General features: G+C 39.7%; 2 protein-coding genes across 2 annotated transcripts; both read right to left on the bottom strand.

Annotated features, from left to right (window-relative positions):
- Positions 1 to 13652: 13652 nt before the first annotated feature.
- LOC131233976 (7-deoxyloganetin glucosyltransferase-like) lies at positions 13653 to 15350 on the bottom strand. The gene is made up of 2 exons (XM_058230900.1): positions 14795 to 15350; positions 13653 to 14657 (listed from the first exon to the last, which is right to left on the bottom strand). Exons 1-2 carry the CDS (start codon positions 15300 to 15302, stop codon positions 13726 to 13728), a joined length of 1440 nt encoding a protein of 479 aa, XP_058086883.1. The 5' UTR covers positions 15303 to 15350; the 3' UTR covers positions 13653 to 13725.
- Positions 15351 to 38211: 22861 nt separating this feature from the next.
- Positions 38212 to 42336, bottom strand: LOC131226174 (7-deoxyloganetin glucosyltransferase-like). Its single transcript, XM_058221911.1, has 2 exons — positions 41716 to 42336; positions 38212 to 39259 (listed from the first exon to the last, which is right to left on the bottom strand). The coding sequence occupies exons 1-2, from the start codon at positions 42221 to 42223 to the stop codon at positions 38325 to 38327; spliced, it is 1443 nt and encodes a 480-aa protein (XP_058077894.1). The 5' UTR covers positions 42224 to 42336; the 3' UTR covers positions 38212 to 38324.
- Between the last annotated feature and the right edge of the window lie 29753 nt (positions 42337 to 72089).

Below are 72089 nucleotides of genomic sequence, written 5' to 3' on the forward strand. Positions count from 1 at the left end.
GTACAAGCTAAGCTAGCTAGATACCCTGAGCCATATGGGTGTGCCTAGCTCATCCCAAGCCTGAGTTGAAATGGCAACTACACACTATTAAGGTTGGGCTGATAAGACTGGTTTAAGCTCGATTATGGACTTTACCTAGCTGGTTACAACTGCGTAGGAGGTTGGTGACGGTTGTATGCATTCAACAGCCCCACTTAGCGTCAACCTGCATGTGTTTCTAATGGTTAGAGTTGCACAACACCTCGTGAGTTACCCCAGAAATTGAGTTAACTTGACGTGCTTCGTTACTTGGTGGCAACACATTCAGATCTTGGTTTAGCACTAGAAATCTGGAGAGAGAGAGAGAGAGAGAGAGAGAGAGAGAGAGAGAGCGACTGCAAGAAGGCCCACAGCCTACGTTAGGGACTTAGCAAGCTTGGATTCGAGTTGACTTGGTCCAGTCATCTGAGCACACGAATGGGCTAGAGTTCAGCTGTTGATTCTTCCTCCTCTGCCCAAGGTGAGGCGTTTGCAGGTGGTTAGGCTCGAGGAAAACCAAGTCAAATCCCTTCCCGGTGACTCAGAGAGACTCAGCCTCGAGTCTGAGTCTTCGTCGAGACTTGGCAAGGCCCAAGAGTGGTTCAACAGGGCCTTTAATTGCACTGAATTGGCTCGAGGTTGGCCGTGTTGAGTCGGTATAGCATGGTAGCGTTCACGGCCCTCCTCTCTTTCTCTCTCTCAGTCTCTCATCCTTCCTCTTCGTTTCCTTTTTTCCGCTACGGAGCCTTTGGCCCACCCGACGCAACTTGTCTTGAGTTGGCTGGTCGGACTCAGCAGCCTAAACAACGGTAGTGAGTCTCACTCACACTCACTCTCTCTCTCTTTCCTCCCTCTATCATTTCTTTCCTAAAATGGTGGTGAGAATCCGGAGGGAATAGGCTCGTTTTATAGGCAGAGGGTTGCCCTAGCCGTTATAGTGAATGGTCGAGATTGGCGCGACCCTGCCACGTCCTCTCCTCTGATTCTTGTCTGCATGGGTCCGATCTGCCATGAGGGATGAATTCCCATCATTGTGGCCTACCGAAAAAGCATCTCTGATGTGAAAATGGGGCTTATGCCATGATGGGGGATTTTCAAGTTGGACGGAGAAGATGGTGATGCCTCCCATGGTGTTTTTTTTAAATCTTGGGCCTGTGTTGAGGGTCAAATATTATATATTAGACCTTAGTTATTACTTAGTTTTACGAACATGCTGATGCTTAACGTTTTATTTTAATCATGTTTGTGTTGCAAGGTGAATTTAAGAGCTTGGACTGAAAAAGGGTATTAAAAACATGGATTTAACGCTAAAAAATCACCAAGGTAAGGGACGGATCTTAGGGGACCAAGATCGAAGAATTTACACGCCAAAGATCCGAGAAAATCAAGTGATTAATGATAAAGAGGCCTGAAAGTTGTCCTGAATGCAAGATCAAAGGGTTTCCACCATCCGTTTGGCTTGAAACTTTATATCTGGCCCGAGGATCCTAAATTAACCGTACACGTCAAAATTTAGCCCTTTAAATCACTGTGAAAGTGGCCCAATGGATAGATCAGCCCATAAAATACTGATCTGGGGCCCACCTGATATCTGGATATGCTTTAATTTTGGTCTTAACCCCTTAAATGAGGTGACAAAATGGATGGACGAAGCGAACTTCTCAGAAACATCACAGTGGACTCCACAATAGGTTGCGTGCCTACACGGCGCACGTGAGTACGTAGTGCACTAACCCGGGTCGCCCGATCAAAGTAGGTTGACCTGAGGTTTTTGAATCAGAGAAAGTTTCTCTCCTCTCTTATGCAGCAACCGCATGGCCGTCTGTTGTGGTGCTTAGTGGGCCACCATTATGGTCCATTTGGGTGATCTGAACCATCCATTCACTCCGGGGGGTGGCCACGACCCCATCCATGCTTTCTTTTTGGCCTCATGCACACGTACACACGTGAATTGCTGAAAAATGCAGGATGAACGAGGGGAGGATTTGATATAGTGGGTCGGGCCAAACTTGACCAAAACCACTCATTTCCAACCAAAATTTTGACAGGAATCCAATGAACGGGGTGGATTTCATTGACAACATCACTGTGGAGCCTGCCATGCATCTCAGCGTAGGTTCTTTCGCACCATACGTACGTTCAGTATTCCCGGACGTTGCGGGACGTTGTATGGCCCAGATGACGGTCGAATCGTTGATCTGAACAGCCCAACAGCTTGGGAAGGGGGTCTTTACCCCAACCATGGAGCCAAAATCGATTATTCGACCGTCCACCGACCGAAAAATCACTCCAAACGCAAGTTGAGTTGCGTTTTCGCTACGCAACATGCATGTGCTACGTAAGCACAATCCAGCATTGACTTCTAGCCCTCCAACCACCCCTGATGCCTATATAAAGGAGAAGAGAGAGAAATCATCCTTTGACGTGTGAAGAGAGAGAGAGAGCTTGAAACGGCCGGCACGAGAGGAGTCCTTTTCTTCTTTAGTTTCTTTTTTCTTTTGCTGCTTTTAAGGGTTTTGAGTTGATCATATCCATGGTTGGCTAAACCTCTTAGCTAGGGCTAAGAGGTGAAGCTTGTAGCGTGATGGGTTGTTTTCTATGCTAGGATTTATGTTGAGTTGAACTCTCTTTGATGTTGGTTTGATTATAAGGAATAATCGTAGTTTTTAATGGTTTATTGTGACTTAAATTACAATGGATCTGCGATAGCTTCGAGTATGTTCTTTACATTATATGGATTGTGAATTTAGGAACCATGTTGTTCACTATCGTCTCATGGGCATGGTTGGATGACGGAACCCTTCCTAACATTTATAACTCTCTTAGATTGGATGTGGATTGGTTAAACTTTGTTGTTTACTTTGTCTCATGGGCATAGTTTCGTGATGGAATCAAGTCTAATTCTCATACCTCTCATTTCTTGAAAACTAGATCAAAGGAAGTTCAAATTTGATTTTTAATGTTATATTCTCAAACTGGATGAAGATGTGACTCTAATTCTAGTTGTGTTCATGAATCAAGCATAAATATCTCTGATCTCTACAAGTGGATCCTTGGAAACCCTAGTTTCCCACCTTTGAATTTTACAAGTTTTAGTTTAAGATTTCACCATTATTCTCTTAAAATTTTCTGATTTAGATTACATCTTCTTCTAGTTCTAGTTCTAGTTACTTTCAGATTATGTACAAGGTTCAGTCCCTGTGAATTCGACCTCGGTCTCACTGAGATTATTACTACACTGCGACCCTACACTTGAGGTTGTGAACAAGTTTTTGGCGTTGTTGCTGGGGATTGACAGTTACGTTTTTCTGAGATTAACTAGTTTTAGAATTAAGTTAATATTAGGATTTTTCTAGTTTTCTAATTTTGAGGTCTAAGTTTTCCTGTTTGATTTTTAGAAACTAACATAACTTTCCTGTTTTGTAGGATCTTGACATAGACTTTCTAATTTGGTAATCTTTTTCTAATTTCTCTATTATTTTATTTTTAGGATTAGGGTTTTATTTTCTAATTTTAAAAACTTTCTAATTTTAGGATTTCTTTTATTTTTAGAAACTAATTTCTTTTATTTTCTTTTGCAAGATCTTAATATAGAAACTTTTAATTTGGTAACTTCTTTTTTATTATCTCTCTTTCTATTTCTAGATCTCTTATTGCTGAAGGATTTTTCTTTTATTTTTAGGATTAGATTCAGAGTTAGGGTTTTACCATGCATGAGTGGGCACGTCTGTATGCTGAGATAGCTTATGGATCTTGGGAAGGGATGTATGATGATTATGATAGAAAACAACCTATGCCTCAAAATTTTTCTGAAAATATTTTTGAAAGCCAATCAGAATATGATGCTCCACCAATTAAGAAGTCCTTCGGTGATTATAGGCGGGAAAATAATTGCACTCCATGAGTTAAGAAAACAGTACGCGATTATTGGAATGATGACGCATATCAACTCCTAACCTATGACCTGCATGATTATGATTAGTGGAAACATAAATATTTTGAAGTTGAGTCAGTAAAACATCATGGTGAAAACCCTATTGGATCAACCACTTTTGAATATCCACCAGAAACGATTCAAGAGGAGTCACCTCAGAGTTACACAGACTATGTTATTGACATGAGAAAATTATTAGAAGACTTGAATCATGGCTCGATAGGCTAATGGATACTAATTCATCCCAACCGCAATCCAAATTGCAAATATAGTGTAAGGAATGTGATTTCAACTTGACACATTGGAGAGATGAACTGCCCATTGATTTTGTTGATTACTCATTTGGATTCCCTACTTATGATGAGATAGTGGAGGCTAGTTTGTCCTAGCCACAACTCCATCCAGAAACGCAATACGAGGAGAATGATCCTAACTTGCTTATAGAGAATTCTGAAATTTAGAATAAGGAGTTGGAATCCATTAATGAGCATATGACGCAATTTTTCGATGAGTCGATCTTGATGACGGTCCAAAGGAATAATCAAGAGACATTATTGGTTTTCAAATATAAAGATATTGAGACACTTCACTCACATGACACACCTGATTTTAATGAGGAAGAGATTAGTTTATTCGAACCTCAACCCAATATAGGAACAGAATGTGAGGAAAGCGATCCCATTCAAAGTGTGTACTGCTCTGAATTGGAGGATGATGTGTATTAGGATTCAATCTCAAGTTTGGCCCATATCAATGATCAAGTTGTTCAGGAAGTTTTCGATCATAGTGATCTACTCCACCTATTTGACATGGCTAATTTAAATATGGAGGATGAACCACTTTCACCTAAACCTTCTAACCTTTGTGATGCATGCTTAGACCACTCCCCTGAATTGACTTATAAGATAGTTAGGGAGATGGAGGAATTGCCCGATAAGATTATGGAATTTGAAATCACCCAGTTGAGATAACCATCTGAACTGTCAAATTTTGACGATTCAATGCTTCTTCTGATTAGCCTCAATGAATAGATCAGTGTTCACATCAATGCTTCCCCTATTGATTTTCAATCTGTCTATGCAGGGCGAGAATAAGAGAGCATGCGTCCATCCACTTCCAGAGACGATGGAATCCTTGGGCAGATCATCATACACTTTAATGTGAAAAATAAGTCACTCTCAGCTGAATTTCTCCACTCTTTAAACGATTTTTTGCCACACTTTACAGATTCAAACAATCTTATGATAAAAGAAATAGTGAATGCCTTGCAAAATAGCATCTCGATAGTTGTTACTGACCGACAAAACCCTCACTCTGAAGCCCCTCCTTCCCCAGATCCTAAAAGTTTACCATTAAGGGAGGAGGAGCTGATAATTGAATCGAAGTCTGGAACTTCGGAATGTGTAGAGACTACATCATCTGCTGAGATTTTTTCTAACTTTTATATACTTCTAGTCTTTGATTCACCATGTTATGCTAATATTAAAACTTTTCCTGTTACAGGTGAATCATATATACTTTGGATACCTCAGGTGATTCTACAAGATTTTTTTGCTGAGGTCAATAAATTTCTCTGGAAATTCATGCTCCAAGGCATACAAGCCTATTGGAAAAAGGGTTTTTGGATGATTTTATTGAGAAACCTACTGAGAAATTTATCACGATATTGGCCGGAGGAGGAACCTTGCGGCATGACTGAGTAGCTTTTCCCCTGCGTTCATATGACTAGGGTAGTTTGTTTTTTGTCGTTTTAGGATAGTCGACTTTATGCCATTAGGATAGTTTGCTTTCTAGTTGCTCTAGGATAGTTTACTTTTCATTGGTTTAACTTTGGGCTGACCCACTTTTATGCTGAGATCTCTTTGGAAAAAGCCCCTTAACTACTTCATCAGGTATTATCCTTCCATCACTTTTCTTTTAATTTTGTTGCCTTATGTGCATTACATGCTTATATCTTTTACATTGAGGACAAGGTAGATTTTAGGTTGGGGATGGGTGATTTGGTGACCTAATCAGTATTTTCTTGGTCTTGAGCAAAAATTGTGAAAATTTTTAAATTTTTTTTGAAAATTCTTGTGAATTCGAAGTGATTTTGAAGGTTATCTTTGATTTAGAAGTATAAGATACGTAATGTTGGTAATTTATGACTCTTGGATTCAGCTATTTGTTAGATTTCACAGTTAAGTTCGAATTATTAATCCACGATTAGAAGTTTTAAATATTGATTGAGTCATGATTTCACATGTCACATCTAGTGTACACATTAAGGTTTTAGTTCGATATTGAATTGTTAACTTGGTAATCACTAAGCATAGAAGGAACCAACCAGGGGAATTTGTCCATTATGTTCTTTGGAAAAAAAGAAGAGGAGAATATCTAACTAAAAAAATAGTTGTCATCGAAAACGGCTACCTGTTAAAGATCTTTAAAAAGGTTGACACAGTGTGAAAGGCATCGATGGAAAAATCAAAAGCTGGAAGAAAAAGAAGGCTAAACTGTAAGGCAAGTTTTGGTTTAGGTTATGGTTATCCTGAATACTTTTTTAATTATCAATGTTATCATGAAAGTAGAGAATTGAACCTTTGATTGTGGTAAGTTTAGGTTTCACTATACACCCATGAAACTCAATGTTTAGAATTGTTTTAATTAATGGATTAATACTTTGAACTTGACTATGAAGTTTACCGTACACTTGAGTTTGACACGGTGATCTGGTCCGTTTGAATGGGTTTGATGGGGCCTGTGATCAGTGTGGGGCCCACTTTTCCTGCCCCATCTCGTCCGAGTGCAATAACCCACGAGATATTCCGCCTTCGATATCTTCTTGCGAGAATGGAGGCTTCTTTGAGGGAGCCGTTGCTGCCCTACAGGGAATGATGGACATCTCTCCACGTGGCTCCATGGGAGGCCTGGATCACGCCAGCGAGATTTCCCGAAATAGAAATCCTCCAACAGCCTTTTCCCTCGACGAGAGGTTGTCTTGCTCTTTTCTGGCGTTGGAAGAAAGGCGTGGATTTGAGCTTGAGGGACGGCTAAGATGGAAAGGAGTGGTGTTCGTGGATTGCTCTTGTGGCAGCGAAGAAGAATTCCCCTTTTGAGAGGGGAGCCACGCACGCATCTCATCTTGGGACCCAGCTGAGCTCTCGTGCGAGTGCATGATGCCATGCCAGAAGAGGGCCCTGGTTGGATTCTCCGTCCGGTCACGATGGACAGCTCAGATTGGGATGATGGGCCTTGGTTTAGGTGAACAGATGCCTTTCATTTGAATCCTATGGTTGGTGGGAATTTCGGACGAGGGAACCTCCCTTTTTTCGAATTTCTTCGGGTCAAATGATGTTTAACCCGATACTGAGCTCGGTGCGTGGCGGGTGCACGATCCGGTGTACATGCGCCATGTGTGTGGGGCCCACAGTGGTGCCTTTGAGAGATCTACTCCACCATTCTTTTGGGTGGTCACGGTCGAGGCCTCCGTCCGAAGGTCGACCCTATCTAAGGCTCAGGTGGCCCGTGCTATGCGAACCTTTTCCCAATATAGTTGGTTCCCCTGAATTCCATGGGTGGATCAGTTTAAAATTGCTATTAAATAGTCATACGGAACCGTAAGTAGTAGTGGTCGGTTAGTTGGCTATTTACTAGTTTCCTTGGATAGTTTTTAATTGTATTAATTCTCGTCGAACAATGATTAGAGGACCGATCTATTAATGAAGATTATTTAATCTTGAGGTGGTCAGCTAGGTCTTATGAATTTCTTATTTATTGATTTATTTCATTAGGCTCAGTTAACGCTTGATCAGACTTTCGTGGTAACACCCGAGCATTGAAAAATGTAGGGTGTTACAAGAACATAGGAGAAAAACGAGTACAATAATTGATTTTGGAATGAATTAAACATGCATGAAATAATATTGATAGTTAATTAACCCAATTCACACATATAGGGGACATGCAATAGGATTCTTTTTTGTTGAATTTGTAAATTTGGGGGTATCATGTTTAGAATTCCATATTTGACAAACAAATCAAACAATGCAAACATTGGGGTAGTTAGGAACAAATATTTCTTCCCCAGTTTAGGAATTTCCCATGCACAAATTCTAATTTAATAATTCCACTCCATGCAAGTAACATGCAAGGCAAATTAACAAACACAATCACTAGAATTCGTTCTAGGTGTGATAAACGGCCACCTAGAGGTAATGGTCCGCACGTAGGGTTAGTTTAAGGCTTGCGGAATTGCTCCAATGGTGTCGAGTTCAAGAAATGATGCGCTGGGGCCTTGTGCCAAATGAATTTGCATGTCAAGACACATGCAAGTAGCATACATACAAAATTTTGAGGAGAGTTTGAGTGATTACCTTCAAATTAGCGACAATCCACTTCCGTGGCGGTGGAGCCGTGATTTCCAGCGAGTGGTTGTGGTAGGAGATGGAGATCTCTTAAATCCAGCTCCCCTTCCACTCTCTCTCTCTCTCTCTCTCTCTCTCTCTCTCTCTCTCTCTTTGCTGAAAGTTTTGTGTGGGAGTGAGGGAAAGAGAGGGCTTAAGGCTTATATAGCCTGAGTTTTTGCCCAAATGGCCCTGGGGTGATAAATATCATTACATGTGACCCTATGAGGCTCACTTATGGTCTTTGGGGCTGTCCTAGTGGCTCCCCCGCCCATCTGCGCCATTGGATAGGTGTCCCATGATTTGATGAGGGGTTGTCCAAAATTTAGTGGCAAATGGATGCGAAAATTGCTCACGGGGGTCTGATTTGTGATCAACGGTCGCTGTCTTTCAATCAAGGGTATGATTTAGTGGACAAGGGCAGGGAAATATCTCTGATCTACGGTGTGAGTTTGGATGAAATCTAACGGTTGGAATGTCGAAATTTGTTATCCTAAGTGGTGGGGCTAATTGTTTTAAAATTTAGATTTTTAGGCTATTAATTTGGAGAGTTACGTCTCATAAGTGCTGGCTGGAGGGTGCAAATTGTCCATTCCAAGGCTTTGTTTGAGTTCATTGTCTGCGATGGACTACAAACCCAGTGAGGTCCACAGCTTCCCATGGTTTCGGATTTATTGGCCCCTTTTTGGGCATTGCACGGCCCGTACAAACTGTCACCAAGTGTTATTGGGTAGACCGACTATACGGCTTGCGCTTGACCCGAACATGTTCAGACTTATTCGCGTTAGCAGCTTGATTTGTTCTAATTTATAGGTGGTGGGCCCCGCACATGCGACCGTTTAGTGCGGTCCTTAGTGGACACCTCAAGACACAACTCTAATTGGCCTAGGTATTACAAAATCTCAGGTGGACCACACCACTAGAAAACAATAGTGATTGGATATCCACCATTAAAATCCTCCTAAGGCCCGCTGTACTATTTATTTGATATCCAATTTGTTGATTAGGTCATATGGACCTAGATGAAGGGAAAAAACAAAGATCAGATTAATCTAAGCCCCAAAAATTTTTTTACTGATCAATGTTCATTCAACACTGTTTCCTATAATGTGGTCCACTTGAGATTGGGATATACCTCATTTTTGGTCTCATATTATAAAATGATCTAGAAAAATAGATGGATGGTATGTATGAAACACAGACATCATGATGGGGCCCACAGAGCACTGACCACCAGCCATTGGATGGTGACAAAGGGAGTAGCCAATCCGTTTCGAGTTGGATGAGTAGCAAGATGGGGTCAACCCAGTCCGACAGGGTTGGAAGGGTATTTTGGTCATCCCACGCTATTTTTGTACAGCGGTGGAGTGGTTTACTTGGGTAAAGTAAAGTTTGGGTGGTTCTGAAAAGCAGATGGGTAAAAGGTGAGATATACAGTGGGAAAAGTCTTGTTTTATTTGGGTTAGGTGTACTAAATGCATACAATCTATGAGTACATGTGCTTGAACCATTGCACCCTACTAAGGTGACAAAGTTTTGTTTTTCTTTTCTATTTTGTTCACTGTTATTACTTATTATAACAACTGGTAAGTGGGCTATGCGAACTTCAATTCAATACCAACGCCTCCGGTGCCTAGCTCAGTATCACTGTATGTGTTTTATCTATGTTGTTAATTGGTTTTACCATCTCATTTTAAGGTATGGCAAAAAAATTAGACAGATCTAAAGTTCAAGTGGACACACCAAAGGAATAAGCGGAGATCACCCATGGATGAAACCTTCCTAAGGCCCACCGTGATGTTTATTTGGTATCCAACTTGTTCATAAAGCCATGTAAACTTGGATCTGAAACATCTAAGGGCAACAAAAAATTTTCAATGGTGGGCTTTCAATTCCCATTGTTACCTGTGGTGTAGTCTACTTGAGCTTTGGATCTACCTCATTTTTGTGCTCATGCCCTAAGATCATCTAGCAAAATAGACGGACATCATGGATAAAACACATGTACATGGTAGGGCCCATAGAGCTTTCATCGGTACTGAGCTTGATATTGGAGGGGTCACTGTCGAATCCGAGTCCAACTCCTGCAAGTGTGTGTTTACTTAACTTACATGTACAGCCTGACTCATGTCTAAAATATTCAAGTGGATCATCACGAAGACAATACCATGTGCTATGGCCTATACATAAGTCAAGCTAGCTGGAAAAGCTCGCCTAGCTTGGCTTGATTTAACTCGGCTTGAATAACGACTCAAGGTGAGCCCAGTTTCATATGACCCAACTCATTTCGAAAATGGGCTAAGGTCAAGCAAAGTAGAACTTAACTCGGCTCAACTCATATATATATATATATATAGTAGAAAAATTAAAATCCTACTTTATATATTCGTCCCTTTCTTTATTTAACCTGCTGCACCTAAGCTCCTCTCTCTCTCTCTCTCTCTCTCTCTCTCTCTATTGTTCACCCGATTCGACTCAGCATCTGCCTGACTTATCTCAACTCTATAGCCTACACTCGACCGGAAATTTTCTCTCTCAACAGTAAGGTACTTTTATCTAAATCTAATCTTTTTTATTTATAGAATTAAAATTTTCAAATATAATAAATTGAGGCGGGTGTAGGCTTGACTTGACTTGATTCAATCCATTAACTCGTCTTGAGCTCGTTTCAAAAAATGTGACAAACAATTCAAACTCCAATGGTAAGTTGGAGGTAAAAGAATGAAGGAGGCATTTGGTGCGTGGGAATAGGTGGGATTCAGTGGGAGTGGGATTTCCAAATCCTGGGTTTGAAACGGCATCATGTTTGGAAAGACGTCCATTGCAGGTTTTTGTAGGGCCACCTCGGTCTTGGGTTTAGGCCAAGGATTTACCATATACCACATTCCTTTGGATCTGGATAACATCCAATCCTTTTAACCCATGCCATTCAAACACAATATCACGGGATTCCGTGAGTCCACTAAACCCATGCCATTCCCGACAATTCCATGACAAATATCACCTTTGCTTTTTTCTAAACCCACTTCCACGTAATCCCACGCGCCAAACGCCCATTTAAAGGACGCTTGGCCGCCTCGACTTGATGTACATCCCTGATAACGCTCTGCTCATCAGGTGGGCTAGCAAAGGAAATGGGCGGCTGAATGAAAGCGACAAAACTTTCGACAAAAGTACAACGTATTGAATAACCCAGGTGTCAGGTGATGCATTCCATGATGCTTAGATATCACGCACGTGAGCCGCATCAGAAAAATGAGTGCGCAAGTTTGCAAATGGGGAGTTTTTGGATACTCTGGCAGGTATGACGCTGGATACGCAGGCACTTAGAAATGGTACAAGTGGCATATACTAACTCAAGTTAAGATGAAATCAGTTATTTGAACAATCCTCACCTCTGATTTTGGACGCTTGCTTCTTCTTATTTATTTATTTATTATTATTATTTTTTAAAATTTTATTTCAAACGAGACCATTGCATATTATTCATTTCTAACCATCATAAATGTTCAGCAATCTAATAGTTAGATAACCAATTAAGATTAATGTTTGGTTAATGTGGCATCTTAACCGGTGCTCATATTTTAGATTAATGCCGGTTCCAACAAGTTTGTAATGGTGGGTGTTCAATTACCACCGTATGGTCCACCTGAGCCTTGCAAATGATCTGGAAAAATGAATGACCGTCGTGGATAAAATCCAAACATAGCCCCCCTTGCCTGGATCGAATCCATCCAGACCGGGCAGGACGCATCCGGGTCTTGTGTGGTGATTCAAACTGTTCGTGTGAAGGATTCACCATGGATGGGGAATGCCCCATAATGAAACTCTCTCATTAGAATACCCTGACCTTTGGATTGTTCCAATCTTTTACTTTGAATATGGAACGTCTCTTTAACCATTTTTTAGGGCCAATGATCAACGTTTTAAGATCTTCCGATCTTAAATATTTTCGAGGCAGCCACCTTAGTCTGCGTATCTCGTCAGATCAACAGTTTGGATCATGGACATGATCCCAGATCCAACGGTCACAGTTTCAAAGTGTACAACAACACTGCGCCGCACGGGGACGCGGATTAACTGCAAAGCCTTTCGCAGGAACTTCCTGCACCGGAAAAAGAGTCGGCAGAGAATTCCTGTTACCCTGATGGTTTGGCGTACGAAGCTGTTTTTTATTATTTTTATTCTTTTAGTGAGTGGTGACGTGGACCAATGAGAATTAGGGTATCAAGAATTCTCTGTTGACCTGATAACAGAGGATCCGGACTCCCGGAAAAATGAGCCGAATCCAATACTTTAAAAAGTGGGCCAAAAACGTGATGATAACATGTAATTGAAATATTCGTAGGGCCACGGACGGATTGAATCGGGAACGGATTGGCTACTCCCATTGCCACCAGCCCAGTGGCTAATGGTCAGTGCTCTGTGGGCCCTACCATGATGTATGTGTTTCATCCATTCCGTTTATCCATTTTTAAAGATTATTTTAGGCTTGGTCCTAAAAATGAGAAGTATATAAATCTCAGATGGCCCGCACTACAGGAAAACAATAGTGATTGGATATCCAACATTAAAATCCTCCTAAGGCCCACTGTACTGTTTATTTGACATCCAATCTGTTGATTAGGTCATACAGGCCCAGATGAAGGGAAAAAACAAATATCAGCTTGATCCAAAACTTTTATGGCCCCCAAAAAGTTTTCAATGGTCGATGCTAATTCGGCAATGTTTCCTGTAATGTGGTCCACTTGAGATTGTGATATATCTCATTTTTGGTCTCATATGATAAAATAATTTGGAAAAATAGATGGACGGCATGGATGAAACGGAGCACCGACCAGCAGCCATTGGCTGATGGCAGGGGGAGTAGCCAATCCGTTTCCGTTTGAATCAGGCTAATATTTGTGCTTTCTGTTCATCACAGTATGAGAATGACGTTATGAACGGTATGGATGGCATGGAGGTTTCAACGGTAGAAATTTCCCTACCCACCTTTTCCTTTAGCACGGCCCGCTTGAGTCTTGGATCCGGCTCATTTTTGTCCATAAGATCTAAAATGAGCTCACAGAACGGATGGACGGGGTAGATTTCTCAAAAACATCACGGTGGGCCGCACCTAGGTTTCCAGCGCAGTAACTTCCTGCCAAACGCGTTCGCAGGAAATCCGCGTCCGTAGGGATGCATTGAAATGCGGTTTTCTTGGCTGCATTCTGGGGATATCAATCAATCAAGTAATAACCCTCAACGCAAATATTCATTAAAACAAAAAAAGAAAACAAAACAAAAGCATGACATGCATCAGCACACTCCACATGCTCGCAAGTCCCAGGCATATTTCAACGATGCAGAATAAATCACGCTGTTGCGGTCCATGATCGACAGTCATAATCAATTATAAAGAAGAATTTCACTGACCAATTTGTCCAAATTCTCATACGAAGACCCACCTGGTTTTGAAGCCTTCTCAGCACTCTCTTTCCAAGCCAAGGCCTTTTTCTTCATCTCCTTCCCTTTCTCTCCCTCCATCAATTCCCTAACCAGCGCTTCCACTTCATCTCTTTTCACGTTGTTGTCGATCTCCATTCCGACCGCCCACTCATTGCAGGCGAACCAACAATTCGTCTGTTGCTCGGCAAAGAACGGCCAGCATATCATGGCCAACCCACTACTTATGCTCTCGACCGTTGAATTCCACCCGCAATGAGTTAGGAACCCTCCAACTGAAGGATGCGCAAGAACTTGCTCTTGTGAACACCATCCCGCAAGCAGGCTCCTCCCTTTCGTCTCCTCAATGAACTCCTCTGTCAAAACCGCTGATTCACCGGACACAAGATCTGGCCGAATTATCCACAAGAAGGGATGCTTGCTATTCGCAAGCCCCCAAGCGAACTCCCTCATTTGGTGGGCCGTCATGACCGTGATGCTCCCGAAATTCACATAAATGACCGATTTGGGATCCTTCGTGTCTAGCCACTCTAGACAACTAGTATCCAGTTTCCACAAATTCGATCCGATCGATTTGGATGGACTTTCTGATATCTGGTGACTAAGTAGCATCAAAGGACCTATAGTAAAGAGCTGAAGCCCGAACTTGGATCGGATTCCATCAAGAACACCGCGTTCCAAATCCTCAAACGTGTTGATGATCACGCCCTTAGTCTTGAATGCATTCTTCCCATTTTCTAAGTCGTAATTTAGCATGATATCATCACGATTCGTCGTTTTAATGAAACTCGGCAAGTCCCTTAGTCTAACGTCTTTCATCCCTGGAATAAAATCGATGCGAGTGTCGAGATATCCATTAGTTAAGCAACTCTCATCTGCACAATACACACAACTAGTCAGAAACCATTTAAATTGCAATCACAACCAAAATGTAATTTCATTCCGAACTAGATTATTACAATTTACTCCAAGAAGCATCAACATCAACAAAGGAAGGATCCTGATTATGTACCTTTCAATGGTATAAAGCCTCTTTCAATGAGCTCTGTGTAATGAAGGTAACACATCACACCGCACGCGCTCGGTGTAAAGAAAACATACTCCGGGATGCCCAGCTCTTCAGCTGCCTGAACAGTAAAGCTCATGACACCATCGGATATGATGCAGGTGACCGGAGGCATGTTCGGCGTGGTGTTGATCTTCTTCAAGAGATCAAGGAATGGAGAGTGGCAAGTCCTCCTAATGGAATCGCATAGGGCTGGGATGTCTTGTGTGCGATCCTGATCGAGCGTGGGTAGGCCATCGGGTATGGTCTCGAATCTGAAGTCATCCAAGCCCTTGATGGAGTCCGGGCCGCAAGATCTCACCAGGCGTTGCTGGTTGAACTCGGTGTTGACAAAGGTGATGTAAAAGCCTCTAAAATGGAGGAGTTTGGCTAGTTGTAGCATGGGGGTGATGTGGCCTTGGGCTGGGTATGGGATGCATACCAGATGAGGCTTCTGGGCTACAAAAGAACCCATCTCTGCTTACTACAAGGAGAGAAGAAAAGGAAAGTTACTAGTGAGGAACTCCTCTTACTCAAGCTGGTTTATATAATTTGGATTATTGTGATAACCTCCCTTCGTTAGGGGGTGTTTGATATTTTGAATCTTATTTAAAATATAGGTTGATAGATTATTATTACTTTCAACCCAGGTTTGCAAAGAGATAGGAAGGTGGGAACCAGAGAAAAATTCTTTTTCGAGAATCGGTCCAAAGGGCTGACTTAAATTTTTAGCCGTACGATGATATAGGTGACTTATCCACACCGTCCATCCATTTTATCAAATTATTTTAGGGCATGAGATAAGAAGAGACAGATCTGACGCTCAAGTGGGCTATATTATAAGAAATGGTGGTCCTAAAGATGCCCACCGTTAAATGTGTTCCTTTCTAAGACTTATATTGATGTTTGTTTGTGATCTAAATTATTTATAAGGTTATAAAGTAATGGATAAAAGGAAAACACAAATATCGGATTGATTCAAAACTTCTGGGGCACCTTAAAAATTTTCAACGGCAGGCAGTTTATTCTCACTATTTCTTATGGTGTGGTCTACTTAAGCTTTAGATCATCCTCATTTTCTCAGCTCATCTAATGAAATGAGCTGGCCGAGAGAATGAACGGAGTAGACAAGTTACTTATATCACAGTGGGCCCCACATCATTTATGCTTTTCACCTTGCATTTGGTGTTAGATTATGTTTTTTTATAAAAAATTCTGCCCATCAACATCACATTGAGAAGCACGCTTCAAATGCAAAAGTAAATAATCATCATTTAATTACCAGATGACAGCCAGATAAAGGTAAATAATTGTTAATCATTCACAGGATGACAACAATACCCTTAACTCGAGAATATCACTTTGCTTGTGTGTGTGGGTCTCCCTTATCATGTAAAAAGCGTATCCAACCCACCCAGCAGTTCTACTCCATATATATCAGATGCTCAAAATTAGCTACTCCAATATATATATATATATATATATATATATATATATATATATATATATATATATATATATATATATATATATATATATATATATATATGGGAAAAGGTACCATGCGCTCAACCTCACGAGTCCGTCCCATGAGGTTGAGCTGTGTGGGCCCCTAATGCATCAGTCAAATGCACTGTTCCATCGTGGCTTAGGTCTCAAAAATCAAGTCAATCCGTGACTTGTGTGGGCCACACCACATACAGAAATGGGGAAGGGCCGTGCACCATTAAAACATTCATAATCCATTTTTTTGACCCACCGAGATGTGGTTTGCAAATCTAGCGCATTCATTATGTGTGTCCCACTTGCATGAGGGTTCAGACCAAGTTTCAGCAGCATTCAAAACTCAGGTGAGCCCCACCAAGTGCTTTTATATGTTTTAACGGTGTTTCACATGATTTTAGATGGTATAGCCCACCTGAGTTCCGTATACGGCTGATTTTTGGGATACCCCATAGTTGAGAGGGTACCCATCAAATGCACGGTGTTAATGGTTGACACGCATCACGGTGGGGCCCACACAGCTCGACCTCACGGGAGCTAATAGTGAGGTTGAGCACATAGTACCTTTTCCCCATATATATATATATATATATATACCTCATGGGACGGACTCGTGAGGTCGAGCACATAGTACCTTTTCCCCATATATATATATATATATATATATATATATATATATATATATATATATATATATATATATATATATATATATATCAGATGCTGAAAATCAGGCCTATCTAATTATCATATGGGCCACACCATAGGTCTCATTAACCACTCAAAGACTTCCAAATACATATAGTGGGCATGCATGATGGTTAGATTAACCTGATTTTTAGTATGTCCCAGCTTCACGGTGGATTGACTATACTTAGCAGGTAAGATGGCATATAGCCACTGTGGTGGGCCCACAGGTCTACAACTAGTTGCCTCTGAGTTTGGAATAAAATTATCAATTGCTTAAAGTTAACCATGTTAATAATCCCAGGAGAGTTTACCACAAAACTGTACAATGGAGGAGGTATTTATAAATAATGAATATAGAGGGGTTGTTTATAATTATTCCATATAAGAAAGAAAGGACGGTTGGTTTGCTAACTTAATTTGATTCCATAACATGCGAAACTAGTGTACCAGGAGTGCATCCAAGCGCATCTCCTTCCATACATCCACTTTTCGCATTTTGCAATGCTGATTAGATTCCCACCAACAGTAATGAATTATTGGAATTCGTGTAGATCGTGAAATAATTTACACAAGCATGTGGGGACATGAATATTCACATGCTTTGTCAACTAGGGCATGATTCAGCAATTCGGACCGTCCATCTGTTGGACCCTTTGTAGATGGACCATAGGTGATACCTCCTCCGTGAAAGAACGCCACAACACCCCTATATTCAACAGGCTAGTATATTTCAGTGTGTCCAAGAATTTCGGAGCATTGTTCATCTGCAGATGGGGCCCACTGGACCAATGATGAGATCAATGGACATAGGCCCAACTTGTAAGTAACTGAGAGCCCGTGTATAATATGCAGATACTCGAGCTGAGGAGCATACAATTCTCCCTCTTGTTCCGGTTTGATTTAACATTTTTTTAAACGGGAAATTATGCGATATGTACTCGAGGATGTACACAGTACAACGTGTACTTGGATATTCAGATTCTGCAAATGGACCAACGGTTCAATGATCCAGACTATTGATCTGTTGGAAGAAGATGGATCCGTCGAACTCATATTCTGCAGGGACTTGTAAAAGAACTTGCGTTGCACATCATAACCTCAGGTCCGTAGACACTAGTTTGTTGAAAAAAGATCTTTTGATCGTTTTCACTTTAAGCGGTCCAAATAAAAGCCCACCACTCCGGTCAAATAAAAATATATATTTAATTTAGTTCATGTTACGTAAACTGGAACCCGTTATTTGGACAGTTTTATTTGACTTGTATACAATTCAGTCTCGCCACACCCTGATCCATAGCTAAGCGGTAGACTGAGTGACAGAGACCTCGTTTCAACACTGAGGTCTTTGGTATCTATCCTGGTGGGGTGGCTAACCGTGAAGTGAGAGACAATGCTGTGTACTAACAAGTTAACAAAAAAGAAAAAAGTCTCTAGCCCCGAACAGGCAGTCCTGCGGGCGGGCCTACTTTCATCCACGCAGTTTACTCCTCCCGTATTATAAAAATACATCACGGCGTGCCTGCCATGATGCAATGTTGGGAATGCCGTTTATCCCATTATGGCCGTGTAAACTTAAGTGGGGCCCACCACGATTTTGTGAGAAATTTACTATGTTCATTTATTTTTTTATCTCAAAAAATAAGGCAAAAATGAACAGAATCTAATGCTCAAGAAAACGTTTGGATTGAACATTTACGGTTAAAATATTCATAAGGCCACAAAAGTTTTGAATCAAGATGATATGCGTTTTTAGTTCATCTCAATAGAAAATATCATTGTCAGCCTAGGGAAGTTTTCACTTTAGGAGTTTCCCTATCTACCTTTTCCTTTAGTGCGGCTCAATTAAGTTCTGGATTCTTTTCAATTTTAGTCTCACATTATAAAATGAGCTCACAAAACATATGAACGTGCAGATTTCTCACAAACACTAGGGTGGGCCCCACTAAAGTTTCAAGAGCAGGAAATTCATGTGAAAGCCATTTGCAGGAAATCTGCTTGCATTGTTTGGGATATGCACCCTACATGTTCTCAGCTCATACAAGTGGAGAAATGTGAAGTTGACTCTCACATAATGCCAATAGCATTTTTTATGCACCGTATATCCCGGTTATTGTTTTATATAAGTGGAGCAATCTTAAGATGACTCTAGCATTTAATGCTTTTTATATTTAATGTCCTATTCGTTTAATGTGATGGGAGATTATTACTTGGTGTGGACAACTTGAGCGTTGGATCCGTCTCATTTTGCAATCATGCCATAAAAACATATGAGAAAAATGAATGAACGGCATGGATAAACAGATACATCAGGGTAGGCCCACCCACCTAACTGCATGTTCGTGGCTAGAAAGGAGGGTTGGATACAATTAATCTGTATCCATTATATATTGCTGGGAAGGTGGTACATGTATGGTCATCACGGGGGACGTAGATTTCCTGCAATGAAGGAAGTTCCTGTGCTGTAAATCAAGGTGGGGTCCATCTTGATGTTTGTGAAAAATTCACTTTATCTGTCTGTTGTTTTTTGGATCATTTTCAGACGTGTGGTAAAAAATGAGGCAAATCTAGAGCTCCCAATGATAGAAATTGTAAGGATTGAGGGCACACAGTTGAAATATTCATAAGGCTATGGAAGTTTTTAATCAAAATACTATTTATATTTTCAATTTATCTAAGTAGGAATGATGCTATGATTGGTATGCATGGCATGTAAACGTCACTTCAACCCTAATGAGGTTTGAATCCTTACTCTTGCTCCGGTGGTAGACTCTCAGGAGTTTCAACACCTAGGGGTTAGAGTATCCATAGGTGGTGAAATCCAACTATGGCGTGAGAGAGTGCAGTGTGTATGCGTGTGTAAAAAAAAAAAAAAAAAAAACCTAATGAGGTTTCAACAATAGAAATTTTCCTAACCACATTTTCTTTAGCATAGCCCAATTGAGTCATAGATCCTTCTCAATTTTGGTCTAAAATTATAAAATGAGTTCACAGAATGGATGAAGCTGGTAAATTTATCACAAACATCATGGTGGGCCCCCCTTAAGTTTGCAGCGCAAGAACTTACCTAGAATGGCTTTCGCAGGAATTCAGCGTCCGTTTCTGGGATATGCACGGTATATTCCCGTTATCGGTTTATACAAGTGGAGCAATGTGAAGTGATCTGGAACACTCTTCTAATGGGCCCACCCCACGTGGCCCCTCAGTGGCCCGGGTAGCCTTCGGCTGTACCGAGCTCCAACAGGCGTCGGCGTCCTCTTACCTGAGGCCACCAACATGTATGCGTGACATTAACATGTCTAGGTAGTCAGCTGCCAAAGTTAGACACTCCGGTAGGATCATTACTCTTGCTCGGGTGGTACTCTCAGGAGTTTTAACACCTACTCAAGGGTTATCGCCATGAAATCCCACTACGGCAAACTCCGGTACTAAAAAATCAGTTCCAACCATCATGTTGATTTTGGAGGTTCCGCCGGGACGTGGATTACTTTTGTAGTCTTAAAAATATTTCAACGGTAGTGACTGAATTTCCACTGTTTCCTCTGGTGCCGACCCACCCACAACTGATGGACAGAATGAATTTCTCACAAACATCAAGCTCCAGCCGTGGGCCCCACAGTGATGTATATTTTCCATCCAATCCGTCCATTTGGTGGGACCCTGCTCGAAGTTCTCCATTTGTTTTTTAGGTAATTATTGATTTCTAAATAATTACGTACCGTCTCTTCCCTGCTCCGAAGATGGCGACCACTTTTGGAACGTGGGAAGTGTGCGTGAGATTTCAATGTACAAGGGAAATGGATTGGCTACTTTCATGCCACCAACCAATGGCTAGTGGTCAGTGATATGTGGGCCTCACCAAGACGTATGTGTCTCATCCATGCTGGCTATCTATTTTTCTAGATCATTTTTTGGTTTGAGACCATAAATGAGATATATTCAAATCTCAAGTGGACCACATTACTTGAAACAGTGTTGAATGAACATTGACCATTAAAAACTTTTTGGAGGTCATAAAAGTTTTGGATCAAGATGATCTTTGTTTTTTCCTTACATTTGGGTCTGTATGACCTAATAAACAGATTGGATGTCAGGTAAACAGTATAGTGGGCCTCAGGAGGATTTTAATGGCAGATATCCAATCAGTATTGTTTCCCTGTTGTGTGGTGCACCTGAGATTTGTATCCCTCTCAGTTTTTGGGATGAAGCCCTAAAATGATGGGTATAAATGGACGAACGGAATGTATGAAATACATATATCATGGTGGGCCCATAGAGCACCGACCACCAGCCTGGCCCGGTGGCAGGGGGAGTAGCCAATCCGTTTCCAGGTACTTGATAGCCCCAGAGTTCTTAATAGTGAGTGGTAAATCACAAGGCCACTCTGCTTCTAGGTAGGATGAAGGGAACGGATTGGCCGCCCCGGCCTTACCCACGACGGTGCGGCCCTTGCCCTGGGGCTTACCTTGATGCATGCATTTTACATCCACTCCGTCCATCTTTTTAATCAGATTATTTTAGAGCGTGATTCAAAAAAATGAAGCAGACCCAAAATTCCAAGTAGGCCATACCATAGAAAATAGTGGTGATTGACCGCCCTACCATTAAAAACTTTCTAACTGTAACCTTAATGTTTTAGTAGTGTTTATTTGCCATCGAACCGGTTGATAAGGTCACATAAACCTAGATGAAAGGGAAAAAAAAACAAACAAATATAAGCTTGATGTAAAACTTTTATGGACTTTAAGCTCACCAAACTACTGTTTCCTATAGTATGGTCCACCTGAGAATTGGATCTCATTTCATTTTTTAAATTATGCCCTAAAAAAATCGGATGAACTGTGTGGATATAAAATACTTACATCAAGGTCGGCCCCACGTAAATCTTCGGTGAGGTCGGGGTCGCACCTAATCAGCTCCCTTTGAAAATGTGATGAGACTCAAAGACACGGTAGAAATGAAAATTGCTAATGGTAGGGCTGTCAACGGGGTGGGCATGGGGTTTGCTTCGGCCTGGATTTTGAACTGTTCGGGCCAGGCCTGACAATTTTGATTTTTCCTTGCTCGAGCCTACCACATTGACAGCACTAAGTCTGGCCCATTAAAAAGATAAGAGCTGTTTGGATGTCGTTGGATGTCCATCTCTCACCATTGGGCGCATCTTGATATATGTATTATACATCCATGCCGTCCATCTGTTTTTTAATATTCATTTTAGGACATAAGCTTAAAAATGAATTAGATCCGAAACTCAGGTGGACCATAATATAGGAAGGTAATGTTTATTTTCCATCTAACCAGTTGATAAGGTCACCCAAATCTGGATGAAGAGAAACAACAAATATCTGATTGATCCAAAACTTTTCTGGCAAAGATGAAGTTTTAAATGGTCAATCACAACTGTTTCTTATGGTTTGGTCAACCTGAAATTTGGATCAGCTTCACTTTTGTCCTCAAGCCCTATATCAAGTGGGCCACATGGATGCACGGCATGGATATGGAACACGTACAACAACGTGAGCCCTGTGGTAATGGTTGCACCTCTCGGGTGGGGCCAGGGCCAGGGCTGCACCTAATCTGCTCACGTGGTGCACCTGTCAACAAAATAAGGTCATTACTACCGAACGTGGTTTGGCTAGTGACCCCAACATCATTTCCCCTGAGGTCGAACTGTGTGGTCTCCACCATGACATGTGTTTTATCTACACCATTTATTCATTTTTTCAACTCCTTTTAAATGCATGAGCCCAAATATGAGATAAATCTAAAACTCAAGTAAGCTACACCAAAGAAAATGGTGGGAATTGAATGCTTGCCATTGATTTTTTAAGGCCCACCAACAATTTCGTAAAGTCAAATAACCTAGATGAAGTGAAAACACAATCCAAAACTTCCGTGGGTTCCAAAAAGTTTTTAATACCAAGTGTTCAATCCTACCATATCTATGGTTTAGTGTACTCAATCTTTGGATTTGCATCAATTTTAGACTCATGTCCTAAAAATAAGATGAAAAATGAATAAACAGCATGAACAGATACATCATAGTTGGGCCAACAGAGCTTTGACACCAAATATCTAAACCCCAACACAAGCCCAATAGCGGTGTCAAAGTTCTGTAGCCCCTATCATGATGTATGTCTTCTATCCACACCGTCCATGCATTTTGTCAGTCTAAAATGAGGCAGATTGAAAGCTCAATTGGACCACACATACAAGAAATGGTAGGGATTGAATGCTTACAATTGGAAACCTTTCTAAGGGCAACCTTAATGTTTATTTGCCATCCAACTCGTCCATTAAAGATCATACAACCCTAGATGAAAGGAAAAGATAAATTTTAGCTTAATCCAAAGCTTCGCCCTAAGAAGTTTTTAATAATGAGCATTCAATCCCCACAATTTCCTATGGTGTGGTTCAATTGAGCTTTGGATCTACCTTAAAATGAGTTGACAAAATGGATGAATGACATGGATAAAACACATATATCATGGTGAGGACCACGTAACTTTTACACCATCTATTTGGTCGGTGTTGGTCACCACCAAACCACGTCCCATTATACTAGACCCCAATGTATTCCGCGTAGTTTGGCTGGGTAGGGCCATCATAATGTATGTGCTTTATCCATGCCCATCCATTTATTTTGCTACCATTTTAGGGCATAAGCCCAAAATGATCTTGATCCAAAACTTCGTGACCATCAATTCAAGTTGTTTGATTTATGTAGGCCTAGCAATTACGAATTTCCGGGCCTGGACAATTTCCCGTTTCGCCGGTACCCTTTTTCTACTTGAAAAGCGTTGATACTCTTGCAGAGTGTGACGGATGATATGCAGGTACTTATAAATTACTTTGAGATTGCATATATGGCATTGAAGTAATTAAATTTAAACCGTCTATTTTATGTATACAAGTTTAGATGTGGTATAAACTGAAAACGTAAGCTTATTTTATTCTCTTAATATAAGATTTGTGGACATTTGTTGGACGGCTAAATATGAAAAATTATATAATAGTCTTATTTAATCCAACAAGTGTCCATTAGATGGCTAAAATAAAAATTTCCATTTATATTGTTTAGGGGGTGTTTGTTTGTTTGTTTGTCTGTTTTTGTTTTTGTTTTTTGTTTTATATATATATATATATATATATATATATATATATATATATATATATATATATATATATAGATATATTTATTATTATTATTATTTAGATGGTTGTGATGGTTTTCAATGTTTCGTTTACATTCCTACCCATTGAGATTGTATGGGGTCCATTGTGATGCATGTATACATACCATTTATTATGTCCACAACGTTCATTCATCGCCCAAAATGAGGTAGATCCAAAGCTCAAATGGACCACACCATCGAAAACAATGGAAATTAAATAATCGTTGAAACCCTTTTGGGGGTCAATGAAGTTTTAAATCAAGCTAATATTTATATTTTCCATTCACCATATAAAACAATGGATAACTGTCCAAAATTCTCCAAAGTCAGTTAAATAGTATCCCTCGATGATCCGACATTTGTGGCATCCATTATTTTAATTGAGCGACCATTTTGGACAGACTCCGTCTCTACACCGTTGTAGGCCTTACCCACAACTTCTGTAAAATTAGATTATTCTAAAGGTTACAGAGGATCCACCCACTTGATGGGCCATGTTCTAAAAGTCTTGGGTAGCACGATGGTTCTAGATCTGGGAAAGTCTTCTCACATTTACATGGCAAGTCATGTGCAATGATAGTAGAAAAATTACTTTCGTTTTTTTCATTCTTCGTTTATAGTGCCCATCAATGGCAAGAGTAAATGATTAAGCTTTTCTTTCTTTATTTATGCAGACACTAAGGTAGCATACCTTTAGAAAGCTAAACATGTGCTTTATAGCTGATACTAAAAATCTGGGGTAGAATAATGGTTCTTGATTTTGGAGAAATCTTCTTAGTTTTTATATGATGAAGGCACGGGTCACGGCTAAAATTGTTTTCTTTTTCTTTCTCATTATTATTATTATTATTATTATTATTTTAATGCAAGACCTTGAAGTTGAAGTTGCATACTTTTAGAAATTAGAACATATATTTTATAGGAAAGATTGTCAGGTTCAGCACATTTCTTTGATCAACTTTCTAGGAAAGAGATGAGAGAAAGAACACAAACAACAAGGCAGTTACTACAGCTGTCAATGAGTACGTGGACCAGCTACCTGACCCGATTTTAACAGGTCCTGGTCTATTTATTGGACTGATTAAGAAATTGGGCCAGGTCGGGTCTCACCTGCTGCACCCAGTTAAAAACAAGGTCTAGTCGAGTTTCAGCTGTCCATGTGACAAACCCAGTTAAAGTCGCGCTTGGTCTAACTAGTTTTAGCGTGTGGATTGATTATTCTAGTAAGAGAGAATTGAAATTTCCAAAGCCACACAAATGTAAAACAGCCTGTTTAAATATTATACACATGTCAAAGTGGTATTTGTGTTTGCTATTTAATCCATCTATCGGGTGGGTCAAATAATGCAACGAGTACTGACTAATGCACCAAACGTTTAAGAGCTGTTAGGGTCCTTATTTGGGTGTACATGCATTTTTACAAATATATGGCCAAATCAATTCGAGTGAACCTTTTAATTCTATTTTAAAACCCCGGATACATAGCATGCAATAGATTTATTTGGATGATAGTCTTAATATAGATGAGAAATTAATTTTTAATCATTCATTTGTTCTGAAAAGTAAAAGTTTAAACAACAAACATAGACCTTTTGTTTGTTTTTTAAAAGGCAGGGCCCTGCCTACCAAGGTTGTAATTAGATTAAAGGATTTTACTAAATGCTACCTCATTGATGTGGTTATTTATGCCCACAATTAAGTAAGCTTTTTGTTAAGCTACTTCATTAATCAAATTAATTAGCATAAAGGTACCTTGGGGCAAATTTCTCTAAATTCCATCGGATTAAATGTTATTTATTTCGTAAATGACAAAAATGGCCACTAAGAGAGAGAGAGAGAGAGAGAGAGAGGAACGGAATAAGCTCCTTTCCATTGCCATAGTCCAGTGGACCATGATTATACTTCTTTTGATGTGTATACTTCTAAACCGTTCATGTCTTGATCACCTACCGGATGGTCAGGACTCTATCATGAACCCTACTTTTCGGTTACAGAGCATCCACTAAAATCCTTTTGTTTGAATGGTCTGCATTGAGGTACATGATAAGCTAGTGTTGTCGGAAGCAGATTTACTGTAACCCTGGGCACATAGATATACCTGTGCCCCATGGTGGAATGTGGTGTCCACAAAGATGTCCGGAGAACATGTGGCCACACCAAACGAAACAGGGTAACGGAAACGTCCACGTTGAAACCTTCCTGAGTTGATCACGATGTTTATATGCCATCCAAACTATTCATGAGGTTAGGATTTATTATCACTCAGATAAACTATAGGCACACATATCATCTTGATACAAAACTTCAGTCTGTAGGGGTTCAATTCCCACTGTTTCATATGGCATGGTGTACCTGAGTTTTAAATCTACCTGATTTTTAAATTCTTGTCTTAGTGTAGTCCTGTTGATTGAGTGCAAGAATATCCCTTCACATTTCACTTATTTGAGTATTGTCTCTGGATTCCATCAGAGTATCTTAAGTTACCTTTGGCTTTTATTTTTGCTTTTCCAAAGTTCACACGGTCTCTGATATGTTTTTTCTAATCCACCAAACAAGGGCATCTTGTTCATAGTCCCGTACACCGTATGTGTGGTCCATGTCTCAAAACTTCTTCAATCAAGTGGTCTGTATTATGGGTGGTCCACCTTTCAAAAATACTTCAAGTGGACGGTCGAGGCATCACATCCCAACTTCTCCCCAACTATATGACCAGTCGCAATCCGATTCAACCATAGTGGTTCGAATATGGAGTCATCATAGTTCATAGTCAGACTCATGATGAACGACACCAACCGTTGAGTACGAAGAAAATATGATTTCTTCAAATGACAGGAACCGAGTCGTCCCTATCCTCAGTGCAAACATCTAAATAAAATTTAAAATAAATAAATCCTTATGATAAAAATAGAGAGTTATTTGATACTCTGGCATAGCATGACACTTGATACACCCGCACTCAAAAATTACATACGCCTCATATATTAACTAAAATTAGATGACACTTCTTTTTCGAAATAAGACCATTGGATATTTTTATTCTTAACCGTTCAATATCTCATCAATCTGATGATCAGATTATAAGAAAAGCTTAATTTTTGTTCCTAATGCCTTCCCCACTCTATCAGTATTATTGAGTGCCTCAGTTTATTAAGTGCCCACGTGAGCTCATGCCTGCATCATCATTTTCAAAACAAGGGTAGGACGGGTAATTATGGAGAACATCGATAGCTACTTTGTAACTTTCACGTTTCAGCTGAGCAGACTACGCGTCTGTTTGCCCCACTTTAATTTGTGGTGCACACATGCCCGATCTATAGAATCGTGCGTCATGTGGAGCATGAAGAAAATATGATTTAGCTAGCAATCGTTAGATTTTCATTTGGTAAGTCCATGATTCAGTGACACCAACCGTTGTTATGTTGGAGCCCAGCTTGGACTCCCCAAGATTAAGGGACTGATTGTTTTTTCAAAGCCAGTGTAAATACACTAAAAATAGGTAGGTAATTATTATGGTTTACCCTATTTGAAAATTCATCAGACTATTGGTTTGTGTCATTGAACGTGTTTGGCGCTTGAACAAAGTAAAATATAACCAAAACAGAGATATTATTGGGAAAGCAACATGATCATCCACGTGCGAGGAAAGAGTCACTGATCCATACGGCAAATGTGCATTATTTGCCCCAATTCAAACCACTCAAACAGTGGGGCCCACCATGGATAGGCCATGCCCCAAAAACCATGCTTATTTGATCATCTTACTATCGGATTGGAGTACATTTATTGGACGACAAAAATGAAAAATGCCCAACAGTATTTGCACAAGAGTGTCCATAAATCAGAGGATAGGATTTTTTTAACCAATCTGGTATTCAGTTTGTGACTTCGCGCCAGTGAGAAGCACAGTTTAGTCGGTTTTATTCGAGCAAATTAATGCCACGTATACGATTTTTGAAATGGCCAACCAATCATCCACTCTGAAAATCTAAGGGAAGGGAACTGAGTGATCATTATTTTTATTTATGGGTAGCTTGTTGAAAACCTTTAAAGAAAAAGTAGCGGGGCATAAATAACCACATCAATGAGGTAGCATTTTGTAAAATTCTCTATTATAAGATGCAGAATCGACTTACACGTGTGATATCAGAACCGTTCATCTGCCGATCCCCACTATGTGAATGGCCTATGTCCAAAATTCATGCTAAAAGATCTTCGGCTCGGACACGCGTTTACAAAACAAATGAACAGTGCCTATTGAAGAGATCGGCTTTCCAAACTTGGGCGGTCGAAAATTTCTTATTTTGAGAGAATACAGCAATTACAAATAAAATGGAGTAAGGATTTGGTTGCACCAATTATGAAGATATTTCATACTTAAACATTCTAAATTGGTGCAAAAACTCATGATATTTGGTGCAACCAAACGCAACCTAAAGATGCTAAAACCCATAATTAGAAAACTCCCAATAAAATTAGGAACCGTCACAAATTCTCCAATTTGAGAAATATTCATTTCTCTGAAATCTCACAAGAAATCTCTCTTCAAAGAAGTAAAACCCCCAAAAATCTCCGAACACCCTCTCTATCTCTCTAATCAAGAAGGGTTCCCAAAATGTCATCATCCCTGAACAAATGGTACCTGCCCAAACACATTCCATCCCTAAAGATGATTGAATTAGGAAAGTGGAAGACTGTGGTAGATATATAAAGTATATGAGTGATTATAAACCCCCAGAGTATGATCATGTCACCAGGCTGAATATATACATGTTTGTTCCAAAATATACAAAATGACAAGTTTGATGTCCAACAAATCCGTATCCCTGTAATCCCACCGACGCAACTCCAGGTCTACATAGACCTGCCAAAGAGTTGCACGTAGGAGAACTCCTCGTCATTATAAAAGTCAGGCTCCACCTTGTAAGCATCGCCATCACCTGAAGCTACAAAAAAGTCTGGTTGGTGTTTTAAAACACCATCCCAGAGTGGGAGTGAGTGATCAACTCAGTGGAGCTATAAGGCAAAGGTTAACATGTTATCAATTCAGTCAAGTAGTAATGATAAAGCAATACAACAATCATATCCTAAGTACTCTTGTTAATGCACGAATGGTATATGATAATAATGCATGCCCTGGTCTGCACTCCCTCAGCGACATCATCTCATGATCGCGCATGCACCACTCCGGACATGTGCACTTCTGCGCCAAAACACATGTAATGCGGTGCATGATCGTGTTAGTCAATCTTTAATTAGGCTTATTGATACAGCAGATTTGGGAAGCTAAGGTACCTCTCTTTATCTCATTAACCCATACAATGATTCATCTATGGTCGTCAATCCTAGTTAATCACATACGATAGGCAAGTTATAGGGTAACATCATCCCTAATTGAAAACTAGTGGATAGGTAAGTTCAGGTCGCTACGAGAGGCTCGTCACCTTAACGTAGGCTTAGTTTATACTCGAGGTCACTAAGAAAAGGCTTGTCACCTTAGCGTAGGCTGACAGCTCGAATACAGTGTCCCACACCACCGTATTCTGCTCATGAGTTTGGTTTGCTCACTGGACACTACAGGGAGGCTCGTCACCCCAGCGTAGGCCGACAACTCGACCATGGTCTCCCATACACCGCCATGCCCGGCTCATGAGTCTTAGCAGATCGTGGTACCAATGTTAAACGGGCTTTACATTGGTAAGTAGTACCTTAGATTCAAGCAGTAGCATCCATACATGATGAACATACATTAGGCTAATCGGGTTACTTGAAAAGCTCGACCGGTACGAGTGTACGCTAAATTAATCGACATGGAGCGCATACGCACTCCTCGTGGCCTAACCACTGTCGATAATCATCGTACGACTCGGATTCATCGAACGTATCCGTTGTGGCGAAACTAATTCGGCCATTATATTGAAAACTGTTACCGATTGCCTGGACTACGTATTAGTCCCAATCATATTAAAAAACAATAGGCATTCATATGTTATAGTCAAAACAGCATGTGATAACCAATTTAAATATAAATCTCATTTGAGCATTTTAACAAACACATAGTGCACATGTTATCATACATAGGCATTTCATCCATAAATCACGTAGTAGCGAGATAGGTTACATGAAGGAAACTGTAACTATAGATACGGTAATTGAGAATCCTATCTCAACACCCTTATTAAATACATTTAAACAGGAAACTTCTAATTCAGACATTTTATCAAACACTTAGACTACACATATCAACATACATGTAATAAATTAATTATAACATATATTATAGCAAATCCTTTCACAGAGGAGTTGTCACATATACAACAATCATGTATTCTCAATCAATAATCATGGCAAGCACAAATTATAATTCCATAGTCATTCAAAAATTTCAACAAACACATGGATTGCATTATATTCAACATAGTTCATATATATGTGTAAAGTGCGGGAACCAATGTGTCTAAGCATGTGACAGCAATCAAGTCAATCATAAATAATTAACTGACATTGAAAGCCTTGAAAACCATAGCCTAAACATTCATAGTTCGCACCTTCCATCGCTTCTTACGAACTCGGTTCGTACACTACGTCTCCGTCTACATTACAAAGCTACCTAAACCATGAAATAAGTTAGCTATTTCACCAATTCCTCTATTTTGATCCCTAAAACAGATTAGGGTTAGGATTTCTTACCCAAAAATGGATTTGGATTCAACGGTGCAGCGACACAGGAGAGATGATTCGACACGTGGAGTGGTGAAAGTGAATCCCAGCAACAAACCATAGGTCTCTCACACTTCTCCTCACTCTTTTCTTCTCTTTTCTCTTTTCTCTCTCCTAGGGTTTTAGAAAATTCGTATGGAATGAGAGAGGGGTGGGTTTAGGGCATTATATAGGCCCAGATGTGGTGTCAATGGCCCCAGGGCCATAGTATACTTAGGATATATCCAAAAGGCATCTGTGTCAGGCCAACTGTAATGCCCTAAAATTCAGGGGTCAAGCATAACTCAGCTCCCGAGTTTCAAAGCATCACTTATGGATTCGGCGATGGAAATTTTGTGAGCCCGTTTTTCGAATTTGGGGCGTGACAACACTGACATGTATATGAAAATTTTCTGATCCAAGGGTGTAGTTGGGTCAGAATCTAACGGTCAGAAACCTTAAATTTGGCCTGCAAGTGAACGGCCCAATTCACTTAAGTTTGAATTCATTTTCTAAAGATATTCGCGTTTCTCATACCCTTCACTCCGGGCTCAAGTTATGCGTTTTTGGATACTATTTGGACTCGATTCCCGTGATGGTTGTCAAGCCAAGTAAGGCGGTCATAACCTCATGATTACGCGGTAATCAGACTTTCGACGCGCGGTCCAAGCCCGATATAGAGTTTCAATGTGCTCCCGAGAGCATCTGGGTTTTGAGATTGATCCTAGGTTTCTAGGTAATGTTGAGTTAGCGATCCTAATGGTTTTAGGTCTTGCAGTTCATATAGAAAGTGGTTCGAGCTAATTCCCCGATTAATTCTCTTTAGTACTTAGTTAATTTTTGCCTAATTTCTATAGAATTTGATCCTTAGTGATTTCTGCCTGAGGTGATACTCGGGTATTTGTATGGATTTTTTCGAGACGTTACATCTTTCTTCAAGGAAAGAAAACTTACCAAAAGTCTCCCTAAAAACCCACATTTCTCTCTCTTAATCTAATCAAGAAGGGTTCCTAAAATTTCATAATCTGGAATAGATGGTACTCTTTATCGTTGATCTTGACTTGAGTCCCACCATATTCTTGTAAGACTATATGCAGAATTGTAAGGACCTTGTTGTGCATCGGATATGGAAATCAAAAGAACTAGATGGCTTACCTTGTTAGGATGCCATGCTGTAGATGCTGGAGTCTTCCTCTCCTTACACCCTTACAGAAGCTTTGATGGGATTCTTGCTTCTATCGATGGTATTGGATTAGGGACCCAGCACTATTTTATACATGTGAGGGTAGAGGAGTTTGAAACCCATCAAAACTCCTCTCCCTAAAGGCTTCACACGAATTGCAATCCGAGTTGCACTTTAATACTGTGTTATAGTTCTAGCATCCCAACCCTATATGAATTCATGAATGTATCACACTTAGTGGGGCCCACTAGTACACCCGATCACATTATCCAACCCTTAGGATAATCCAGACCCTTGTTCAATATGGCCCACCTTATAGAGTTCTTATAGACATTATCCCCTTCTTTGAAGGCTGCTGGTATGGGCTTCCCATCCTTGTCATAGCCACTAGGACCCACTGTTTCAACTTTCACTGAATTCAAGTGAGGGGTTTTCTCGGGGAGGAGAATACCACCCACCGTTTTGGAAGGAGGGACGATTTTCTCTACTAGAACTATGTTTAAGCTTCTTATTAGTTGGTTGCTTTGCCATCCTTTTCTCTTTGTTTGTTTGTCCCAACAGTAAATTTTTACTCAAAACTTAAATTTTCCTTCTAAAATGATCTTATTTTGGAAAACCGCTTAAGTGTCGACTAGTATTGGCCAAGACAAAGTTATTTATTTATTTATTTCAGAAAAAAGGTGGGAACACACCATCCGAAATTTTGTTGATTTGAATAGTGGCCAGGACATAGAATTCATTGATTGCTTTCCAATGACATATTGTTCACACCCCAAGTATAGGGTTGTGATGTAGTAATAAATTCGGTAAGACCGAGGTCGAATCCACAAGGACTGTACCTTGTACGTAATCTGAAAATAACTTGAACTAGAACTAGGCAAAGATATGATCTAAATCAGGTAAAACATATAAAGTAATTGTGAATGGATTAATTAAAAACTAATAAATTAAAGGTGGTAACTAGGGTGCCAAGGATTCACTTGTAGCAATTGGGAAGCAACTTTGCATTGATTCAAGGGCACAATTGGAATCAGAGTCATATCTTATCCAATTGGTAAAAAGAGATTTGTTAGATTTCTGAACTTCTCATGGATCTAATTATCAATAGATGAGAATGGTAAAGATTTGGAAGTGATTCTGTCACCTAACCACGCTCAGAAGACGATGACAAGCAACAACAATTTACCAATCCTACAACCAATCATAAGAGAATTATGAAGGTTATGAAGGATTCCATCACCCTATCATGCCCAGGAGACGATGGTGAACAACAGATCTCACTAATTTTACAATCTCAAAAATGGAAAGAACATACTTAAAGCTATCGCAAATCTATTGTAATTTAAGTCATAACAAACCATTAAAAACTAAAAGTATATCTTCATAATTAAACTAGAATCCAAAAGAAAACAATTATCAAAACCAAGCAAACATTCCAACCATGCTACAAGCTTCACCTCTTAGCCCTAGCTAAGAGGTTTAGCCTGTCATAGACACTAAAATCTCATAAAAAGGAAAAGGAAAGAGGAACCAAAGGAAGAAGAAGGAAGAAGGAAGATGTGCTCCATTCCACGTCCAAGCTGCTCCACTTCTCTCTCTCTCTCTCCACGTCTCCAAAGATTCAAAAGATGATTCTTCTCACTCCTCTCTCCTTTATATTGCCAAAAGCCCCGTGGAACGGCTGGAGTCGGTGCTAGAAGAGGGCCTTTACGCAACAACGTGCGTACGCAATAAAAACGCAAATCGGCTTGCGTTTGGAGTGGAGTTTCGGATGGTGGATGGCCAAAAAGCCTATTTTAGATAAATGGTTGGGGTAAAAAACACCCTCTGAACATGTTTGACGGTCCGAATCATGGAAATGCATGATGGATGGGCCCCACTACTGAAAAAGAGACGGCCTGCGTAATCTTGAATCCAAGATACGCTGACGTGTTCGATGGGCCTCATATTGATGTTTTCTAAGAAATCCACCCCATTCATTAGATTTCTGGAGAAATTTAAGCTACAAAAGAGTAGTTTTTATTGGGTTTTTATGTGGTCCACTATATAAAATCAATTCACCATTAATCTTACATTTTTTAACGATCCACGTGCATACACTTGTATTGGGCCAAAATTTCACCTAAAAGAGGGTCACGCATACCCCATAAATGCAATGGATGGCTCGGATCATCAAAATGGATGATGGGTGGGCCTTATTACTCAAAACCGACAGACCAGCGTCTGTCAGTTTGTTTTTACACAGAGAGAGGCAAAAGTAGACGGGTCAGCATGCGCTGACGCGTTCCTTGCTTTTAGTGCACGGCGAACACTGACCTATTCCTTGCTCTTGGTGCAAGGCGAGTGCACAACCTCTGTGCACTCCACTTACATAAAGCAGGCCCCACCTTGATGTATATGTAAAATCCAATCCGTCCATACATTGTTTCACCTCATTTAAGCTGTTGAGACCAAAATTGAAGCATATCGAAATATCATTTGGGCCCCAAATCAATGATTTAGTATCTGATCTGTCCGTTGGGCTACTTACACGGGGATCCAATGGATGATATTTGAAATGTACGGTTAATTTATGGTCCTCAGGCCATATATAATTTTTCAAGCCAAACGGATCGTGGGAACCCTGTGATCTTACATTCTAGATGATTTACAGGCCCGTTTAACATGAGTAGCTTGATTTTCTTGGATCTCTGGCGTGTAAAATCTTCGATCTCGGTCCCCTGGGGTTCGTTCCTTGCCTTGGTGACTTCAGAGCGTTAAATCCATGCTTTTAACACCTTTTTCAGTCCAGGCTCCGAAATTCGCCTTGCAACACAAACACAATTAAAATAAAGCATTAAACAGTATCATGTTAGTAAAATCAAGTAAGAACTGGGGTCTAATATGCAATATTTGATCCTTAACACATATCATGGATAAAACTAACAACCAATCATAAATTTATAGCTATTGGAAACTATAGTGTGCGGCATGCTTTTTTATTAAGGCATTTTGGCCCATACGATTTAATTTTTGTCGATATTAGCTATACATACAAGTACCCATAACTTGTCCTACATAAGACCCCTCCATTTGAAAAACTAAACTCAACCTCAACTTTTATGGTGCTAACCAATCGTGATGACTTACCTTCATAGTGCTTTTTTTTTTTTTTTTTTGGCTTCCGCATCTAATCATGGTAAATGCTTATGCATTGGATCAAATTTTCATTCATAAGATTGAATTTAAACAAAATAATAATATCTCATCTTGCAATACTTTGTGTCTAGTTCATCAACCTCTACCTCTTTTGCAACAATAGACTATTCAAACAAAAATTAGATATTATGAATCTAATTAAGCTCATAATGAACTATTCAAACAAATGCTTAAGCGTTGCATTATGAACTTAATCATAGATCACAAAAATAGTACATTATGCTAATGAAAGGCATTTGGGGCAATCATTATAATTATAATCCAAAGATATTATGCATATGTAATGAATTATTTTTTAATTTCTAAAAACCTAGCTAGAATTATAAGCTTAAGTCATTTGACAAGGCCTTTTTTTTTTTTTTTTTTAATAGAAAAGTGAGAGCATGCCTATTGTAACTTTGTTAAATCTACAAAAAAATAAAAAAATAAAAAAAAATCCCACCCTTACAACTTTTAGATGGGCACCAAAAAAAAGACTAGCCTCACCTATCGTAAACCTTTCCAAACTTAGACTATACAACTGACACCCGTCATGACTCCACAACCTCTACAATGGAAGCATAAAATAAAAAACAAAAGCTTCATGGAGTTGTTAAATATTAAAAATTAATAGTTTGATTGGGCTGTTGTTAAAGTGCAATGTTATGATTGAACCAATAAAAAAATGGAGATAAAACAGTCTAATTAGTTGGATGATGAAGATCAATAGTTTGATTGGGCAGACATTGAAGATAAACGGTACGATTGGACTGATATTGACATACGAGATTAAAAAAATGGTATGATTGGGTCGATGTTGAAGACCGATAACATGATTGAATTGATATCAAATATGAACAACCTAATTTGGTTAAAATTAAAGATGAATAATGAGATTGGTTTGATATTGAAGATTAATAGGCCGATTGGGTAAGGTAAGTATTGAAGATTAATGACATGATATGATGATAACAAAAATGGTCTGATTTAGCCAAAATTTGTGGTGAATAGTGAGATTGGGTTGGAACTAAAGAGCAACAATTTGATTGGGTTAGTACTGAGATCAAGAGTATGATTAGACGTATGATTAAAAAAAGAAGATGGTATGATTGTAATGACATCAAAGATGAACTATCTAATTAGGACAAATTTGAAAATGAATGGCAATTGGGCCACTATTGATGATCAAAGGTTCAATTGACGAATATTGAAGATTAATGGTATGATTGGATCAGTATCAAAATTAAATTATCTAAATTGGCAAACTTAGAAATAAATAGTGTGATTGATTCGATATTGAAGATGATCAGTAGTCTGCTTGAGCATATATTAAAGATTAACGCTGTAATTGGATCAATATCAAAGATAAATAGTCTTAAAATGGACGTATTGGACAATTGACTTTAATTTTAACCTAAGTTGACAATTGATCTTTCATATTGTTTGAATATGATCAATTGGCTTTAACATAGTCTAACCAAAGGTCGATTTTGAAGACCAATAATAACATGATTGCATTGATATCAAAGATCAACAATCTAATTTGGTTAAAACTAAAGATAAATAATGAGATTGGTTTGATAATGAAGATTAATAGATAGATTGGGCAAATATTGAAGATTAATGGCATGATATGATTATAACAAAGATGATGGTCTGATTTAGCCAAAATTTGCTATGAATAGTGAGATTGGGATGGTACTAAAGAGCAATAATTTGATTGGGTTAGTATTGAAGATCATATGATTAGACGTATCATTAAAAAATGATAGTATGATTGGCCTGACATCAAAGATGAATTATCGAAATAGGACAAAATTGGAGATGAATGGCGATTGGGCCACTATTGATGATCAAAGTTTCAATTGACAAATACTGAAGATTAACGGTATGATTGGACCAGTATCAAATTTATATTATCTAAATTGGAAAAATTAGAAATAAACAGTGTGATTGATTCGATATTAAAGATCAATGGTCCGATTGAATAGATATTAAAGATTAACGCTGTGATTGGATCAACATTAAAGATGAACAGTCTTAAAATGGTCAAATTTGGGCAGTTGACTATAATTTTAGCCTAAGTTGACGATTGATCTTTCATATTGTTTGAATATGACCAATTGGATTTAACATTGTCTAATCAGACCATCCATCCTTATTATTGGCTCACTTAGACTGTTTATCATCAATATTAGCTTGATTAACCAATTCATCTTCAATTTTGGGCCAATCAGACCGTTCGTCTTTTATTGATCTTCAATATCAATAAATTGGATCATTGATATGAATATCATCCCAATTGGACCATTCATCTCCAACTTCATCCCAATCAAACCATTATTTTATTTTTTTTATATTAGTCTAATTAGAGAAATGATCTTCAAATTTGGCCTAATTCTACCTTTGATCTTAAGTATCACTCAAATTGGACCATTCAAATTCAACATCAATCCAATCAAACCATTCATCTTTATTATTGACCTAATCCAACCGTTCATCTTCAATATTCACTCAACTAGCTGGTTAATCATTAGTACCAAATTAGACCATTTATGTCCAGTTTTGGCCCAATCAGACCATTCATCTTTGATATCAATCCATTCTAGACATTGATCTTCAATATCGAGCAAATCGGATCATTGATCTTGATTTTCAGCTTAATCAAACCATTCATCTCCAATTTATACATAATTAGACCGGCCAAATTGTAGATGTGACATAGAAGTAATTCAAATTAAGCCAGCCAAATTGTGTGTCCCAGCTTAGATGCATGGAAATAAGTTTACTTGGTTATATGAATATCAGATTGAGGGATGTTTATTGGACGGTTATAGCAATAACTGGGGATGTATTCTAGCAAACCTGTTTAATGTTGCTTCATTGGGTGCATTTGTAGAAATCAAGCAAATACCTGTCATTTCAAGTATTCATATAACAAGCGCGTACACACACACACACACACACACACACACACACAACATACCATGCATCAGTCAGTACACACTGTCAAATCTCATACATATTTCAACCATGGAGAAGGAATGAAACAGTAGTGGTCCATGATCGACAGTCATCAGCTATTACCAAGAATCATATCATTTACTAGTTTGTCCAAATTCACGTAAGAAGAGCCTCCTTTCTTGGTAGAATTCTCAGCACTCTCCTTCCACTCCAAGGCCTTCAGCTTCATCTCTTTACCTTTTTCTCTTTCCATCAATTCCCTTACCAGCTTTTCCACTTCATCTCTTTTCACATTGGTGTCGATTTCCATTCCAATCCCCCACTCGGTGCATATGTACCGGCAATTCGTTTGTTGGTCAGCGAAGAATGGCCAACATATCATGGGCACCCCACTCCCTACGCTTTCAACTGTTGAATTCCACCCACAATGCGTTAGGAATCCTCCGATGGAAGGGTGTGCAAGAACTTGCTCTTGTGCACACCAATCTGCTAGCAGGCACCTTCCTTTTGTCTCTTCAATGAAATCCTCTAGCAAAATTACTGTATCTCCCATCACAAGATCAGGTCGAATGATCCATAAGAAGGGATGATTGCTATTCGAAAGCCCCCAAGCAAACTCCCTCACCTGGTGTGCCGTCATGACTGTGATGCTCCCAAAATTCACATAAAGGACCGATCCAGGCTCTCTTGTGTCCAGCCACTTCAGACAAGTAGTATCTACTTTCCACAAATTCAATGCGATGGACTTGGATGGGCTTTCGGATATCTGGTGACTCAGTAACACCAAAGGACCTATAGGAAAGATCTGAAGCGAGAACTTGGATTGGATTGCTTCCAGAACGTCACATTCCAAATCCTCAAACGTGTTGAGAATGACTCCCTTAGCTCTTGGTGCATTCTTTGCATTTTCTAACTCGTTGTTAAACATGATATCATCAATACTCGTTGTTCTAATGAAACTCGGCAAGTCCCTTAGTCGAATGTCTTTCATCTCTGGAATCCAGTCGATGCGTGTGTCGAGATATCCATTGGTTAAGCAACTCTCATCTACATGATATTAGAAGCCATTAAATAAAACGTATGGGATTTGTTTCGATCCAATATTATAAAATTTAATTTGCGTTCATAGCATTCATAGAGAGGTTATTGCGGAACACCTACTGTTGAAAACTTCTCGAGGGCCACCAAAAGGTCTAGAAGTGAGAGAATATCTCTACTGAAAAGTCTTCTTGAGGGCCACCAAAACTTCTTTGGGGTTATTAGTCAAAGAAAAACAACAAGTTGCGTCTTTCGAAATTGGGTAGATTCTTTACTTCAAATAAATTTTATTTCCCAAATGGTATTTCATCTCTACTGAAAAGTCTACATTTATATTTTGAAATAAAAAAGATGTAAAAGGAAAGTTTGGCGACGTTGGGAGTTTTTGCCACCAAAAGGTCTGGAAGGAAAGTCAATTGACAGTCTTTAGCGACAAACTCCCGCAAAACAGGATTAAGCCATGGAAATTAAGGAAAACAGTTGCCTCAGAGGAGACGTTTCTGATCATTTAAAATTGATGATTAGCCGCATGAATGGTCCATATCAAGTTATGCCAACATAATGCACAATCACTTCAAGGTGGGCCTCACATGATGGATGGTCCACGTCAAAGTGCGGCCCGACACAATGGACGATCCACATCAAGCGAACCTCACCTGATTGATGGTTTACATCTGAAGTGAGACCCACATGAGGGATGGTTGACATTAAAGGTGTGACCACGTGATGGAAGGTTGACATCAAAGTAGGCCTACATGATGAACGACCCATATTGAAGGCGGGGCCCACGTGATGAATGGTCCATATCAAGGTGGGCCCACATAATGCATGGTTCATATCATAGGTGGCTCCCATATGATGGATGGCCCACATCAAAATGTAGCCCCACATGATGGACCATCCACATCAGTGGGTCCCACATGATGGATGGTCCACAACAAAAGTGGGACCCACATGATAGATAGTGGACATCAAAGGTGGGCTCGCATGATGAATGACCCATATTGAAGGTGGGGATCCACATGATGAATAGTTCACATCAAAGTGGGCCCACGTAATGCACCGTTTACGTCAAAGTTGGGCCTTGTATGATGAACGACCCACATCAAAGTGTGGCCTAACATGATGGACTATTAACATCAAGTGATCTCCACATAACAGACGGTCCACATCAAAGGTGGGACCCATGTGATGGATGGTGGACGTTGAAGGTGGGATCACATAATGAACAACCCATATTGAAGGTGGAACTGCACATAATGAATGGTCCACATCAAGGTGAGATCACACAATGGACGGAGTGGGACTCACAAGATGGATGACCCACATTAAAGTGTGGCCCCTCATGATGGACAGTCCACATCAAGTGGGCCCCACCTAATGGACGGGCCACATCCAATGTCTCACATGAAGGATGACCCATATCCAAAGTGGCCCAACATAATGGATGTTATAGAAGGCGCACCCCATATGTTGGATGGTGGACATCAAATGCAGGCCCACATGATGGACAACCCACTTCGAAGGTGGGGCCCAAAAGATGAACCCATCAAATGTGGACCCCACGTGATGGGTAGTGGTCATTGAATGGCCCCGCATAAAGGAAAATTAGCATTGATGGTGGGCCCCACATGATGGGTGACCTACATCAAGGTGGGCCGCACATAATGGATGGTCCATGTCAAAGGTTAGCCCCGGGCCTCGCATGAAGGTTGACCAACTTTGAAGGTTTGGCCTACATGATATGGACGTTCCACATCAAAAGTGGGCTCCATATGATGGACGGTCCATATCCAATGTCTGACATAATAAATGATCAAATGTCTTAAAACATGTAAGTCTGTTGCCATCTATTCTTTTGCCATTTTGCCATTTGGGGTAAGACTCATTTATAGTGAAATCCATCAAAACAGCTGTTTACTCTTGTAATGGAACAATTGCAATTTTATTTAAATGACATCAACGGCCCCTAAAAAAGCTTTTTTTTAGAGCATTTTACCAAACATATATATTACAAATAAGAACTTTGTTTTTAGAATGTTTTTTAAAAATAATTTTATCAAATGAACTTATTTAAAACAAGAACTAAAACAAAAAGAACTTATTAAAGTAGCTTCCTAAAGGGAAAAATAAAAATAAAAACTCTTTTAAAGGATTTTAAATCCTCTAAAATCCAACCCCCAAGATATCTCAATCCCTCTGTATCCATGCTTCATGGTAGCCAATCCTGATAAATAAATGCACACTTCCTTCTCTACTTTCTACAATATATTAAGACAATGTGGAACCATTGTATTAGCAAAAGTAGAAAAAGTGGATGTTCTATCAATAAGAGTTGGTGCAAATAGGTTGTCCCTGTGTTAAACTGAACGATAGCAATTTAATTCACTTGTGCAACCAAACAGGTTCCTAAAAATTGTAAAATTGCATAATGTTGAAAGAAAGAAGGTTCCTCGTTAGGGTACCTTTCAATGGTATGTAGCCTCTCTCGACGAGCTCCTGAAAATAAAGACCGCACAGTAAACCGCACGCGCTTAGTGTATAGAATAGATACTCCGGGATGCCTAGCTCTTCGGCCGCCTGTAGAGTAAAGCTCAAGAATCCGTCGGATATTATGCAAGTGACTGGGGGAACATTCGGCATGGCATTGATCTTCTTTAAGAGATCAAGGAGTGGAGAGTGGAAATTCTTCCTAAGGGAGTCGCATAGGGCCGTGATGTCTTGTGTGCGGTCCTGATTGAGTGTTGTAAGACCGTCGGGTATGGTCTCGAATCGGAAATCATCGAAGCCCTTGATGGAGTCCGGGCCTTTAGACCTCACTAGGCGTTGGTGGTTGAATTCGGTGTTGACAAAGGTGATGTAAAAGCCTCTAAAATGGAGGATCTTGGCTAGATGTAGCATAGCGTTCATGGGGCCTTGGGATGGATATGGGATGCATATCACATGGGGCTTCTGGGTTAGTAGAGACCCCATGACTGTTTTGTTACAACCTGGTTTTCAAAGAGGAAAGAAAGGAAATCTTGGGTGGTGGTGGTGGTGGAATTCTTGAAACTCAAGCTGGTATTTATAAGAGAGGAGTGAGGAGATTGTCTGTAAAGGGAACTAGGATTGCGCAGTGTAGCACACAGCAGATAACGTCAGTACCGCTCGGTGCTGTAAAAGCTCGATGGGGCCACCATGCTGTGGGTGTTTTATCCATGCCGTCCATGCATTTTCCAACTCGTTTTACAACGAGCCCCAGAATGAGAATGAGGGAGCAAAATCTCAGGTGTACCATACCATAGGAAACAGTGTTGATTCAATGCCCACCATTAGAAACTTCATATGGCCCAATGTAATGTTTGTTTGCCATCCAAGCTGTTGATTAAGTTGCATAGGCCTGTTGGGGTGGGGAGTGTTGGTGGAGGGAGTGACATGATGAGGTTGATCACCTTCCTGTTTAGGGGATAGCTACTCCAGATCCATTGAACTGTCTGAATTCCTTATAGAGCTTCCTCAAATCCACGTGTATAAAATTATGAATAATTCCTAATAAATTTTAAATAATTTAATTAATGATATAAAAAAATTTACAACTCTTTAAATAAGAATCTTGAACTGAGGACGAATTTTTAAACTAAGACTTGAATACTTTAAAACATGAATTACTATAAATAATAAACTTATTATTCATAGACGACCTCTAATCTTATTAGACTCGTGATTTTTAGACAAAAATAATATCTAATTTGGCCCAACTATGTTATTCTCCTAATCTTTTTTAGCCTTTTTTCGGGCTGGGCATGACTTCTGCAACTCAATAGAACAAAGGTTATAATCAAAGTCATATATAATATGTCAATACACTCATTCTGGTTTGCGGGATAGAATTGAGATAAGGTTTTCACCGTTTGGTTTGTTTTCGCCTCCTATCAAACCTTTTATGGTACATATCTGCCCTGAAAGTGTCTGCAACCCACTTCACATCACCTATATGCAGTAAAAGTATGTATATCTTGTCCAAAACTTCTGTAGCTCTCAAAAAGCTTTTAACCTCTTTTTTTTTTTTTTCACGTGCAAACACACCCATATGCACATTAAGTAATGACATTTCACCGCCTAGGGTAATGCAAACGTTGACCAGGTTTAGTAACTCCTGTGAGTCTACCACCGGACAAGAATAAAGACCAGCTTTTCCTGTACCTTGTGCCTGGATGCTACCTACTCAATCTGGTCCTGTTACAATCCCATGGGCGCGGATTAGGTACTTCCCCCATTTGGAGCTCGGGACTGGCGGAGGCTCCGAGGACCGCTAAGGGTCCACCGTGGTGTTTTAATTTTATCCAAACCGTCTATCAGTTTTTCCATATCAGTCTTTCCACAGTAAGTAATGACATTTTACCGCCTAGGGTAATGCAAATGTTGACCTGGTTTAGGAACTCCTGTGAGTCTACCACCGGGCAAGAATAAGGACCAACTTTTCCTATACCTTGTGCTGGATGCTACCTACGCAATCTGGTCCTGTTACAATCCCATGGGCGCGGATTAGGTACTTTCCCCCCGTTTGGAGCTCGGGACTGGCGGAGGCTCCGAGGACCGCTAAGGGTCTACCGTGGTGTTTTAATTTTATCCAAACCGTCTATCAACTTTTCCATATCAGTCTTTCCACATTAAGTAATGACATTTTACCGCCTAGGGTAATGCAAACGTTGACCTGGTTTAGGAACTCCCGTGAGTCTACCACCGGGCAAGAATAAGGACCAGCTTTTCCTGTACCTTGTGCTGGATGTTACCTACGCAATCTGGTCCTGTTACAATCCCATGGGCGTGGATTAGGTACTTCCCCCCGTTTGGAGCTCGGGACTGGCGGAGGCTCCGAGGACCGCTAAGGGTCCACCGTGGTGTTTTAATTTTATCCAAACGGTCTATCAGTTTTTCCATATCATTTTAGAATATTGAATAAAGAATAAGACACATCCAACGCTCAATTGCACCAAACCACAAGCAGCAGCGGTGCTAAGGATGTCTACCGGTTAAACCTTCTTAGGGTTTACTAGGCTTTTTATTTGCCATCCAACCTGTTGATACGGTCATATATACGTGGGTGAAATGAAAAAACAAATATCAACTTGATACAAAACTTACGTGGTCCCCAATAATTTTTCAATGGGTCCATTTAAGCCTTTGATCTTCTTTATTTTCGTTTTAATAATTTAAAATAATATGAAAAAATTGATGGACAGTGTGGATAAAATTAAAACATCACGGTGGACCCTCAGTTGCCCTAAGAGCCTCTGCCTATCTCGAGCTCCGAGCAGGGGAGTGCCTAATCCACCGGTCCCATAGGGTTAGGTGTCACGTGTAGCTGCTGAAGGTACATGTCGTACGAAAGGCTATCACGGACTGCCCTCGAACTCTGATTTATACGGACGGCTTAAAGGAGATGAAAGTAACGTGGCCCTGAAGTGATGTATTTATTATAATCATACTGTCCATCTATTTTTAGAGATCATTCTAAAGGATTATTGGAATCGTATCAAAACACCATCTTGACACCCAGCGATGAGGTAATGATTTTCACTGTTAAACCATTTAAAAGGCTCTCATAATGTTTATTTTCCACTTAATCTGCTCATAAGGTTACAAAGACATGAATGAATAGGAAAACAAATTTCATATTGATCCAAAACTTCCCTAACCTCATCAAGGGTTTTAATGGTAGACGTTCAATCCCCCACTGCTTTTTGCAGTGTAGTCCACTTAATGGTTATATCTTTTTTATTTTTCGTCTCAAGACTTAGGAGAAGCTCGCCAAATGGATAGAAGGTTCAGATATAACACATACCTTATGATCAAACCTGCAAAACTTAGTGAGGTCAATTCAACAACTATATAGCTGTGTGCGGTAACCCCAGCCAACGGCAACAGCCACTACTCTATCAGCCAGGTACACCTAGTACAGACTCAGATGGGATACTACCTGGCCTGTCCAATGTTCGACACAGGCTATGCTTTCAGGGCCACCGTGATGTATGCATTTATCCGTATCATCCATCCATTTTAAAACATCAGGATGCAAAATAAAAAATGAGGCGGATCCAAGGCTCAAGTGAACCACAGTTTGTGTGGGTACTAAATAATTACCATAGAAAACTACACGGCGCCGTATTCATGGATGACAAATAAACATCACCGTAGACCCTGGTAAGGTTTCGAAGGTTTCAATAGAAGCATCATTGTACTGCTGCTCCCTGATGGGTCCACTTAAAACTTAGATTTGCTTTATATTTTGTCTTATAAAATGATATAAATGTACGGAGTGAAGGAAACTCGTACATCAGGCATTGATAGTACCCGATTCGCGTCCCCAAGTAGAGAGGACTAGGTGTCAACCCCATAGCACGTCAGCCGGTGTTTCCTTCACTGCGGAACCCAACTGGTTTTATGCACTTTACATCCATCCTATTCATTAGTTTTCCGGCTCATTTTAGGACCATCCAAAATTTGAAGAAGATATCCAAATCCCAACCGGATCACACCAGACCAACCATTAAAAATTCCTGAGGCCCCATAATTTTTATTTGATATTCAATGTGCTAATAAGGCTACATAGTTCAGAATGAAGACCCGGAGAATTTTTTAATGGTAAATATTGTTATGAGTAAAAATGGACTGGTTAAAGAAAAGAAGTAAGCTTGGATATTTATACGGGACACAAAGTCGGCCAGTGCCGGTCATGACAAATGAGCTCCTCAATGGCTAAAGAAAAAATGTCGGTCACCTACTACATATGAAGGTAGGTCGGTTGGTCGACAATCTATATGACACTGAGAGAAAGATCAAGGCTCGCCAGAGAATCCAAGTCAACATACTACTCATAAGTCAGGTCAGTATACTATCCCCAGGTTAGGTCGGCTAAGCCCACCTCGGCCATAGAAATCGGCCTCGACAAGTCGGCCTTGGCCTCAGAGGTCGCCTTGACCATCATCTGTCTCAACTTTCTTGAGGTTCAACCACTTGATCTTATCTTCACCAGAACACGAAACGGTTGAGAGACGTTCGATGAACGCATGCCCATAATTTAGGAAACGTCTCCACCCACGTAATCAACTATTGCCCTATAAATAGAGGGCTTATCTACGATGAAAGGTACGTAAAATCTCTCACCCAAAACCCATCGATACTATTAGATCCAGATTCTTAGCCTGACTTTAGCATCGGAAGGTCTTCTTTTCTAGCAAGGGTCTCATTTATCTTCTTCCTATACAGGTACTCGAAGGTCTAAAAAGGGTGGACCAGATTTTTGCATCAACAATTTGACGCCGTCTATGGGAATGATATCAAAGTCGTTCCTGCTTTACCAGAAAACTATAATGGCGAAAGGAAAAAAGAAAGCTCTAACCGCCATTGTTATAGTCATCCAAGCTATTTTTGAATCATCAGCCATGCAGGGTATCCAGCCCTACCAACAGCGGGTCGACTCTACTCCTGCAGCGCCTGCTCCTCGATTCCACATCCGGGGTAGTCGATTAGTCTACTCATGCAACTCCTGGAAAGACAGAATCCATCCCTCAGTTGTGATGCAGAGGAGGGTGCTACCACTGCACCACCTCAAGCACCGGTCAACTCGCAAAGAAACAAGCAACCTCTTGAGCTACTAGCCCAGGCTCTTTCCCACACTTCAAGGGCAATCACGCTCGATTCTGACCTGCACCCCTCGCTAGAGAGGAATAGTTGCGGAAAAATCCCTAAAGCAGTGGTTGAGAACGAGGGACCTTAGGAGGCAGAGCTTAGGAAAATTCGAGGGCAGATCAATGACATCAGACAAACCTACCGTTCCCGAGTGTCGACCTTGGTAAAGGTCATGTTAGGAGAAACCAAACCACCATTCACTGACAACATTATGACGTCTCTGGTTCAGCCTAGGTTCTGGATGTCGTAGATGACCCCCTATTCTAAAACCACAGATCCGGCCGAGCACCTCGAGTTCTTTAGAGCTTGGATGGAGCTTCATGGCGCCCCGGGCCCTGGATGTGCTGAGCTTTCTCCGTGACCTTATCAGGAGCTACTCGGCAGTGGTTCAGGCAACTGAAGTCAAAGTCCATCAGTTCCTTCTCGTAGCTCAGCAAAGCCTTCCTCATACAGTTCATCAGTGGAAGAGACAGAAGGAAGCCATTAACTCATCCTCTCACAATCAAGCAGAGGGAGGACGAGTTGTTAAGAGACTACCTCATCCGTTTCAATGCTGAAATTGTCCAGGTCGACAATTATTCTGACCAGATAGCTCTGATCGCCATGGTAGCCGACCTCAAACAAGGAAAGTTCTTCTTTTCAATTGGTAAAAACCCCCCGACTACCCTTGCCGACCTACTTAACTGAGCTCAAAAATATTCCAATGCCGAGAAGCTCTTTAGTTCACAAAGAGCTACTCAAAGAGAAAACAACTCGGTTGAGGATATGAACTGAAGGAAAGAAGGGGAGCACTATATCGTTAATGTTAAAAGAAAGAAAGAGGATGACCAAAACCAAGGCCAACATACCAACCGACATTTAAAAAGTCACTTCCATCGGTACACTCCCTTGAACACCAAGCCGGATCAGATACTGAAAGAAGCCTAGTTGAGAAAGGAAACATGATGACCGAGCTGTACCAATTAACCAAGCTTGGTAATAAGGTTCACCGGCCAATTTTGACCTCGACATTAAATATTGAGGGACTTATCGATTAGAAGACATGGGGGGCTCTTACATCGCCCATAGAATGTTGACCACTTGAAGATCTACTACTCCTGAGGAGTCAAGAAGTCCTCCGACTATGAGTACGTCGACTGACTGACCTACTCAACAAGGATGACCTCCCTTTCTAAAAGCGAAAAAGGTACTCACGACACTACCATCATGCTTTTTACTGTCCAACGATTTCTATAATAAAAGAACTTCCCTAGTTCAGGGGAAGAGAACTTCTTTCAAATTTTGACTATCCGAGCTATAAAATCGACTACGAGGACTTCTCTTAGTGCAAGAAAAAAAAGTTATCTACCATGAATTATACTATGGAAGAGCTTTCCCGTATCGGGAAGAAAATATCTTTTTCTACAATTTGAGCTACACAAACTACTGAAAACTTCCCTTAGTGTAAGGGAAAAACAATTCTCACCAATCGCCCAACCCTTAAAGAAGAGGTTGGACCACTAATTGATAATGCCACTTAGATCGCATGATCTATAATGAGGATCCCTTAGTGCAATGGAAAATAATCCTCCTAAGTAAACTAATCGGCCCCTCATGAAGGGGTCATTGCAGCTAACTCATCTATTCGATAAAAACATAATTCTCTTAATAAAAGGAATAGCTCGCCCCAACGCTTCTACTCGGCTAAAATGTCCAACCTTACCAAAACCAATTTACTTCTCAAGCCCACTGCACAAGCTCGAAAGTAGGGGGCTTACTGTTATGGGTAAAAATGGACTGGCTAAAGAGAAGAGGCAAGCTCGGATATCTTTGCAGGACATGAGGTCGGCTAGTGCCAGTCATGACCAATGAGCTCCTTAATGGCCATGGAAGAGAGGTCGGTCACCTACTACATATGAAGGCAAGTCAGCAGATCGGTAATCTACACGGCACTGAGAGAAAGGTCAGGGCTTGCTAAAGAATCCATGTAACACCCTGGTTCCTGAAACCCGAGTACACTACTCGTTTTCCAAAAACCCGAGTGTTAACCTTTAAAGATACCCAAATTTCACATACATCTTTTTTTATATCATATTTGGTAAACTAGAGGAATATAAAAAAATTAAGTACAAGAGGGAGTCCAAATATACAAAATCAAATATTCGAGTGGTTACCCGAAAACTTATACAAACCAATGTTTCATAATTAAAGATTGAACAACTAAATAATAGAAGTAGTCTAGAAATCAGAGCCGCATAGCCATCGATCTCTCCATGCGATGCATCAGAGTCAACTCATACATTATTCACGTATCCTGCATACTGAATACGGTTTGATAGCGTCAATGGCTATCCCAGTGAGGTATAACCCCCAAGATTTATCGTATCATCAAGATAATTAAGCATAGTTATTAGAGATAGTGTACAATAAATATTACACAATGATTAACATGAAAATCAAATAAGGTTCATCAAATACACATTCATTAAATAAATTTCACAAAGATAATCTTGTTTAAATGCATAGATGCATGCACATGCTCACAGACCTGGGGATGCACATCAAGCTGGCAAAAGGTCGTCCAAGGAGAACTAGCCACTCGTAAAAATACTCAAAAGTATGCCCAAGGAGAACTACTCACCCGAAAAAGACCATACAATGAGGACACCCAAGGTGAACTAGTATCCTGGAAAAGTACTTAAAGGTACACCCTAAGGAGGACTAGGCGCCCAAAAAAGTCTATGCAACAAGGACACTCATAGCGGTACGAATGCACAAAACAATAATTTAGGATCACCCGATAAAATACTCTATGGTACAGCCCATAGTGATCCAATAAAACCTCCATGTCTTACATCGACCGCCCCGTAAAGTCCGCATGCCATGAAAATATATGATTAGCCCAACCATTATTATTTCAATTTCAAACAATCATTTTAAGAAAGCTCAAAGGTTACTATGAGGGGTTTGTCACCCAGCATAGGCCGACAGCTCAAGCATAGTGTCTCATTCCACCATCCCTGTCTCATGAGACTAACAAATATGATGTTTAAAGGTAACCTACTCAACTAGTGGTCAATCATAGTCCAACAAGTGAAACTTACCATCGCAAAGTTATATAAAGACAATCCATTAAATCCACATAAAGCAATTGATCCATAAAAGCTGCAAGGGCCGAATATTCCATTTAATGGTGCGGTAAGGAGGGATTATTTCCCAAAAGCCACATAGCCATAAATGATCCACAAGATAATAAGTCTACAATGTAAAATTATTTAATCCACAACACAGGTGTCTACTAGTTCGAGGATTTCCTAAAAACACTATCAAGCAAGCACAAGTGGTAGAACAAGCCACATACAATGTCCATAGCACTTATAGATATAAAGTACACATCTTAAATCAGAATAAGGATAGTAGGGATCCATAGCATGTTAAATTACTTGAATTTAAATCTAAACATATTGGATCTATAAAGGATTACTCAAATAGAATTAACATTCATAATTTTTTTCACATTGCACTATATTAAGAAATCAACAAACTAAATGAACTAAACTAACTATCATTACGTAGAAAATCTTGAACGATGATCCTCACTTTAGGGTTGGATTATGTCTCAGTGTTGCTAGAATTGGATGTTCGCACTTTAAGATCAACATCTAACATGACCAACATAATTAGTGCGGTTAGATCGCAATACACCTAATTTATATAGTCAGGGTTAAAACTAGGTATTTCAATCGATAGATTTAAGTTTTGATGTAATGTTTAGAAGTTGAGGATATGAAGTCTAGTTTGCGCAACAACAAAATACAAATCGATAGTAATAATGATTTAATAATTTAAAATTAAAATACCAATAATTTTTTAATAATATTATAAAAATAATACTCTAACTGAAAATATTAAAATCAAAGATGATAATATATAAAAATAATTAATGGCGAGAATTCAATAGGAATTTGTATTGATAATAACAATGATAAGGGCAAGTATTATTCTAAATAAAATAGCAAAAACAATACCTTTCCTTCTTCCCATTTCTTCTTCTTTCCTCCACCTCTTCCTTCTTCTTTCCTTCCTTCTTCTTGCACACACATCCAACAAATTACTGGGTTAAACCAGAGACTGGACTTAGGAAACTCACTGAGTCAACTCGGCAGCCCACAACTCTCTTTCGTTCCCCTTTCTTCCTTTTTCTTTCTTCCTTTTTCTTCATACTTTCTTCTTCCCTCAGTTTCCCTTTTCTTTCTTCTCCTTCTGGTAGGCCCAACAGTGGACACTGACCCAACTCAGGCAGACATTAGAATCTATAAACCCAATGACTCACTGAGTCATTGAACTCACGGCTGGAATTCAACCAACTGGAAAACTCGTCCACTCTCCCTTTCTCCATTCCTTCTCTTCTTCTCTCTCTGCAAATCTTCTCCTTCTAAGATGCGTAGGAGGATCCAGACTCAATCCAAGTCACCACGACTCGGCCCGAACTCAGCGAACTCGGACAGTGACCCAACAATGAACATGACCTAACCCCATCAAAACTCAACTAGTCGACTCGATGATTGAATCAAGCAACCGGCCACCATCATCTCTCTCCCTTGTTTCTTTCTCTCTTCTGATTCTCTTCATTGCTTCTTATCATTCCTTTGCTTCTCTCTCTCTCTCTCTCTCTCTCTCTCTCTCTCTCTCTCTCTCTCTCTCTCTCTCTCTCTCTTTGGACTTGCAAGGTACAAGCCAGAGCCAAACTCAGCCTTATGGCTCACCAAGTCAAGTTGGTGCGGCAGCCCTTGACTCGAAATCTCTCTCTTTCTTTTCGGCTTTCCTTTTCTGGAAAGGTTGCCCTAAAAGGCAACCTTTTAAAGGCTTTATTAAATGGTTTTTAGATGATTCGAATATAACTAATCCAGGGGATTAGTTACGAGTTTGAGTCGCATAATCCTACGATTTTGAGATGATCTGGTCGAACTATGCTTGTATGGCTGCAATCCAATGCTATTGACGGACTTTTGACACCATGACCCACTATATGGATGGCCCTGATTAGAAAATGGGCCCCACCACCAGGTGATGGGTTTTCTAGCTAGACGGAGAGGATGATCCAACTATTAATGGCGGATTATCAACAAAAGGTTATCCACTGGGTTTCTTTCAAATGGATGGTGTGGATTTGATCAGAGGTCACTATGGGACCCACCATTTGGAGAGGTTTAAATAGAGGTGGGCATCAAGCTGAGTCGAGTTGAGGTGGGCCAAGCTCGGCTCGACTTGTCCATGATGTACTCGAGTTCGAGCTCGGCCTCGAGCTCAACATTGAAGCTTGGCTTGTTTGCCAAAGCTGTCGAGTCGAGCTAGTGGTTTGAGTCGAGTCGAGCTAGTGGTTTGAGTCGAGTCGAGTTTACCTTGAGTCGAGCTCGAGCTTGTTGGGTGAGAGAGTAATGGATTTTGTTCTTGATCCACCTCCATTGATGAAAAATTCAAAAATCTTAAGAGAATCAAAACAAAACCCGATGAAAAAACCAAACAAAGCTTCGAATCGGATGAGGAAACCTCTAAGAACTGATCTGTTCTTGATCTTCTTCCACTAGCAGAAATCCAAGTACTAGAAAAGAAACAGAGCAGAATACAAATCAGAAATCCAAGTAAAGAACTTTAGCCAATCAGATCATTGGATTTCCTTGAAGCTCTGACAAATCTGAGAAGAACCCATCTCGGATTTCTTGGGTTTCTCGCCCAAGAAGTAGATCTCAAGAGATTGAAATCATACTATTGTGGAGCTAAAATGAAAACTGGTGGTGGTGGTCCGAGCGGGCATGCGGCTGACAGTGGGTAGAGAAAGAGAAGAAAGGGAAAGGGAAAGGGGGTGCGTGCGGTCGGGTAGAGACTCTAGGGTTTTTTTTTTAAAAGTTTAAACTTAAAACTTATATTAATATTATATATATATATAATATTTAATATATTTATTAATTGAGCCGAGTCGAGCTTGAGTTCGAGTCAAGCTTGAGTTCGAGTCGAGTTGAAATGCCCCTTGGTCGAACTTGGCTTGAACTCAACTCGAGCTTCAAATAATTAGCTTGCCTCGGCTCAAATCAACCATTCAAGCTGAGTCAATCCGAGCTGACTCGAGCCGAGTCGATTAAGTTTTTCGAGTTAGCTCGACTCGTGAACAGTCCTAGGTTTAAACAAAAACTCGGTGGGTTTCGAGTTTTTTGATCTCGGGCTATTTTCTCACAATAAGGAGATCTCGTGCGAGATCTCCCAACTATTGCGAGTGAAGCTTGAGAACGCCCTAGTTTTCACGATCAGGATGCATTTGGGGAGCTTTCTAGAAGGTTACGAATGGATGGGATTTCTCCAACACAATAACAAAAATATTCTCTCTGACGGCTGCTCTTTTCACTCCCCGAGTATAGGGTTGTGATGTAATAATAAACTCGGTAAGACCGAGGTCGAATCCACAGGGACTGAAACTTGTACGTGATCTGAAACTAACTAGATCTAGAATTAGCAAAAGATGTAATCTAAATCAAATAGAATTTAAAGAATAATTGTGAAATAAATTATCTAAAACTAAAGAGAAATCAGAGGTAAGAAACTAGGGATTCAAAGGATCCACTTGTAGAGATCAGGGAGATCTTACGCCTGCTTCAAGAATCATGGAAATTAACTGAACTTACCTGATATAAGTTTCAAAAGATGAAAGGTATAGGAATTAGAATGGATTCCATCACCAAACAATGCTCAGGAGACAAAGTAAACAACAGAATTAAACTAATTACCAACCAATCAACATGTTATGAGGGTTAGGAAGGGTACTGTCATCCGACCATGCCCATGAGACTATGGTGAATAACAGGGCTACCTGACGTCATAAACATAAAAAAAAAATGAAGAAACATGCTCAAAGCCATCGTAGACCTATTGTAATTTTAGTCACAACAGACCATTAAAAACTGAAAACATTCCCTTACAATCAACCCAATACCAAATCCATTCAGTTTAAACAAGAATTAAAGGCATAAAATTCTTCCCATCACGCTACAAGCTTCACCCCTTAGCCCTAGCTAAGGGGTTCAGCCAGACATGGATGGCTGATTCTCTTAAAAATAAAACAAACAAAGTAAAATAAAAATAATCAAAAAAAGAAAAAAATAAACTCTCTATCTTCTCTCTCTCTCCCTTGCAATCGTCCCAACCCATAACCAACCGCTGCTCCCCTCCTTGAATGCTTCACGTCTGCCTCCTCTTCTCTCATCTCTCTTGTCTCTTTATAGAAGGGAAGTTAGAGAGCTTGCTCGATCCGGAGAACCGACTCACCTTGCACAGCAACGTGCACAGGAAATGCAGAAACGCAAGAAGAGTTGCGTTTTGATGCTTGTTCAGCTCATGGACGTTCCTCATATAAGATCTGAGCCATTCAGTCATCTTGACTTTGGCTGGTCCCACCGTGGGAACAATTTTGACCATTCAGATGGACGAACCAATCAACGGTGACGGGCCACAACGTTCCGGAACGTCCAGAACTCGCGGACGCTCAATCCCTGCGTAAAGCAGGTTGCGGTGAATACTGTGGGACCCAGATTTCTTTGATGTTTGAGAAATCCACGCCGTTCATAAGATTCTTCACGAAATTTCGGTTGAGAAGGGACGGTTTTGGATCAGATTCAGCGTGACCCACGGAAGAAATCAGCTGCAACAGTTGTAGGGCAGTCTGTTTGTGACCATTGAAATCAGCACCTGTGCGTGTGTGAGTGCATAAAGACAACATGGGTTTGGCTAAAGCGAGCCCCTCTGCATAATGGGCGGTTAAGATCGGTCATCTGATCATCGCTAGTGGGCCAGGACGATTCGGAACGTCCGGTTCTTCCGGACCGCGAAACAGAGTAGCGTCATTGACGCTGTGATGATGGTGGGCCCTTTTATCGGCTTCTACGGAGTAATTCACTCAGTTCATTGTGATACTCTCGAAAAACCAGTAAGAAATGTCTGGTTTCAGATTGGATTCGGTGTGTCCCACAAGATCTTCTGTGCTACCGTTCATCCTGCGTTTTCTGACGATCCATATGTGTACACGTGTATGGGCCAAAAAGGAAAGCTATCAGAGGGTAAATCCCCACCTCTGGATAGAATAGACGGTCTGGATCGTCGAAATACATGATGGGTGGGCCCCACTGCTAAAAAATGGACGGTCAGCCTGCGGACGCTGTGAGAATCCATTCTTTGTGAGAAATCCTCGGTCAGCGCCTGCTGACCGAGTCCTTGAATTGTGATGCACAGCTGGACCACGTGCACTCTGTGTACACTCGATGTACATGTGGGGTCCACTGTAATGTATGTGAAAAATCCACCCCGTCCATCTCTTTTCTCATCTGATTTAAGGGGTTGAGACTAAAATTGAAGCATATCTAGATATCAGGTGGGCCCCAAATCACTAATTTATAGGCTGAGCGGTCCATTGGGCTATTTTCACAAGGATCCATGAGCTGAAATTTTACGTGTACGGTTCATTTATGGTCCTCAGGCCATGTATAAAGTTTAGAGCCGATCAGATGGTGGGAACCCTGTGATCTTGCATTCTGGCTGACTTTCAGGCCGCTTGAGCTTTCAGTTTCTCGATTTTCACGGATCCCTGGCGTGTAATTCTGTCGATCTTAGTCCCCTGGAATCCGTCCCTTGCCTTGGTGCATTCTGAACGTTAAATCCGTGCTTTTAGCATAATTTCTCATTCAAGCTCGTAAACACACCCTGCATTACAAACACGATTAATTCAGGCCGTTAAGCAATATCATAATCGTAAATCCATGCAATCAATGGGGTCTAATATGCAATATTTGACCCTCAACATGCTCCCTCTCTCTATCTCTTTCTTCATATAAAACCCTAGCTTTGAAGGGCTAGGATCCTCTCAGTGGAGGGCTGAGATTCCATGAAGAGCAACTACTTGGATTGCTAGCCTGGCAGCGCAGCAAAGTTTCGTGTTCGAGGAGAATGCTGCACGCATGCATCGCATTTGTTTGCACCAAAATTACAAGCACTGAAATGTATGTTTCAAGGTGCACAGGCAGCAGGGTTTGGGCGAAATTGCATCCTCTATAAGGTGAACGGTTTGGATCTTTCAAATTGTGATGGTTGGTGGACCGCATCTCAGCCAATGAATGTTGACCAATACATAGTCCAAGTACACCTAGATTCGTGCTCACACACATGGAATTATATGTGTGTAATACCTGGGTCTTGGTTGTATTTTCTCGTCTAGTAAGATGGACGGTTCTGATCGTTAAGATGATCCGTGGTGTTGGGCCTCAAAGAGCTCGAAATGGACGGTGTCCGTTTACTGGCCGAAATTTTGAAAAAGGGAGGAAAAATCTTCCTTTGTTTGGAATTTATCGGTCAACAACACGGCTTTGACCGTGTTGGCAGATCTGGTGTGTAGCAAGCGCACACACCTCTTATGCACACTCAGTTAAGGTGGGGCCCACATTAGTATATATGAATGAGATCCACTACATTCATCTAATTCGTCTATCTGTTCTGGACCATGAGTCCTGTAATGAGGTTGATCTAAAGCTAAGGTGGGCCATAATAATGGGTTTGTGTGTCTAAATGATGATATCTAATGATCATTGGAGATTTGACGGTCAGATCTTTTCCTAATCTATTCATTAGTGATTCTTAGGATTTCTAACCTTGCTTATATGAAAATCCTTAGTAGATTTGATGATCTTAGGGTCCAGTCGCAATGATCGAGTGATGGATCATTAAATTGAGTATAATGGCCCAATAAATTTATGGCTCGGGTGTTCGAAAAGGCTACTCAATGTACCCTTTTGATAATTAATCATTGATACTAGACAATCTAATGGTTGGATCTGCTTAAATTTCGGGTTTAGTCTTATGACTATTGGAAGGCATCTAGTTAACATTTATTGACAATTTAGCAGTCGAATCATTTTGAATCTGAACATCAATGGTCCGAATGTCTCAGGGTTCATCTAGATGAAGATTCATGGTTGGATTAGTGGTCGAATGGTCTAAGTGTGATGATCAAGTGAAAGGCCTTTAAGTTGGACTCTAATGAATGGTGGATCTGGTGATCTACAACTCTGATTTGATATTTAAAGTTCACTTTCAAAGGAATGCGATGGTCCCTCTTAAGGTTCAATAGTTGGAATGGATGGATTTTGAATTATCAATTGCTAGTGACTATCATATGTTGGGTGTGTACCTTCACACCAGTTGCTAACTTGAACTACAATGGTAACACCCTGAATACTGAAAAGTACGGGGTATTACAATCTACCCTCCTTAAAAGAATTTCGTCCTCAAAATTCAATGGTCCTACTCATACTGTGAACGAAAATAATTCTTTTACAGTGTTTGTTATCATTCACTACCTTCTTTATGAGGCATATTTGTAGGTACCGATGTATGTAACTGCCATTAAAATTTGGGTTGTTACAATCCAGGTCGGCATACCACCCCCAGGTCAGGTCGGCCAAGACCACCTCGGTCTCAAAGGTCGGTCTTAGCAATAAACCTCAGCCTTGGAAGTTGCCTCAGCTATCTGCCTCGACTTTCTCAGGGTTCGACCACTTGATTTTATCTTCATCAGAGATCATGCAAAACAGTTGAGAAACGTCCGTTAAACGCACGCCTATAATTTATGAAACGTTTCCACTCACGTAATCAAGTCTTACCCTATAAATAGAGGGCTTGTTTATAGTGAAAGGTATGTATAATCTCTCACCCAAAACCCCTCCATACTACCAGACCCAAATTCTTAGCATGACTTTAGCATTAGAGGATCTCCTGCTCTAGTCAGGGTCTCCTTTTTCTTTTTCCTGTGCAGGTAATCGAAGGTCTAAAAAGAGTGGATCAAATTTTTGCATCAATATGTATTACTTCTCTATTGTCTATTTAATCTACTTGAGATTTGGATCTACTTCTTTTTTCTAAAACATGTCCTAAAAAGAACTAGAAAAACATATGAACATGGCAGATATATAAACGTATACATTAAGGTAGGCCAACAGTTAGGTCAACACCCATTAACATGGCAGTAGAAGTCCAATCCCTACTGTTTCTTATGATGTGTTCTACTTGGACTTGTTGGATTGTTTCATTTTTGGGCTCATGCCATAAAACGAGTTGACAAAAAGGATGGGGCAGCGTGGATAAAACACATATATCATGGTAAGGCTCTCACAGAGCTTTTCTATACCCTTCAGGTCACTATATAAAGAGTATGAAATAGTACCCAAAATTTTACATAAGACTAACCAGTCAATATAGAATTTACATTTTGATACTTTTCCTAAAAAGGTTTTCAATAAGCTTTTTTGTTAGATTTATAAACAATTGTTGGGGTTGGGACCAGTGAGCAAAGGGGTCCGCTGCTCCAGTGTGCCTATAGAGATGTTTATGTGAAATCAACCCGCAACTCTGAAGTGCATCACCCATGTAAAGCCCATGATCCAAAAATAGCCCATGAGGAACACATGCAAGATTTAAAACAGTTTGGAGTCCTCTAAACTATTTTCCATTATGTGGGCTCAATTAATGATACTTAAATCATTAATGCACCTGATGTTTGGGCCTTAAGTGAAAACTTTGATGTAGCATCTAATGGTTGGAGTGTATTTCATATAATCATTGGGTGGGCCTCATAAAAATCTAATTAGATAGGCATCTCTCCTAACTGTTTCCTTTGATGTCATCCACCTCAATCACAAGTCCGTTTTTTTTTTTTTTGTTGCCCTGAGACTAACATGAGACTACACATCTAATGGTAGGAATGGATCTCACATCCACATCATGGTGGGCCTATCAAAAACCAAAAGTAGGTGTCCCGGAAAATTCCCTTTAATATCTTTTATAACAATTGCTGGAGGACACGGCCCTTATTTTTTTCTGGCCTTACTGTGATGTGTTTGTGAAATCCACTCCAACCATTAGATGTGTAATACCATGTTAGGCCTGAGACTAAAAATCAGGCTGATATGTGATTCATGGGGCCACACTGAAAGAAACGGTTGGAGGAGAGACTACTGCCCTCGATTTTTTAAAAGGCCCACTGTGATGATTATATGAAATTTACTCCAAAAGACCCATCAAAATTTACACCCGGGCCTAAATATCGGACCCATCGATTGGTAGGCCACACCAAGCGAAACTGTTTGGAAGGTGTGGGTTGCCATTTGAACTGTTTTCAATGGCATGATCCACTTAATGGCTTGTGGTACACGTTGCATAGCTTATGCTTTAAGCTTCATTGGGGTGAATAATACACTACACGCTATTTTTATTTTTATTTTTAAACACTTAGAGCCACCACAACCTGTAATGGTATCAGGTCCTTTTGGAGCCCACATTAACTGTGTATTAGATCCACCCTCTCCATCATGTTGTTCCACTCATACTCATTGTAGAAAAAAAAAAAAAAAAAAAAAAAAGGGCCAATAAAAAAAAATTAGGTGGGCCAAAACGCAGGGAACAATGTAAATCATTCCTAAGAACTACTTATTCACGTGGTGTGTTCGACCTTGATTTTGTAATGGCCTGAGTTTTCATGTTCATTTATCCTAGTGGGGCACATCTAATGAATAGATTAGATGACGTATACAGAACACAGTGGACCCCACAAATGGTGGGGAAGATTTTACTTTTCGGACGTTCCAACCGAACTGTTCCTTTCAGCATGCCCACCTGGGTTTCCAATTGGGCATTTCAATTTCATGGCCTAAAACTGAAGGACGCATCGGATGGGCAGGATGGATCCGATTCACATTGGACGTAGACCTCACAACAGCTCGTATTACAACTAGTTGTGGTGGTACCGGTACCATATGAGTAATGAGTGCCCTCTGGTCCTTGTCATTAATGCCGTGGGGGTAGACTCCCGGGAGTTTCTACATGAGTTCTGGGGTTCGAGTACCTGAAGGAAGCAATATTGACCTCATGTTTTTAAGAAAGAAAGAAAAGGAAAAAAAAAAAAAAACCAAACACGCTTGATATAGAAATAACATTCCCCAAAGTTGGGAGTTAGCCGTGCAAGCAAAGGGGTCGCACGTGAAATCCACCCAAACAAGTAGGTGTTTAACACCATGTTAGACCCAAGGCTTAAAAAAATTAGCCTCATTTGTGATTTATGTAGACCAGGTGATTAGAAATAATGTAACGGAAATCTCCCCAAATTGTTTCAGTTGTGGGGCTCACCTAAACACAGATGGGCCTAACGTTTAGGCTCCAAGAGTTAATTTTGGTGTGGCATCTAATGGTTATAAAAATCATTACGGTGGGACTTTTAAAAATCAAGGCCAGAAGTCTCGCCTAGCTATTTCCTTTGGTGTAGTGTACCTAAACCAAATGTCAACCTGATTTTGCCCTCGGTGTAACATGAGACTACATATCTAATGGTCAAGATGTATCTCACATACATACCACAGTGGGCCCTTGGAAAACTAAAGAGGAGTCCCATAAAAATACTTTAAATCTCAGTTTTTCTTTTAACAGTTGCAAGAGAGAGACCTCCCTTGATTTTTATTATTATTATTTTATTTTTTTATTTTTTTTAGGGCTTCCATAATATGTGCACGTAAAATCTACTATAAATATTAGATGTGTAAACCCATGTTAGGTTCAGGACAAAAAACAAGGCTGATTCATTATTCATGGGCCACACTAAAAATAATAATTAGAAGAGAGACGCCCACCTTTATTTTTATAAGACCCACTATGATGATTATATGAAGTCCCCTCCAACTATTAGATGCCACACCAAAATTTATGTTTGTGAGACTCATCCGTAATTCAAGTGGACCACATCAAAGGAAGCTATTTTGGAGGGTAAGTATTACCATTTATACTATTTCCAATTGTGTAGTTTACCTAAATCACAAATGAGGCCGATTTTTAGAGCTTGACCCTAACATGAGGTGACCAACTTGGAGGACAGGGTGGATTTCACATAAATATTATGGTGGGGTCCACCCAAGCTGCTAACTCCTTTGCTCCCACAGCAAACCCCATCTTCAGTTAAGAAATCCAACATGCTCCAATAATAATGCTTAAACTATAGAGTAGCTTATTGGGAATTTTTGTGAAAAAAGTACCAAAAATGTAATTCTATATAATGTAGGTAGTTTTTTTGGTCATTTTTCCTTCTTTTAATAACAGGTGTACTCGCATTTTTGTTTTAAATAGCTAGTGCTACCTACAGCGCCCATCAAAATAGCCTAAGTAACATGTAGCCTGTGTTGCACACTATAAGGCATATGCTATAAACTACACTATATGATATGCGATGAAGCTAATATTCCCTGTATACAGTCCGCTGTACATGTGATTTATCAGTAAAATAATAAAGTCAACTAATGCTTTTAATAATTAGTTAAATTTAGCTATTTTACGTGAGCAATGGTATTAAATCAGTTCAGTGGCTATATATATATATATATATATATATATATATATATATATATATATACACACACACACTCCTTTCACTATTTGCTATTACTTTAATTAAAAATTTACTAGTAGTGCGTAGCTTATAGTACACACTCCATAGCTTATGCCTCAAGCTTCTGCAGGGTGAATAATACGTACGTTACACGCTATTTGTTATTTTAAACATTGAGTTTCCCCACCAAACTGTTCCTTTTGGTGTTGCCCACCTGGATTTCCATTTGGGCCTTTTGATCTAATGGCCTAGAACCGAATGGTGGATGGAATGGACGGATGGATCTGATTCACTATTGATGTGGGCCTCACAACAACCCGTATCACAATAAGTTATGGTGGTACCAGTACCACATGAATGCTATCATTTATAAATGGTCAGAAAACTTAGTTTATTGGGCAGGATATTTCGGTGTTCAGTTGGTAAAAGTAGCGCCCATGATTCAACGATCCAATGGTCCATTTCTTGGGCCCGTGGCCTGACCATCCTTAGAAATCTTTTGGAACTGGGCAAAAGGTGTAATGACCTTGAATTTTGAATCATATAAGAATCGGACTAATTAAAATTAATAATTTAATTTTATGAATATTAATAAAATCAAACGCTTAGCCTAATTGGCAGAGGCACTCTTGGTAAAAGAATAGGTCTACAGGTTGATCCCTAATACCGTGGTAATTAATTTCCTGTGAAAAAATTATATAACTCCGAGGAATCTTCTAGATTCAATCGAACTTATAGCTCTAGGTTGAATGGATATATGTTTATAGTTAGATTTGAGTAAAACAAGAGCATTTAGATTTAAATAGTTGAGCCACCTCCATCGATAGATGGATTAGATGGTGGACACATGCATGATGTAGAAACATACATGCACGTGGTAGGGCGCGGATTAGCTACTGACAAGTTGAGTAGCGAGACTCGCTACTGACAAGTTGAGTAGGTGCTGTCACCAAGTTCTGCGGGCCCCACCGTGATGTATGTTTTGTATCCACACCTTCCATCCATTTGGAGAGATAATTTCATGGTAATATTCAAAGAATGAGGTGGGGACAGTGATGCCGACCATCACAAAAGTTTTAGATCAAGCTGATATTTGTGTTTTCTCTTATTTCATGTCTTTTTTTAACTTTTGAACAAGTTGGATTTCAAATAAACATTATGGTAAGCCTTAGGATAGTTTCAATAGTGGGAATCACTCTCCCCACTGTTTTGGGGTGGGGTCCACTACAGCTTTTTATCTGCCTCATTCTTTGGCTCATGCCCTAAAACGATATCTCAAAATGGATGAACATGTGGATACAACACATACATCATAGTGGGGCCCACATAACTTAGTGACGTCACTTCAGTAGCTGACTCTTGGTATCTAATCCGCGACTGCTTAGGTAACCTTACTCCATTGTCAGTATCTAATCCACGTCCGCTTAGGTAACCTTACTCCATTGCTAAAATAATCTATATATATATATATATATATATATATATATATATATATATATATATATATATATATATATATATATATATATATGATAATTCTCTTAAAAGTGTGTATACCTAAACTGAGCTGACCTGGCCCAACCTTCCTAATTTTAACTAGGTCGAATTTGAGGGATCTAGGCACACTTAAATTTTAACCGGTCACAAAACCATAGTTTAAGAACCTGAAAACTCGACTTGATGTTCATTCAGTTCGGATCAACGCAATGGCTCCACTCGACTCAACTTGATATTTAATAATTATAAATTATCATCTTCATAATTGTAAAGAATATTTAAAATAATTAAAATTCAATATAAGTATTATATCGGAAGGGGTGTAACAATAATCTATTGTCTACTCTATCGTTCGAGGGGCATCACCAACCCTAATATGAGTTTGATTCTTGTTTCTTGCGCATTTTCATTTTATCAAGTACCAGCTTTACAAGCCGAGATGAGTGATGGTCCATGGAAGAACATCGGGTCAGGGATTTAAAGACTTATACTACTATTTAAAAGCTTCTTGCAAGCATCCGGTTGGTTATGGTTAGGCAAGCTAAGCCCTTCTTACATTCCTGACTGAAGACAAGCCACAACCTATTAAGTATGGCCTAAACCCATTTTAGGAAGCAAATCGAGCCTGCTGGCCAACCTGATCGTTCCAGCCCATCCAAGCCATCCAAATTATCGGGTGGATGGAGCAAGGCTTCACTTTAAATAACAATATAAAGGCTAATCTTACAATATCATAGTTCTGAAGCTCATTGACTCAACTCAAAACTCAGCCAAGTCTTCGAGTCAACCCGACCTGACTGGACATCGAGTTTTTGGGATTTTGAAGTATGGATATTAGAAGCTTCTTGACATCAAAGCCCTTAAGCTTAATTTCAAAGGGGAAAGAACGAAAGATTGAGAGAAGACTATATTTTATTTTATCGGCCGGAAGCTTTTTTATCAGCCCGCAGGGTGCACCCATCCTATCTAGGCCATCAAAGTCAAGGAGCATGCCCTTATAATAACAATATTAAGGGTTTATCTTAGGAATTTTTACTGTGAAATTCCATGGAATTTCCATTTTACTAACTAATGTCTACACCAATCAAGATTTCTGAGGGTGACGTTTTGAAGAAGGAAATTACCAAAATATCTAATTTAGTTTTTCTTTAAAAGTTGCGAAATTGGGAATCGTTGGACCCACATGGTATGTGTATAATATCCAATCCGTCCAACTTACATATTTAACTGAGGATGGTGGTCACACGAACCAAAAATCTGGCCCATCAAATCATTAGATGGGCCGCACGTGAATGGATGTTTTTGAGTGGTCTATATATGATATTTTATGGATTGGTCCACCTTATGGTTGGATCCAATAGATTTTTGCTTCAAATGATAACAATGGTCTGGTTGTCACGCACATATTGCATGGGTCCCATAATTCTCTATTCACCACTTCTTGTTTTTTCTCTTGAAAAGTACTAAAAAATTTCTTCCTCAAATTTTTGCTTTTTATATCCTTTCAGTCTAATCATATTAGAGCCATCAAAGCTCTTAATTTCAACGAGGAGACGAGAGATATTTGAAGCTGTTATAGTCAGGACACGTTCCACCATTGGCAACCTATCCAAACCATCCATGACATGGGGGTGAATGAGGACGTCTTCTCTTAAAATAATAATATAAAATATTAGTCTTATCATGTACTAGATCCTTCTTATCCATTGAAGCTCTTAATTTCAAAAGACAACGCTTTGAGAGAAAAATAAATTTGACTGATTAGGAACTTTTGAAATCTGGACAAGGCCCACCAAGCTATTGCCAGCCAATCCAGACCACCCAAGTCACATGGAGAGATGATATTAACTTTTAATTTTAAAGAGAAGACTGAAAGGAGAGATGAATAGATGACAAATACGTTTGATTGATTTGAAGTTATTAAAATCAGGCCTAGTTACTGCATATTTCTCCCCATGAATCTCTTCAACTAGTGACGAATGGATGCACGTGATGAGGTCGATCATCATCTTCCTCGGGGATAACTACTTTGAATCCATGGAGCTTCTTTGGACTCTTATATAGATTCTTTGAATACACGAGGAAAAAAAATAGAAATAATTATAACAAATTCAAAAATAGCTTGCTCGATAATTGTCAAATGTGTATGTGTCCATGTTACACTATTAATAAATAAAAAACTAAACCAAAATTCTTAATTATAAAAAATATCAAAATTTTAACTCTAATAATCTAGTAAATTCTTCTAAAGCCTAATTTCTAAAAATAAAAATTCTAAACAAACTTTTACAAGTGAGGAAAAATATAAAACTCTAAAAAAAGAAAATATTACAAAAAATGGAATTACTAAAAATAGTAATTTTTTCTTAAGTTTTCATTTTTGAGTTGAAAGCGCACATTGTCCGCGACCTGCTCTACATCAGCGACCCATAAAGTGGGTCGGTTCACCCCAGTTAGCCTGTTGCAGTAAAGATTATTGGGTTGTGCACTCCATAACAATACCCAGATCACAAGTTATGGCCAATTTACTGTTCACTTTCTTTTGATCCAACCATACTAGGAATGCATCGAGACCACATCCTACATCAACCAGTCCTTACAATTTCACCCGTCTGTGACCATTGAATTCTTGGCTCACATGTGCTAACTAATTGAATGATTAGGATTATCTTGGGCATGGATGGATGGAACAGTACAATGGTTCGGAATATGGAACATTGGGCCCACATGTCAGTCCTCATGACCCAACCACATCGGATCCCAGATCCTTTTATCTCCTTTACCATTGACACAAATTCCCTGTAACCCCGGGTTACAGCTTACAAGGAGCCCCTATAACTACCGATGGCAATAGCTGGACCTGGGCCTAGCTAAATCAAAGTTTTGAACAGGGCTGGCCGGATCAGTTCAAAATTGCTAAAATGTAGGCCTGGGCCTGGCAACTGTAATCCTAAGCTCTATGGGGCCCACTGCAATTTTTGAACGGCATCCACTCCATCCATCAGTTTATCAGTTTTTCCTACTCAAGGCAAATCCAAAAATAAGTGAGGCACACCATAGGAAACAGTAGGAATGGAAAAGCCCACCATTGAAACCTTCCTAAGGCCCACGTGATGTTTAAATGCCGTCCAATCTATTCATAAGTTGATTCCCACTGGATAAATGTACCGAGTGCTTAAATAAGATAGAGGAAATCACCATCTTCATCTCTAGAAATCTCTAAAAACAAACAAAATTGATACTATTAATGGAAGTATAAATAAAGTCCGTTTACAAAGTAACAATGATGATTGATAGAAACCTTTTAACTCTAAAATCGTAATTTTTTCAAAATTGTAATTTTTTTTTTTTCTAAATTCACTAAAAATAATAATTAACTTTTAAATTGACTCAAATTCTTGCACATGACTCCAATGAAGATTTTAAATATTGGCTGCAGGGAATCTCCTAATCTTAGAAACTTTTGGGGCATGGTCCAAGTCGAACTCAATGGACCAATGGTTTGGATTTATGGGTGGCAATGGGCTGGATAGCTCTTCCAGCTCCACGACCCTGACATTGCTTAGACTGGGCTTTGACCTATTTGCTTAGCCCATTGGCTGGGCTTGGGTTTGTCATGTATTGCCAATTCAAGATTTGGGCCATCCTTGGGCTGGATTCATTATAGCCTCAACATGTTTGGCCTAGCTTGACCTGGCTTGATTTCATGTGTACATGTATTTTATTCCACCAAAGGCTCCTCCAACGGTGCAGCACTGCCTGTAACTCTTCCCAATTCAGTTGTTTGAAGGGGATTGTCCCATGTATAATTCTCTGGGAGCTTTGGTTGAATAGAAATGGAAGTCTTTAAAAGTAGATTTGTCATGGCAGAGGAGGTCATCCAAAAAGTTACCTTGTGGATTAGGGAAACAGCTACTACCACAGCTGAGGGCAAGAAACTCTCCTTCGTCGAATAAGTAGCATTGAAAGTAATTGGAACTCCTAACCGGTGGAAATCAAAATGGCTCCTCAAAATTAAGGGATCTGTTTCGATTTTCTGTGAGCCAGAAGTCCCGCCTCGTTGCCTGTGGAAGCATCTTCTTGAGAGACTTGGGTAAATCAAGAAAGGGAATATACTCTTTGATTTTGATTTTGGTTGAGGTTCAGCTTCTGCAAGGTGCAGCTGTTGTGATATTCCATTTAATCTTTGGATGCTCAGGAACTTCGTTATTAAAGATGTAACTGCATGTGTCGTCTAAACGACGCAGCTTATACTTTGAACGTTGTTGCAGTGGGGTAAAGGTTTCTTCAGATTTGGTTACAGTCGACTGGGGCTGTTGAATCAGCAAGGGCCCACCAAATTTTAATGGCTGCATATAATGTAAGGAGGGTTGAATCTTTTTGTTGAAGGCTGGCCTAATGGATGTACAGAAGTTCTCAAATAAAAAACATTCGGGTCATCTGCTCTCACCTTTTTGAGAAAAAAGACCTTATTAATGTCTAAATGTCTAAAATTTGTATGCAACCGGGTTCTTTGATGTCATTGACAGATCACTCCATCCTATTGAGCAAATGTCCATACTATTGACAGATGCTCAGTCCCATTGAAAAAATTCTGAAAAATTCTAATTGGCTGCTAGGCAATTTTAGAGGTAGCTACTCGATGGCATTGAAAGATCTTCGGCATCATTAACTAGTTTTTGATGAGTGTTGATGCCATCAAAGGTCTCATATATCGAAGTCACGTGCGGTTCTGTGTAAATGTGCGATTTGTTTACTATTTCAGTTGTGGTAGTATAAATACTATGTATAATTGATATTAGGAGAAGGTTAGGGTTCTCTAAGACGTTTCTAAGGGCTCAATAGCATTGGTAGGGTTTTCAATGAAGTTTTTGAGGTTGTTCAGATTTGTAAGTTTTTTCATTTTTTATAATATTGCTTTCGATAGCAGCGCCTACCACCCACAGACTGACGGGTATACTGAGGTTGTGAATTGCACGTTGGGAAACTTCCTTCGATGTATTTCAGGAGAAAAAAGCAATGGGATTTAGCCTTGTCTCAAGCGAAATTTACATTCAACAACATAATGAACCGCTCAACAAGGAAATCTCCGTTCCAGGTTATTTACGGACGAGTACCTCGCCACACACTTGACTTGGTCCCTCTGCCCAAGCTCCCATGAATGAGCATTGCAGCAGAACATATAGCAAACAGGATCATGGGCATTCATGCGGAGGTACAAACCAAGTTACATGCCTCGAACGAAAAGTACAATGGGCAAGTGGATAAGCATCGACAACAAAAAGTATTTAAGGTGGGCAACCAAGTAATGGTCCATTTGCGTAAAGAAAGATTTCCGACCGGAGCGTATAACAAGTTAAAAAATAAGAAGATTGGACCGGTACCAATCATATGAAAGATCAATGACAACGCTTATGTTGTTGATCTTCCAGATAATATGACAATCTCACGGACTTTCAATGTCACGAACCTGATTGAGTATCATGAACCAGATCAAGACAAGCACTCGAGGACGAGTTTTTTTGAAGTGGAGGAGACTGATGTAGAGAGGGTCGCGAACAATTACATGGTTAAGATGGATTAAAAAAAAGGCCCGGTCGACGACAGAAGTGATCCAGACCGTTGGACCTTAAATCAAGCGTATCTCACAATCCGGAATGAGTTATCGGACGTAAACTATACGATTTTGGGGTAGAACGAGCTACTTTAGGCACCCAAACCCTGCTACACCGGGTTGTGCAAGCTGGATTTGCGAAATACCCCCAGATCAACTGTCGTTTCCCTATTTTAATTCTATTTTTACTATAAATAGTAAGTTTTGGTTTGATTATAAGGAGTTGCACCCAACGCGAAAAGAGCTTAGAAAAATTAGGAGAACAACTTGGTGAAGCCAAATAGGACACTTACTATTTTTTACCGAAAACCTTGCACTAGTAGACATCACGACCGTCTATAAATAGTAAGTTTACTATTTATAGTAAGTCACGAATTCTAAGAGTTTTAGTCGTAGTTTGATTCTAATTTATCTTCCATTGTTTGGTATCCCTATTTAAAAGGTTATGACCTTTTTTTTCTTTTTTCTTCATTCATCAATCAATTTCGAATTTATTTCTATTTTCTTGCTTTCTTTTCTCATAAATTTGACAAATCTCTATGAAGAGTCTGGAGAAGTTCCGTGAATTCGGAATAGTTATCCTCTTGAGGAAGACAGTGCTCTGCTCGACCTCACGTCCCCCCCCCCCCCCTTCGTCACTTGGATAGGTAAGTTTGGTTGATTTCTCTTGAAAAGATTTTTCAACCATGACCATATTCAATGTTCAAGTTTGACATGGATGGTTCGGAAAGAAAGAATCTTAGACCACAGCATTGGCACCTGGAAGCGTACTTGCTCATTTTCTCTTTATGAGATTTTTTTCGTAACCTTTTCCTCAACAAATTTTGACAATGTTTCACATTTAATGGAGACACGTAGCTTTGACAACCGGCAAAAGACTGGAGAAAACGAATATGAGGACGCATGCGGGCGCCGATTTAAACAGGAGCGGATTAGCTATTACCCGGGTAACAGCTTTGCGAGTGTTTCCCTTACCGTGTAGCCCACCTTGATGATGTTTTGTATATCCATGCTGTCCATCTGCTTATCTAGCCCATTTAGGATGGGGTCCAAAAAATCATGTAGATACAAATCTAAGGTGGACCACATCACAGGAAATAGTAGTGATTGAGTACCTTACCATTAAAAATTCGAAAGAGCCCATTAGGAGGTTTTTTTTAAAAAAAAGTTTATTTGCAATCCAACATGTTGAAAATATCAATAATATCTGAATAAAGGGAAAATACAAAGATCAGCTTGATCCAAAACTTTTTTAGCCCACAAATTTTTTTATAGTCATTTATCACTGTTTCTAATGGTATGGTCCACCTGAGATTTATCTCCTTAAATTTTGGGATAGCGTTCTAAAATGAGATTAAAAAACCAATGGATGGCTTGGATATATAGAAAATACATCAAGGTAGGGTCCACACGGTCAGGGTAACACCCACCGCTATTACCCGAGTAATAGCTAATCCGCTCCTGTTTTTAAATGAGAAATTTACCACTGTAGACAATACCTTTTATCCAGCGGTTTTTATGAAGGAATACAAACTTAAGTTACCAACTTAGACTAGTACGTGCGGACACCGAATTTGAGGATGAAAATACCCCTACCTTTTACATAACGGTCTATGGCTACGGATTTAGGGGGCCCTCTATAACTACGGATTTTAACCGTAGCCATAGGTACCGTAGCCGATCTGGCAACTGACCCCAATAGTGGGACAAGGCATTGAATCAAGGTCGACCAGGTCAGTGGGACAGTGACTCGGGGTCGATTTAATGTCTTGTCCCACTTCGGGGTCGGCTGCTAGATCGGCTACGGTTATAATCCGTAACTATAGAGTGCCATAGAGTCTGCATTTACTTGGTTGGCAGGAAAGAATTGGGGCCCTAATTTGGTGTATCAAAGGCTACGGGTTAAATCTGTAGCCATAGAGCAAATCTTTCTCATAAATAAAAAAAAAATAAAAATAAAAAATAAAAAAGAAAGAAAATGTGACATGGTCCCGTGACCTACCAAGTGGTCTACACTCATCTATCACATCTTCAATAGTCATGCTCTTGGAGTTCCCTTGATCTTGGGATTCTTTAAAATTAGATTCCATTAGCAATATAAGCTTCTCCCATTTTCATATCCATTTCCCTCTTCTCATAATACCTTGCACTTCTCTGTTGATTTCCCTTCTCCTCAAGTTATCTTTTGTGGGCAAAAACTTGTAGCTTGATATTGCACACAAGATGGGGTCAGATAGAATGTTCTGAATTTCTGGATCCTACATTGCCTTTGCCTACAAAGAACGAAACATAAGTATAAATCCATACCTTATAAAGCACTCCTAAGGCAAAGATAAAAATGACTAATTTGGTAAAACCAAACTGACCTGTCTCTCTTGCAATTCCTCTGGACTGAAAAATTATCATACATTAGGTTGAAGCGTATACACCAACTCATATTGAACACCCATTTGGAAGAAAGAAAGTGCTAACTTTTCAAATAAGGAAAGAATAACTTAAACTTTCATAATCTTATGCAAATGATCTAGCCATACTCTCAGAATCATTATGAAAAAAGACACTTTTAATTCTGTGATTTCGCCATAGACAGCATGCTCCTTTGCTACAGCAACTAATTGAGCACTTATGCATGCTTGTAATCCTTTAAGATGATTGCCTAACAATAAGAATAATTTCTTTGATAGTTCTGATTAATTTATATGGGCCGGTAAAATCACAGGGTGTGTAAATCAAGTTACCCAGGAATGATCCATTCAGCAACAATGTATGTGAGAGAAATTGATGCACCACCTGCAACATTACATGGACCACATGTTCAGATGGTAAGTTGATTGCACATACATACATATATAGATGTTGGAATGAAATGCTTGAACAATAACGCATAGGAATAACTTAATTCTGAAATCGCTGCAAGATATCCATTTTGGGATGACTCTAATAGAGGTTTACATTTAGAAAATAAGAAATAATAAAAATTAGGATTCACAGAGTTTTCAGAAAACAAAATCCAGTGTCAGCTACCATTCAAAACAGGGCATCACCAAGTTTTAGGAAGTCAAAATCTATGCTAGATTCATCTATCCTGTCAAGGAACAAAGAAATAGATATTTTTGTTGAACTGACACTCTGGAATAAAACATTTTGTATACATTTACATCCGATGATGACAAAATGTTCTCACATCTTATGAGATAAGAGCTGCAAAATGAACAAGAACATAACACCAATAAAAAAAATTATTTTAATCAACCATTAAAAGTAGCCACACATCTCTAGTTGATACAAGATATTCACTTTAATTCAAAGTGTATCTGGAGCAAGAAAACCAAAGAAACTCTATTTGCATTGATACAAGATATTCACTTGTATTCAACTGAACAAATGCACAAAAAGATGGTAAGAAAGTGACATGACCGAGCGAGGCTTTTTGCATGCACTGTAACGTCTCGGAAAAATTCATACAAAGACTCGAGTACCACTTTAAGCAGAAATCATTAAGGATCAAATTCTTTAAAAATTAGATGAAAATTAATTAAGTACTAAACTGAATTGATCGGCGAATTAGCTCGAATCACTTTCTATACGAACTGCAAGACCCAAAACCATTAGAATCA

This window comes from Magnolia sinica, chromosome 2, assembly GCF_029962835.1.
Source record: "Magnolia sinica isolate HGM2019 chromosome 2, MsV1, whole genome shotgun sequence".
In the NCBI taxonomy this organism is placed as follows: domain Eukaryota; kingdom Viridiplantae; phylum Streptophyta; class Magnoliopsida; order Magnoliales; family Magnoliaceae; genus Magnolia; species Magnolia sinica.

Excerpts from the sequence above, each read along its gene's own strand:
- LOC131233976 (XM_058230900.1), bottom strand. The coding sequence starts at position 15,302 with ATGGGTTCTTTTGTAGCCCAGAAGCCTCATCTGGTATGCATCCCATAC. Across the intron at positions 14,658-14,794 it reads AGGCTTTATACCATTGAAAG|ATGAGAGTTGCTTAACTAAT; the intron begins GTACATAATCAG and ends TGTATTGTGCAG.
- LOC131226174 (XM_058221911.1), bottom strand. The coding sequence starts at position 42,223 with ATGGGGTCTCTACTAACCCAGAAGCCCCATGTGATATGCATCCCATAT. Across the intron at positions 39,260-41,715 it reads AGGCTACATACCATTGAAAG|ATGAGAGTTGCTTAACCAAT; the intron begins GTACCCTAACGA and ends AATATCATGTAG.